At 46.6% G+C, this 72,089-nt stretch overlaps 1 long non-coding RNA gene across 1 annotated transcript; it reads left to right on the forward strand.

Moving 5' to 3' along the window:
• The first annotated feature begins 17,060 nt into the window (after positions 1 to 17,060).
• Positions 17,061 to 44,651, forward strand: LOC141166243 (uncharacterized). The gene is made up of 4 exons (XR_012251266.1): positions 17,061 to 17,205; positions 28,880 to 29,262; positions 29,343 to 29,393; positions 43,630 to 44,651. It is a non-coding gene; the product is annotated as an uncharacterized lncRNA (long non-coding RNA).
• Positions 44,652 to 72,089: the final 27,438 nt, after the last annotated feature.

Below are 72,089 nucleotides of genomic sequence, written 5' to 3' on the forward strand. Positions count from 1 at the left end.
GAGCTAGATGCAGATAAAAATTATATTCAATTTGCAACCTGATGGAGGTCAGTATAGATGGACTAATAGAACAAGTCCCACACACAGCTAGAAGACCAAATATTTTTTCAGAGGTACTGTAGATGCAGATAAAAATTATTTTTAATTTGCAACCTGATGGAGGTCAGTATAGATGGACTAATAGAGAAAGTCCCACACACTGTAGAAGGCCAAATATTTTTTCAGAGCTAGATGCAGATAAAAATTATTTTTAATTTGCAACCTGATGGAGGTCAGTATAGATGGACTAATAGAGAAAGTCCCACACACTGCTAGAAGGCCAAATATTTTTTCAGAGCTAGATGCAGATAAAAATTTTATTCAATTTGCAACCTGATGGAGGTCAGTATAGATGGACTAATAGAACAAGTCCCACACACAGCTAGAAGCCCAAATATTTTTTCAGAGGTAGATGCAGATAAAAATTATTTTTAATTTGCAACCTGATGGAGGTCAGTATAGATGGACTAATAGAGAAAGTCCCACACACTGCTAGAAGGCCAAATATTTTTTCAGAGCTAGATGCAGATAAAAATTATATTCAATTTGCAACCTGATGGAGGTCAGTATAGATGGACTAATAGAGAAAGTCCCACACACTGCTAGAAGGCCAAATATTTTTTCAGAGCTAGATGCAGATAAAAATTATATTCAATTTGCAACCTGATGGAGGTCAGTATAGATGGACTAATAGAACAAGTCCCACACACAGCTAGAAGCCCAAATATTTTTTCAGAGGTACTGTAGATGCAGATAAAAATTATTTTTAATTTGCAACCTGATGGAGGTCAGTATAGATGGACTAATAGAGAAAGTCCCACACACTGCTAGAAGGCCAAATATTTTTTCAGAGCTAGATGCAGATAAAAATTATTTTTAATTTGCAACCTGATGGAGGTCAGTATAGATGGACTAATACAGAAAGTCCCACACACTGCTAGAAGGCCAAATATTTTTTCAGAGCTAGATGCAGATAAAAATTATTTTTAATTTGCAACCTGATGGAGGTCAGTATAGATGGACTAATAGAACAAGTCCCACACACAGCTAGAAGCCCAAATATTTTTTCAGAGGTACTGTAGATGCAGATAAAAATTATTTTTAATTTGCAACCTGATGGAGGTCAGTATAGATGGACTAATAGAGAAAGTCCCACACACTGCTAGAAGGCCAAATATTTTTTCAGAGCTAGATGCAGAAAAAAATTATATTCAGTTTGCAACCTGATGGAGGTCAGTATAGATGGACTAATAGAGAAAGTCCCACACACTGCTAGAAGGCCACATATTTTTTCAGAGGTAGATGCAGAAAAAATATATTCAATTTGCAACCTGATGGAGGTCTGTATAGATGGATTAATAGAACAAGTGCCACACACAGCTAGAAGCCCAATATTTTTTCAGAGGTAGATACAGAAAAAAATATATTCAGTTTGCAACCTGATGGAGGTCAGTATAGATGGACTAATACAACAAGTCCCACACACAGCTAGAAGCCCAATATTTTTTCAGAGGTAGATACAGAAAAAAATATATTCAGTTTGCATCCTGAAGGAGGTCAGTATAGATGGAGTAATAGAACAAGTCCCACACACAGCTAGAAGCCCAAATATTTTTTCAGAGGTAGATGCAGATAAAAATTATTTTTAATTTGCAACCTGATGGAGGTCAGTATAGATGGACTAATAGAGAAAGTCCCACACACTGCTAGAAGGCCAAATATTTTTTCAGAGCTAGATGCAGATAAAAATTATATTCAATTTGCAACCTGATGGAGGTCAGTATAGATGGACTAATAGAGAAAGTCCCACACACTGCTAGAAGGCCAAATATTTTTTCAGAGCTAGATGCAGATAAAAATTATATTCAATTTGCAGCCTGATGGAGCTTAGTATAGATGGACTAATAGAACAAGTCCCACACACAGCTAGAAGCCCAAATAATTTTTCAGAGGTACTGTAGATGCAGATAAAAATTATTTTTAATTTGCAACCTGATGGAGGTCAGTATAGATGGACTAATAGAGAAAGTCCCACACACTGCTAGAAGGCCAAATATTTTTTCAGAGCTAGATGCAGATAAAAATTATTTTTAATTTGCAACCTGATGGAGGTCAGTATAGATGGACTAATAGAGAAAGTCCCACACACTGCTAGAAGGCCAAATATTTTTTCAGAGCTAGATGCAGTAAAAAAATTATATTCAGTTTGCAACCTGATGGAGGTCAGTATAGATGGACTAATAGAGAAAGTCCCACACACTGCTAGAAGGCCACATATTTTTTCAGAGGTAGATGCAGAAAAAATATATTCAATTTGCAACCTGATGGAGGTCTGTATAGATGGATTAATAGAACAAGTGCCACACACAGCTAGAAGCCCAATATTTTTTCAGAGGTAGATACAGAAAAAAATATATTCAGTTTGCAACCTGATGGAGGTCAGTATAGATGGACTAATACAACAAGTCCCACACACAGCTAGAAGCCCAATATTTTTTCAGAGGTAGATACAGAAAAAAATATATTCAGTTTGCATCCTGAAGGAGGTCAGTATAGATGGAGTAATAGAACAAGTCCCACACACAGCTAGAAGCCCAAATATTTTTTCAGAGGTAGATGCAGATAAAAATTATTTTTAATTTGCAACCTGATGGAGGTCAGTATAGATGGACTAATAGAGAAAGTCCCACACACTGCTAGAAGGCCAAATATTTTTTCAGAGCTAGATGCAGATAAAAATTATATTCAATTTGCAACCTGATGGAGGTCAGTATAGATGGACTAATAGAGAAAGTCCCACACACTGCTAGAAGGCCAAATATTTTTTCAGAGCTAGATGCAGATAAAAATTATATTCAATTTGCAACCTGATGGAGCTCAGTATAGATGGACTAATAGAACAAGTCCCACACACAGCTAGAAGCCCAAATAATTTTTCAGAGGTACTGTAGATGCAGATAAAAATTATTTTTCATTTGCAACCTGATGGAGGTCAGTATAGATGGACTAATAGAGAAAGTCCCACACACTGCTAGAAGGCCAAATATTTTTTCAGAGCTAGATGCAGAAAAAAATTATATTCAGTTTGCAACCTGATGGAGGTCAGTATAGATGGACTAATAGAGAAAGTCCCACACACTGCTAGAAGGCCACATATTTTTTCAGAGGTAGATGCAGAAAAAAATATATTCAGTTTGCAACCTGATGGAGGTCAGTATAGATGGACTAATAGAGAAAGTCCCACACACTGCTAGAAGGCCAAATATTTTTTCAGAGCTAGATGCAGATAAAAATTTTATTCAATTTGCAACCTGATGGAGGTCAGTATAGATGGACTAATAGAACAAGTCCCACACACAGCTAGAAGCCCAAATATTTTTTCAGAGGTAGATGCAGATAAAAATTATTTTTAATTTGCAACCTGATGGAGGTCAGTATAGATGGACTAATAGAGAAAGTCCCACACACTGCTAGAAGGCCAAATATTTTTTCAGAGCTAGATGCAGATAAAAATTATATTCAATTTGCAACCTGATGGAGGTCAGTATAGATGGACTAATAGAGAAAGTCCCACACACTGCTAGAAGGCCAAATATTTTTTCAGAGCTAGATGCAGATAAAAATTTTATTCAATTTGCAACCTGATGGAGGTCAGTATAGATGGACTAATAGAACAAGTCCCACACACAGCTAGAAGCCCAAATATTTTTTCAGAGGTACTGTAGATGCAGATAAAAATTATTTTTAATTTGCAACCTGATGGAGGTCAGTATAGATGGACTAATAGAGAAAGTCCCACACACTGCTAGAAGGCCAAATATTTTTTCAGAGCTAGATGCAGAAAAAAATTATATTCAGTTTGCAACCTGATGGAGGTCAGTATAGATGGACTAATAGAGAAAGTCCCACACACTGCTAGAAGGCCACATATTTTTTCAGAGGTAGATGCAGAAAAAATATATTCAATTTGCAACCTGATGGAGGTCTGTATAGATGGATTAATAGAACAAGTGCCACACACAGCTAGAAGCCCAATATTTTTTCAGAGGTAGATACAGAAAAAAATATATTCAGTTTGCAACCTGATGGAGGTCAGTATAGATGGACTAATACAACAAGTCCCACACACAGCTAGAAGCCCAATATTTTTTCAGAGGTAGATGCAGAAAAAAATATATTCAGTTTGCAACCTGAAGGAGGTCAGTATAGATGGAGTAATAGAACAAGTCCCACACACAGCTAGAAGCCCAAATATTTTTTCAGAGGTAGATGCAGATAAAAATTATTTTTAATTTGCAACCTGATGGAGGTCAGTATAGATGGACTAATAGAGAAAGTCCCACACACTGCTAGAAGGCCAAATATTTTTTCAGAGCTAGATGCAGATAAAAATTATATTCAATTTGCAACCTGATGGAGGTCAGTATAGATGGACTAATAGAGAAAGTCCCACACACTGCTAGAAGGCCAAATATTTTTTCAGAGCTAGATGCAGATAAAAATTATATTCAATTTGCAACCTGATGGAGCTCAGTATAGATGGACTAATAGAACAAGTCCCACACACAGCTAGAAGCCCAAATAATATTTCAGAGGTACTGTAGATGCAGATAAAAATTATTTTTAATTTGCAACCTGATGGAGGTCAGTATAGATGGACTAATAGAGAAAGTCCCACACACTGCTAGAAGGCCAAATATTTTTTCAGAGCTAGATGCAGAAAAAAATTATATTCAGTTTGCAACCTGATGGAGGTCAGTATAGATGGACTAATATAGAAAGTCCCACACACTGCTAGAAGGCCACATATTTTTTCAGAGGTAGATGCAGAAAAAAATATATTCAGTTTGCAACCTGATGGAGGTCTGTATAGATGGATTAATAGAACAAGTCCCACACACAGCTAGAAGCCCAATATTTCTTCAGAGGTAGATGCAGAAAAAAATATATTCAGTTTGCAACCTGATGGAGGTGAGTATAGATGGACTAATACAACAAGTCCCACACACAGCTAGAAGCCCAATATTTTTTCAGAGGTAGATGCAGAAAAAAATATATTCAGTTTGCAACCTGATGGAGGTCTGTATAGATGGATTAATAGAACAAGTCCCACACACAGCTAGAAGCCCAATATTTTTTCAGAGGTAGATGCAGAAAAAAATATATTCAGTTTGCAACCTGATGGAGGTCAGTATAGATGGACTAATACAACAAGTCCCACACACAGCTAGAAGCCCAATATTTTTTCAGAGGTAGATGCAGAAAAAAATATATTCAGTTTGCAACCTGATGGAGGTCTGTATAGATGGATTAATAGAACAAGTCCCACACACAGCTAGAAGCCCAATATTTTTTCAGCGGTAGATGCAGAAAAAAATATATTCAGTTTGCAACCTGATGGAGGTCAGTATAGATGGACTAATACAACAAGTCCCACACACAGCTAGAAGCCCAATATTTTTTCAGAGCTAGATGCAGAAAAAAATTATATTCAATTTGCAACCTGATGGAGGTCAGTATAGATGGACTAATAGAATGATGCTATGCCCAAAAGATTTTACTTCACTAGGTGCAGTAAAAAAATTGGTATTCTATACACAGGTGGTATATCTTGCAACACAGGTAGGCTACTCCACTGACTAACACACTCTGCAATAGGCCAAAAAGGATTAGCTTTGCTAGATTCAGCCAAATGCTGTGAAAAAAACTTGCACAGCACTGGCACAGACCTGCCTGGCAAAAACTGATAGGAACTGATGTAACCTAGTCCTGAAAAGGACTCCAATTACAATTAGTCTTTACTCCCACAATCTATCTATTTAAGAGCACAGACCTGCCTGATAAAAGTCGTAGGAAATGCTGTAACCTACTCCTTAAAAGGACTGCAATCACAACTATTCCCTACTCCCAAGCTATCTGTAGATTTGTGCGAAAATTGGCTTGAAATTAACAAGGGATAGTGCACACAGCAACAGCGGTGCCGTCTAACACACAGCTGCAGCTGTGAGAAAATGGTGGCGACGGGGAAAATGGCTTGGTCTTATAGGGCAAGGACATGTGACATACACTGCCAATGACACATGCCCTTGCTTGTGTGAAAAAAAGCACTTCGCTCCGTGTGTGTGCTGCTGATAGGCTGACAGATTGCACCTCCCCACTGCAAATGCGGGAAAGAGAAAAAAAAAATGGAGATCTTCATTGTTCCTGCAGAGATCCATCCCCTGCCCCTCCCCCCACCCCGCTGTACACTCAAACTGCGTATTAACATTAATTTTCATCATTACTGAGAAAAAATCCAGTTATGATTTTGGTGCACGAACAGTTATCGAACATAACCTCGAACAGCCGAATTTTTCTCAAATTGTTCGTGTTCGCCGAACGGCTCGAACACCGCCCAAAACAGCTCGAATTTGAGATTGGCGAACAGTTCGAGTAGAACAACGCTCATCTCTAGAAATGACCACATTAGTCTCAAGCTGGAAGCACTGCAGCACTGCAGCACTGCCTTAGGCCAAGCAGCAAAAGGCTGTGCTGAAGATAATATCTTTATGCTTATTTGACAAATCACTGCAGAGTTGTAGAAAGCTGTAACACAGCAGGCAGATCTGTGGCTCTAACTGCTGAACATACAGCCAGGCATGGTCGTGTGTGACAATGGCCGGAACCTGGTGGAGGAGAAATGACAGCCAGAGTAGATACGGTTTCCCTCTATGCCAGTCCTTTCATCCGACCTAAAGAATATGGCTGTGGTGAAATACAACTCTCACCGAGAAACAGCCCTGTCTACGAAAAGCCTGTGTGAAGGTTCCCGGACACTCTATGGCTGCTTTTTTACTGTGGACCGGCTCCAGCAACCTATAAGACTTAAGAAGATGCAATCTGGCACCTTGGCAAAGCCAAATTCTGTTCTCCCTCTGTTATCTAACAAACAGGTCTTGTTGGAGAAACTAGCACCTACTGCCACTCAATGTCTTCAGCTCCTTTGTGAGAAACTAAATTTTGGGCAGCCATTCAGTCTACCAAATAAAATTCCTGAGAAGGAAATTGTGGATGGCTTCGCTTCTGCTACTGGATACCAATACCACTGGAAATATTCTTGGCTGGTTGAAGACAAGCTCATTCCCACAGAAAAGTACTAGCAGCAAGCTAAGGAGATGGTGGCCTCTATCATCATCATGACCTGCAAGGTTTGCATTATGATGAACACTCTTGAAGGAGAAGCCAGGGCCCACTGGAGGAGTCTCCAGATCTCTGATGGGTCCGTCCAACTCAGCCGAGAAGCAGCCTTAGCTAAGAAATGTCTGTATGAAGGTTCCCGGACACTCTATGGCTGCTTTTTTATTGAGGAAACCGGAGAACTTGGGGGAAACCCAAGCAAACACGGGGAGAATATACAAACTCCTTGCATATGTTGTCCTTGGTGGGATTTGAATCCAGGACCCCAGTGCTGCAAGGCTGCAGTGCTAACCACTGAGCCACTGTGCTGCCCTCTCTGTTCTCCCTCTGATATCTAACATGCTGGAGAAACTTGCATCTACTTCCACTCAGTGTCTTCAGCTCCTTTGTGAGAAACTAATGTTTGGGCAGCCACTCAGACTACCAAATAAAATTCCAGAGAAGGAAATTGTGGATGGCTTTGCTTCTGGTACTGGGTACTAAAACCAAACCACTGGAAATATTCCTGGCTGGTTGGAGCACGTGTCTGTGGTTAGGTGGTCCTTCCCAGTAACTGTGTTGGTGAGGGTATGGGTAATGTTCTTGGACACGTGCTTGTATAAGGCGGGAATGGCACACCAGGAGAAATAGTGGCGGCTTGGGACCGAGTACCCAGAGACAGCCACCGCCATGACATTGCGGACAGCTTCCGCCTCCACAAGCCTAAAAGGCTAAATTTCTAGTGCAAGCAGTCAAGAAATGTGGCAGTTTAGTATTGCGGCCTGTGGGCTGAATATTTGCACTTGTGTTCCAAGGACTGGGGTAGGGACAACTGAACGCTGAAGGACAACTGCAACTGAGGAATATGCCGACTCCAAGTAAAAAAATTCTTCTGGATCCACACATTCTTCAAACAAAAATCTGCAAAAACACTAGTGAATGCCCTCATCATCTTCCACATCGATTACTGCAACCTCCTGCTCTGTGACCTCCCTTCTAACACTCTCGAACTGCTCCAATCTATCCTAAACTCTGCAGCCTGACTAATCCTCCTGTCCCCCCGCTATTCCCCAGCCTCTCCTCTCTGTCTATCCTTTCACTGTCTCCCCATTGCCCAGAGACTGCAGTTCAAAACCCTAATTTTGGCATGAAAAGCCATCCAGAACCTGTCTCCTCCATACATCTGTGACCTAGTCTCCCGGTACTTACCTGCACTCAATCTCTGATCCTCACAAGATATCCCTCTCTACTTCCCTTTCATCTCCTCTTCCCACAATGCATACAAGATTTCTCCCATGCATCCCCCCTTCTCTGGAACTCTCTACCCCAACATATCTGACTCTCGCCTACTGTTGAAACCTTCAAAAGGAACCTGAAGACCTACCTCTTTCGACAAGCATCCAACCTGCAGTAACCCTCGCTCCACCATATCTGCTATTCAATCAATAACCTTTCCGCACTGGTCTGGCTTCAAGAGTGGTATTCGGTGGCCCCCTAGAAAGTGGGACAGGAAGCTAGGTCGACATGATGTGGGTGCTTGTTGTGCTCCCTCAGCAGGAACAGTTTCATCTTGCCTACGGCCTCAGCCGCTGCTTACACCATCACCATCATGTCCACTTCCCCGTCCCTTGCCACATGTCTTGCCCATTTTAAATGGAGTTTAATATTTGTCACGTTGCCAAAAATGTCTGCATTATTACCACAGTAATATAGGATCACGTCTGATGACCACAGTTTTAGGCAGTGACCTGGGAGTCAGAGATGCTTCTAGGGGTCTTCCCCATGCTGCTACCATGTCTTATCAGCACTGTATGCATGTGTCTGATCATGTCTCACACACCACATTGCCAGATAAGGTAGTAAAATGTTAAAATGACATTTAAAGGTGAATGTATTTTTCACCATTGAAAGCAATGCAAAAGTGCAAAAACGCTACTTGTGAACATAGCCCTGGGTGTGGAGGATCATTTTTGTTTTTAGTTATTTATTTTGCCTAATGTATAAGTCATTACCCTGGAAAGGATGTTCCTTATCATTTTTCCCAGGAAAATCCATTTTGGTTTAGCTTTTGCATGTTTTATTGTGAGCCAGTAAAATTGGCGTAATACTCTGACAACATTGCTAACAGCAGTGACCTGGGAGTCAGAGATGATTCCAGGGGTCTTCCCCATGCTGCTCCCATGTAATTTCAGCAACGTTCCCATCGATTTGGGCAATTTTTAGGCCCTCTGCAGACCTCCAGTGGGGGCCGCCGGAAAAATGCTCGGGTTTCCCATAGACTTACATTGGGCTCGTTGCTCGAGTCGAGCACCCAGCCATTACGATTTTCTCGACCCAAGCAACGAGCACCCGAGCAGTGCTCACTCATCACTAGTGGCCTGAGCTCGCTTGTCATGCATTGGAGGTTTTATCAAGCCCTGCAGTCAGCATTCTCTCGGAACGTGTCTTCAGCGCTGCTGGTGGTGTCCTGACGGATAAGCGCATTCAGCTGTCCCCTGAAAGTGTAGACCGTCTAACTTTCATCAAGATGAACAATTCATGGATCTCCACGGACTTTTGCACCCCAATCGCAGACTGTGCAGACTAGAGGATGGTGTCGTTTTTAGTGTGCTGCATTGATCTCACGTTATTGCATTTAGTGATAACTTTGTCATGGCTTCTGTGACTGCTGTTGCTGCTGCTGATGTTAAGAATAATTTTTGGAAATGTGGAGACTCCTGATTGGGTCTCCATCTGCTGGGTTGGCTGTAGTGGAAGTGGTGTCGGTCCCCATTATTACTATTTCTACTCTAGTGAAATTGATGCCACTTTGGTGGTGTCTGCCCCTAATTTTTTTAAATGTGGAGACTCCTGATTGGGTCTCATTCATGTGTTTTGCTTGTATCGGTAGAGCTCCCAGACAAGCAGGCCTGCACTTACTTTCAGTCAACTACCTGTGTTACTATCCTTAAATTTTTCTAGCAAAAGTAGTCTACGAAACTTATATTTTTGCCACTTGAGTGTGGCTGAGCAGTAAAGCAGCTTGAGCTGTTGCATGTGGTATCAGGGCTCCCAGCACAGCAGGCCTACACCGATCCCTCACCCACCTCATCTTAATTTGAAGTTAAATTCAAAGCTGTAAATGCTGGCCCAGACCCTGATACCTCATGCATGACCCATGGCTGACTGCTGCTGTGCCATTATAAAATGTGTACTGTGGGTCAATTGATGCTACATTTCCTGATGTCTGCCTCTAATTTGAGATGTTTTGGCAGCTTTTGGGCCCCTTTGAAGATGTTGTGTATGCGTTTGGTTTTGCCTCCTATTGATTCCAATGGGATTCGGATATGTTCAATGAACTGTTTGCCAATCTGAAACTAATCGAACCTTTAAAGGTTCGCTCATTTCTAATCATTATTCCAGACCCTCTAATACACAAGCTGCTAAAGTGATGAGTGGTGATCCCCTTCTTTTTCTTCTTTGTTTATCTAAAAAAGTTCTTAATTCTTACTTTTTGTTTTTTAAATAAAAGAACTAAGGCTATGTGCCCACGATGCAGAAATGAAGCAGAAAATTTCTGCAGCATTTCTGCATCTCCCTGGCAGAAAAAACGCATGCAGATTGTGCATGCATTTTTCCTGCAGAATACATGCGGAATACATGCGGATTCACATGCGTACCCACATGCGTTAACGCATGTGTTTCCGCATGCGGACTGACAAGCACTTTCCAAGCGATAGCATCACTTGGAAAGTGCTTGACAACTAGGTCACACTGTATAAATCCATGCAAAAGGCATGGATTTATATAGCGTGACCGTAAATATAAAAAAATAAAGCTATACTTACCCCCGATGCCCCGCCGCGTGTGCTGTTGCGCTCGTCCTGGCTTCTTCCGGGTTGCCGGCATCTCGCGAGACAGACTGCGGTCACATGACCGCGACGTCATCTCAGGTCCTGGAAGGTAAGCGCTGCAGGGGCCGCTGGACAGATGAATATAAACTTTATTTATTATTTTATTCTTTTTTTCACAAGTACTATGGTACCCAGGTCTGGAGGAGAGTCTTCTCTCCTCCAGAACTGGGTACCATCTGCACATAGAGACGCATAAAATCCGCTTGTACAAATGTACAGACACGGATTCTATGCGTCTCAATGCAAGTCAATGGCGGTGCTTCCGCAAAATTAATGAACATGCTGCGGATTTATTTGCGCTGCAGAAACGCTGCGGAAAAATCCGCAGCATGTGCATTGACATTGCGGAATGCCATTGGGGACCATGGGGTGCGGATTACCATGCGTTTTTGATGCGTTTCTGCTGCGGAAATTCCGCATCATAAACGCATGAAAAACGCATCGTGTGCACGCAGCCTAATACTGGGAAAGAGCAAACTGATGTTTGTTACCAAAAAAGGGAACCAAAAAAGGGAAAACTATATATCAATTTTGGTAGATTTTTATGACTGCACCATTTTTTTTAAAACTTAGGTATTCATCGAGAATACAATTTAATGGGGAAAAGATTATGACAAATCCAGGAAAGTGTGTAAAATTTTAAGATGCCAGATTACAGTAATTTGTAATATTCCAGTGAAGTGTAGCATTTATGCAAAAATACTCCTTGATGCACAGACCAGGTTTGGAGGGGCAGATGTCGCATTGATACATTGTGTAATTCCTGATGCCATTTTTGGAACAGACACACCTTTTCAGGGGATGACATCTTTTGTATGCACTTGAAAAGTGTTGTTCTGGCACAATTCTGGGGAAGTCAATGAAGGCAGAACTACTTTCTCTGTCTTCCACACTTCCAAAAAGGAATTTTTTTATTACTTTCTCATAGTATTTTATGTATGTTAGTGGCCTATTTTCCTATAAATGAAATTGTATTTTCTATTTACATAAAATATATGAGCAATTTTTTGTACCCGGTTTTGGACAGTCACATGGCATTATAAGGCTTTTTTCATCTGGTCTGACATATCCTATATATGTATTATATGTCTGTATGCTGTGGCATATCTTGAGGCACATGGGCCCCAATGCGAAGCTTAAAAGGGGCTCCCAAATATTGCAAGTCTTTAAATAGTATTGGTCTTTTCATATGGGCCAAACAGACTTTTTGGGCCCCATAGGCTGCAGGATCCAGGTGCGATTGTAACTCTTGCACCTATTGTAGTTACACCCCTGCCTGCAGGAACAAAGGCATTGAGCTGGTGGATGTTGTGCCATGCACTGGAACATGGGAGATACTGGTATCATGTATAGATGTTGGCATTATTTAGAACATATTTTTCACCCTTACATTTTTTTTTAAATACTCCTTTGCTATATTCGATCCTGTCTCACCAACCAGACGTTTTTTTGCTCAGAATGGTATTTGGAATTTGTTTTTGGTTTTTCCTAACTGTCCCACATGCCACTGTTTTTCATTCCTCCAGATATTTTAACAGGGGCACACTTGTGTACCAATTGTCAAAATACACATAGCACCTCTGGTGAACCAGTGAGTGCAGGAGGTCCCACACTATCCTCCCAGTTGTAGTTAGGAAGGGGAACAGTTAACACGTTACAATTAAGTGAGGACATCTACAGACAATAAAGACATTATCCAGAATCACATAGTTCAATAGTTACAGGAAAAGTGAGGGCCCTACTCGCATTCTTACAATATATAAGTTTGGGGGTCGAATACTACTGTCCCTTTCCTCATATATGTGGAATATGTGGGTATATCCAAATTCGCATAATTTAGATATTTTAATGCCATACCTGGCACACTTATCGGGCAGGTACTGTATTTCTGAATTTTACTGAACGCTCTAAATGTACCAGAGACTAGTCAATTGCTACTTGCTGTTGAGGGGTATACATACTGTATGAGAAAACTTTTCAGACATAAAATGAATAAAGGATGTAATTTTAAAAAGTCTATCAAAATTTGGGTCATCGTGGAGTGGGGGGGGGCATTGGGTGTAATCATTACAGTGAGTATATTTTTTAAATGGCCTCAAAATGGACTTTTGGCATTTTATAAAGAACTGAGATGTAAAATCTCGGTGGACCAGTAGGACCTGATTGTTGATTTTTTTTATAAGGACCATATTCAGCACCAACCCCCAATATGGGTTAATTGCAGCAGTGTTTGTTGGCTGCCATCTACCTGTATAAGGTCTTGTAAACAATGAATTGGTGTTTGCCAAAATAGAGGGCGGTTTCATTAACTATTAGCAGGACTAGCTCATCACAAAATAATCTTTGGAAAATTTAAATTTAAGACAACACTTTTGGGGATGTAGGTGGTATGGGGATAGCAATTAATATTGGGTGTTGTGTCAGATTGAACCTGCAAACTAACCCTTTTGCGACTGTAAAGAGGTTCCTCACTGTCACTTGAGAAGTTGAATTACAGAATAATTTCTGACGCTTTCTCACTTGCAGTATCTGAGTGTAGCGTTTGTAGCGTATGCCTCTTGGGTAGTATATGTCCTCTAAGCCATTTAAATTTTTTTTCTGTAACTGTAAAAACACATATAAACAAAAAAATTGCATAATATAGAACATTTTCTTTTTCATAGAACACTAAAAAACTTATAAACAGACTAGGACTAACGTTAACTAAGAATTTTTCTTTACATTTTTTGTTCCACAAACCCTTACGAATTAGCACCAACAATAAAAAATTGCCAATCTTAAACTGACGACCTGAAAATCTGACACTAACAAACTCATACCGATGGATTGACAAGGAAACAAATGATGGATTGATATGAAATGATTTGATGGACTGACAATCTGACACTAACAAACAATCTGATGGGCTGACAGGCCAACATTAAAGAAGTTGTCCACTACTTTTTAAGATTGCCCCAATGTATTAACCCTGTGATTATAAGACTTTTTGGCTGCTCACAGGCATCATGTAACCCCCCCGCTGATTTCACGTCAAGTGAGGTGTGACATCAGTGACGCGGTCCCGCGGTGGATGCTGGGCTGTGGGAGGGGTTACCCCACGCGTCACACCCAGCATCCACCGCGCGCTTTCCCAATGAATGAGGAGAAGGAAAGCACGCGGTGGTCCAGCATCCACTGTGGAACGCAGCACTGGGTCACGCCGGAACTTGACGTGACATCAGCGGATGCCAGAACCGGCTGCAGCCGGGGGGTCACGTGATGCCTGTGAGCGGCCTGTGATTTGTCTGTTCTTTGGTACCCAAGAGTCTCAGCTATTGTGATCGCTGATCTTACAGCAGTGCATTGCGGTTAGCTGTAGCAGTGTGACGCTTGCAGCCCTACCCTGGGAAGATGAGGGGATTTCTCGGAGCCGGGTCAGATGTTTGGTGGGTTGCAGCCGTGGCCTGGACCCGTTCCGTGCCCAGGACCGTCACATTAAAAAAAGATGTAATGGGCTATCAGGGTTGAGTGGTCGCTATCGACTACGCCACCTGTGGTAACTGGTGAAGGCCACCAGCGCTGCTGCAGTCCTCTGAGGCGGGATGTTGTGGCAGCTGTCATTGATACTACTCCCCACAGGCAGAGCAGGGCCTCAGGGCAGAGACGAGGATGGAGGGAGTTGTAGTGTAGGAGGTCTGGTGCTGCGCGGTGCGGTGCAGAAATAAAGAGTCCGGAGGCCATAGGGGTTGACTTCCAGGGTTTTTACTCACGGTAGAGAGTACAGCTGCAAGGCTTCTCCCTGCTCCTCACGGAGTTCTGCGGTCACCAGGAATGGGGGTCCGACAACCTCGGAGTAATTCAAGTGCTTAATCAGGACCCCGCACCAGAGTGTTCCTAGACTTCAGACTGAGTCCTCTCCTGTCTGTGTGTGTAGATAGGCCGGGTCTCCCTCTGGACTACGCTCAGAAAAAGGGTAAGGGTGGCAGCTCCGCTCCTTCCGTTACCCGGTGGGATCCTCTGGGCCTGCCGGGCTTCCCTGACTAGGACGTGGAGTAGCAAAGTCAGGTGTCGGGGGCCGGTACCCCTCTTGCAGCCGGAATCCCTCTGACTAGGCCAGAATAGCGAGGACAGGTGGCGTAAACCGCTCCGTCTGCATCCCCCAGGGATCCTTTTGCGGTGGAGCTACACTCCTAAGCTCCAGGCCTTCTTGGGTATGGTCCTTGACCGGGTTGAGACATACGTTAACTCCAACCTGCCCCTCGACTCAAAGCCAGAGTGCAAGGGCCGTGTCTCCATCCGCTGCAGGTTCACCCAGAACCCACGTTCAGGGATGAAGATCACAATCAAAGAAACATGAGCCCAAGATGGCTGTTTATTAAATATGGAATATTAAGTGTAAACTAAATGTGCGTCCTCCACCCTCACCCACTACATGGTTCCCCCTATCTCTTAGTCCCCCAGTCTCCCATTTTCCAGTAGGGGCAGCACACTAGTGCCTACTAGCCCCCTCTGGTGGGAGAAGTGTGGTGTTGGATGTGGAGGTGGGGTCCTGACCATTGCACCGTTCTTACCTCGAAGGAGGAACACTACACCCCATTGAAGAGGTGCAGCATCCCTGTGGCGGTCGAACCCTCAGGGGCGCCACAGCAGTACCTCTTTGAAGGAGCACCATACATGAGGGGCTCAATGCTGCTGTATGGTGAGTTAAGCAAAAAAAGGGTTAAAATACCTTAGGTGATTATGATAATGGTGTTAGCACCTTAACCTAATGCAAATTACCACAAAATCTTTAGAGGAAGGAAATAAGTCCTAGCACCAGAGCCAGGACAATTGAGTAACAATTTCCAGGGGACTAGTCATATGTGACCTGACCAGGAGGGGTGTAACATCTCTGCTCTGGTACCTGTGAGAGCCAATATCCCCTCTATCATGAAAGTCAACACTAGTATTATAAATGGTACATGATAGCTGGGAATTTCTTAGACAGAATTTAAATTAGGGTCCACAGACTTCTGCATTCTGACCAATCCAGTTTATATTGTTGAAAAATTCAGATGATATTCTCACACTCAGTGTTTTTGCAGCATGTTTTTCTGCAGTCAAAACCTGGCTGCTTTCAAAATGCTGGTATACTGTGTTTTTGTGGCATTTTTTGGTGTGGTTTTGTTGCATTTTTGCAGCCTTTTTAGTTGTGTTTTTATGGGTGCGAAATACATTTGTGATTTGTCTACATTACATATTTTAATACAGCTAGTTTTATTCACCAAAAACAAGGCAAAAGCTGCTGCAAAAATTAATCAGCACTGAAAGAATTGACATGCTGAAGACTTCAAAATGCTGCAGTGCTCCGATTTCAGTCATTCAAAAAAGAAAGCACTTGGGTGCGATCTATGAAATCTCATTTGCTTTGTAAGCTGTACTGCTGACTTTGTATGTCCCTGAAGTATTTTTGTGAATAAAATATTCACTCTTCGTGAAGCTGTATTTCTCCTATTTATTGCACTGATGAGTCATACATGGACAATTGACCTCCTGTTTCTACATAGAGCGTATAAGGATTCAACTAGTCAGTTTTTAATCATATGATATCATAGACCTAAAGGAAAACAGAAGAATTAGCTGAGTAGAAGGATAAAATGAGAAATTGTAAGTACACAGTGCTTTGTAATATGATGATTGCAATATATTAAGAGGACAAAATCTTTGATGGGAGTGCTTCTTTAACAAGCACATATTAGTCTATATTAGTTACGCATATAACTCATCATTTTGTTTTATGGATAAGCTTGATAGACCAGTCTTTCCAGCCATGTAATATGTTGTGGATTTATCCCTCTTTCAATTTTTCAACACTACACAGGTTCATAGCTAAAGGACAAGCAAAGAATTTGGGGCTTAAGACAACAGTAAGATTACCAATAAGCTATTAAATTACATAGTCGTAGAACAGACTCACCTGAGGCTGTGCAAAACTTGGATACCATTATGTTCAACAAACTCACAAGCTCTATGTACATGACCCAACTTCCATCCTCTAGTTCCAACATGCATCCTCCCAACTAAATCTAGGACTTGGAGCACCATTCCGAAACTGCTTCTGGTATCATCAGTGAAGAATTGCTGCCTGGTTCTCTCCCAGGTACCCTATCTGAATTATTTTCTTTAATCACAAAAGTTAGATCTATCAGAAGATGAGACTTAGAGGGTCACTAAGACGAGTGATGAGATTTGATTGACAGATGCACTTACATTACACCTACATACATTAGTTCAAGCAGAAGCATGCATTGTGTTGTAAATGACTTCAGTGAGGTTACATGGCTGTAATGGTCACATAAAATTTATGTAAATACTTCTTACAGAGCTGTAACTGTTTCAAGCTAGATCTTGCCGATTTAGGTTTCTGTACATTTTTTTCACTTTTGACCTTTTGCCTTTGAGATATTGAACCAGCAATCACAGTACATGTCCTTGCATTTGCTGCTCTTCCTTTTTGATCAGCAGTAATCCTTCTGTATGATGATTTGCAACTAGGTAGTGTCTCTGTATTCTTTACTCTTTACCAGCTTGATGTAGGCTCTTCAAGCCATCGTGGATCTTCTTTCTTCTTTTGGTTAATCCTGCGGGAACTTGTTCTACAGATTGTAGTTTGACCATACCTACACATTCAAGTCTGACCACCTAAAGAAATGGAACTTTAGTAGTTTTATGTAAAACTTGGTGGTACAAATGAAAAGTAAGTTGGCCACTTATGTATATCTAAATGGCATTTAACCTTCCTTACTCTACAAAATACTTGCAACTGTATATCATTCATTGTGGAGTAAAATCTGCTGAATAATTATGTTTGTGACAAAAGCAATTTTTCAACTTTTCCTGAGGAACCAAGAATGATTCATAAGCATCCAACATGTTCACTAGACTCCAGCACCAAAGTAATATATGTTAACCGGTTCAGGACCCAGCCATTTACCAACATTCCTGACCAGGCTCATTTTCAGGTGTTTTTTTATGTGCGGTTTAAAGAGCTTTAAAAATGTTTTCTTCTTTCAGGTACTCAAATTTGGGAAATACCCCAATACCAATTTTAAGACACATAGAGGTGGGCCTCCGTAACAAAATGTTCCCATTATAAAGGAGCGGTTCTGCTATACAGTTAATGCGTATGCAGTGACTGCAACGGCTGCCTAAATTTAGGAAGACAAAGACGTGGATGTGGTTGCTGATGGTTGTAGCTGAGAGTGTGCAACGACAGGTGCAGGGTGGGAGGTATCTTCGCATGCGCAATGGACAGGTGATTGGCGTGCACTCACAACAGCGGAAGAAGCAATGGTGTCACCTGCAGACACTGTTTCTGGACCCTGGTGTTGGGCCCACCTAGTTTGGTGCTTTGCTGTCATGTGCCTGAGCATGCTGCTGGTGGTCAGGCTGCTAGTTTTGCTACCCCTGCTGATGCTGGCTTGGCAGATGGTGCAAATGGCCTTTTTTGGGGTTATCTGCAGAGTCTTTAAAAAAGAACCAGACTCGGGAAGACCTTACAGTTGTACTGGCAACTTCCGTCGTGTTGGCGTTACGAGGAATCCTTTCCTGCCTTGTGTCTGCGGCCACAACACTGCTTCTTCCTGCCTGTTGTGGTGCTCCGCCTCCCTCCCCGTGTGCTGCCGTCCTTGCTCTGTGTGTCCCCCTGCCAGGTTGAATCAGTTACTATATCATCCACCACCTCATCTTCCACTTCCACACCCTGGTCCTCCTGACTTTCTGGCAATTGTGTCTCATCATCATCATCCACCTCTTGCGACAGTAATTTCACTTTACCACCATTGCCTTCATGTGACCGTGGCTGCTCCAATATTTGGGCATCGCTACACGCATTCTCCTATTGCACTGCTTGAAGCTGGCATGGCGAGAGGCCCAAATCTATAAATGGAAAAGTGAACAGATCTTTGGAGTGTCCAAGTGTGGGATCCGTCGTCTATGGGCATTCAGCATGGTGGGAGGAAGGAGGATTAGGGTGAGGAATATGCAGTCAAGACTCATGGCTACTGAGACTTGACTGTGTGGAAGACAGGGTGGTGTTGGTGGTGGCAAAGTGACTGGAAGCATTATCTGCTATCCAACCAACACTGCTCTGGGTTCAATAGTGGTGTGCTGTGATCCCCTAGTAATTGGGACAGAAAGTTAGGGCGACATGATATGGGTGCTTGTTGTGGCACAACTTCAACTTGCCCATGGCCTCGGCCTCTGCATACACCATCACCGTTACGTCCACTTCCCCATCCTTTGCACGCACCTTGCCTATTTTAAATGGAGTATAACATCTTGAACGTCCCCTACAATTTGCTGGATTTGTACCACAGTAATATCTGATACGTGTGATGGGACGCCATGGTTTTAAGCAGTGCTTCTAGTTTAGTATTGCTCAGCGACCACGTGTGAATAGGTTAACTACACACTGCTGACAAACCGTAAATGGAGCATAATATCTTGAACGTCCCCTATAAATGGCTGGATTTGTACCGAAGTTATATGTGATACCCTTGAGAAAGCGTGTGTTTAAAACGCGAAACGCGCGTAGGAGCTCTGCACTTTCTGCTTACGCATTCCCTGTGGGGGCTCCACCTGGGTAAGGTTTCTTTTATTGAAATATTCAATGGTGTTTTTTTTTACATACTTTCATTGACATGTGTGACATAGGATTGATTGTATACATGTCAAGGTTCCACCTATCAGTCATAATATAATACCTTCTATACTTGCATGTTGCATGTGTTTTCCCTATCCCAGGGTTTTTGCTTGTTGCTATTTTGCTTATCCTGGTTATTTGGAAGATTGAATCTTTTCAACTAGCATTTAATAAAAATGTATATTTTATACACACTCCCTTTGCTTCTCCTTTTTACAAGTATTCATTTAGGAGTGTTCTAGATTTCTTTACATGCATGAATGATCTATGATGATCTAATTATTTGTTTTTCATTATGCCTATGGGATTTGTATTTCCAGTTATATGTGATACGTCTGATGGATGCCCACAGTTTTAAATAGCGGGCTTGTAGTTTCCTATTATTGCCAGTGACCACGTGTGAATAGCTTCACTGACACACTGCTACAAACTGTAAATGAAGAGCAATATTTTCTACGTTCACTACAAATTTCTGGATTTTTATCGCTGTAATATGGGATCACGTCTGATAATGGAAAAGATCTGGCTGTATTCTGCAGTGCTAATAAGCAAATGGAGCAGTAAAATGTTGGACACTATTACTTTTTTAGAAAATAATCAGGATTAAGATAAAAAATGTAACGGGTCTGGTAGGCGGAACCTCTGAGCTACTATACAAGGGGGCGGTCCTTGTAAGGGAGCGGGTGGCGACCAGGGAAGACGGGCAGGCAGTCACAGCAGGTGACCGGGACAGTCTCTGGGTGAACGGGCAGCAGGTCACGGCAAGTGACCGGGACAGTCTCTGGGTATAGGGTAGGTACGACCTGTGACGGCTGAGCCTCCAGGTAGGCTAGCAGGCGGATGACAGATGAGTGCTCCCAGGTGAGCAGGCGAGAGTCTCTGGAAAAGCAGGTGGTCACAGCACGTGACGGCAGAGCCTCCAGGTAGGCAAGCAGGCAGGTAGCGGAGGAGCGCTCCCAGGTGAGCGGGCAAGAGTCTCTGGAATAGCAGGTGGTCACAGCACGTGACGGCGGAGCCTCCAGGTAGGCAAGCAGGCAGGTAGCGGAGGAGCGCTCCCAGGTGAGCGGGCAAGAGTCTCTGGAATAGCAGGTGGTCACAGCACGTGACGGCGGAGCCTCCAGGTAGGCAAGCAGGCAGGTAGCGGAGGAGCGCTCCCAGGTGAGCGGGCAAGAGTCTCTGGAATAGCAGGTGGTCACAGCACGTGACGGCGGAGCCTCCAGGTAGGCTAGCAGGCAGGTAGCAGAGGAGCGCTCCCAGGTGAGCGGGCAAGCTGGTCCATAGACAGACTGACAGGAGTAGGAAGGCAGACCGTCGGACCTCAGGCTAGCAAGCAGGTAGCAGGAATATCAGGCAGGAAACAGACAGCAAACTGGCAGGATTCTGGCAGGAATCAGGCAGGTAACTGGCAGGTAACTGGCAACGGGACCTGAGGGCTGAAGCAGAGTAGTGAACAGTGCAGCAACATTGCTCGGGCACCTCCATTTTGGAGGAGGTGCCTTATATATGGTGAAGTCCTCCGGCCATTGGCCGGGGACTCCTTTAGGACGGCGCGCGCGGCCCCTTTAAGAGGGAGGGAGCACGCGCGCGCGCCCTAAACACAGTGGCCGGGAAGGAGCGCGCGCTGCCAGCAGAGCGGGAGGAGGACGCCGGGCTCGGAGCAGAGAGGTGAGGGGAACAGCGTCCCTGCCTAGCAGAGGGCAGGGACGCCGACGCTACAGTACCCCCCCCTTTAGGCCCCCCCTTTTTTAGGCCAGACAGAAATTTAGCAAGGATGAGAGGGGCATGGATGTTCTCCCGGGGCTCCCACGTTCTCTCTTCAGGACCAAACCCCTTCCAATCTACTAGAAAAAAGGTCTTCCCTCTTACCCTTTTGGTGGCCAGAATGTTCTCTACCTCAAATTCGTTTTCAGCGGAAACCGGAGCAGGAGGCGTACCTGTAGACTTGGAAAAAGAGTTAAGTACCACGGGTTTGAGGAGAGATACATGGAAGGAGTTAGGGATCCGCAAGTTGGCCGGGAGTTTCAATTTATAGGCCACCGGGTTGATCTGACTGATGACCTCCAGAGGACCGATGAACCGAGGCCCTAACTTATAGGAAGGAATCTTGAGCCGGACATACTTGGACGAGAGCCAGACCTTATCCCCTGGACGGAATTGAGGAGGATCCAGACGTTTTTTGTCAGCATGTCTTTTCATACGCTCGGATGACAGAAGGAGTGCGGACCGGGTACTCTCCCATATGGAGGAAAATTTGTTAACAAGAGATTCCGCAGCCGGATTGTCCACCGAGGTGGAGACGGGAAACGGGATCCGAGGATGCTGACCGAAGACTACAAAAAACGGGGATTTGGAGGAGGATTCGCTCTCGTGATTGTTGTATGAGAATTCGGCCCATGGCAGGAGATCCACCCAGTCAGAATGGTGGGCATTAACGAAGTGCCGGAGGTAACTGGTCAGGATCTGATTGATCCGCTCCACTTGACCATTAGACTGTGGGTGGTAAGCGGAGGAGAAATCCAGGGTGACGTCTAGCAATTTACAAGTGGCTCTCCAGAAACGAGAAGTGAACTGTACCCCACGATCCGACACGATGTGACGGGGCAGGCCATGAAGACGGAAGATGTGGCGGATAAAGTCTTTAGCCAGCTCGGGTGCAGACGGGATGCCTGGCAGGGGAATGAAGTGAGCCATCTTGGAAAAGCGGTCAGCTACCACCCAAATGACCGTACAACCGGCAGAGACGGGAAGATCAGTTATGAAGTCCATCGCTATATGATGCAAGGGGGCAGCAGGTACTGGCAGAGGAAGGAGGCGACCGGCTGGCAGGTGTCTCGGAACTTTGTTGCGGGCGCAGGACACACAGGCAGAAACAAAGTCTATTACATCCTTGTGCAGGTTAGGCCACCAGTAGTGCCGGGTAATAAGCTGGAGGGTCTTTTTCTGACCGGCGTGGCCAGCTAGTTTAGATGAATGACCCCAGTGTAGGATCTACTCCCGATCAGGTACCGATACGAACGTCTTACCGGGAGGGAGACGATTTAGACTCACGGGAGTCACCTGCATTACTCTGGCGGGATCGATGATATGTTTAGGTTCCTCCTCGAGGTCAGACACCAGAAAGGATCGGGACAAGGCGTCCGCTTTGATGTTCTTGTCAGCCGGGCGAAAATGTAGAACAAAATCAAAGCGAGCAAAAAACAAGGACCACCGGGCTTGGCGCGGGTTAAGTCTCTGGGCATGCTGGAGGTAAGCCAAGTTCTTGTGGTCAGTGTAAATTATTACCGGATGAAGAGCCCCCTCGAGTAGGTAACGCCACTCCTCCAATGCCAGCTTGATGGCCAATAACTCTCGGTCTCCTATGGAATAATTGCGCTCAGAAGAGGAGAAGAGTTTGGAGAAAAAGCCACAAGTTACCATTCTCCCGGAAGATGATTTTTGAGTAAGTACAGCTCCGGCTCCAGAGGAGGAGGCGTCAACCTCCAGGAAGAACTGCTTGTTGCCGTCTGGACGATGCAGCTCCGGCGTGGAAGAGAAGGCCTGTTTTAAGGAAAGAAAGGCCTCCTCTGCTTCGGACGGCCACTCCTTGGGATTAGTACCCTTACGGGTGAGCGCGGAAATTGGGGCAGTCCGGGAAGAGAAGTGTGGTATGAAGAGGCGGTAGTAGTTGGCGAAGCCCAGGAACCGCTGAATGGCCTTCAACCCCTCCGGTCGGGGCCATTTCTCGATGGCAGACAGTTTCTCTGGATCCATTCGTAGGCCGGTCTGAGAAATAATGTAGCCCAAAAACGGAAGCGAGGTCTGCTCAAAGAGGCACTTCTCATATTTAGCGAAGAGGTGATTCTGACTGAGCCTGAGCAGGACCTGACGAACGTCCCTCCGGTGAGTCTGGAGATCCGGAGAGAAGACCAAGATGTCGTCCAGGTACACCACAACGCAGGAGTAGAGAAGGTCCCGGAAGATGTCATTGACCAACTCTTGAAAGACGGCAGGAGCGTTACAGAGACCAAAGGGCATTACCAGATATTCATAGTGGCCGTCCCGGGTGTTGAATGCAGTCTTCCATTCATCCCCTTGACGGATACGGACCAGGTTGTACGCCCCACGGAGGTCCAGTTTGGTGAAGACTCTAGCCCCCCTCAGGCGATCAAATAATTCTGGAATGAGCGGAAGGGGGTACTTATTCTTCACCGTGATCTGGTTAAGGCCTCTATAGTCTATACAGGGACGGAGAGAGCCATCCTTCTTTTTTACGAAGAAGAAGCCTGCTCCCGCCGGGGAGGTAGATTTCCGGATGAATCCCCTGGCCAAATTCTCCTCAATATATTCGGACATCGACCGGGTCTCAGCAGCGGACAATGGGTAAATACGCCCACGGGGAGGAGTAGTACCGGGTAACAGGTCGATAGGACAGTCGTATGGTCTATGAGGGGGTAATGTCTCTGCCTCCTTTTTATTAAAGACATCAGCAAATGACCAATAGGGAATCGGAAGTCCAGGTAGATTAGTTGGGGTAGGAGAAGGATGGACGGGATGAACAGGAACCAAACAAGTCTTATGACAGTCCTGTCCCCAGCGAAGGACTTCTCCGGTCTGCCAGTCAAGCACGGGTGCATGTCTCTGGAGCCAAGGTAGACCTAGTAAGAGGACGTGAGAGAGTCCAGGTAGAACATGAAAAGAGATGCTCTCAGAATGCAGCATTCCCACCTGCAGAGTTATGGATTCGGTGATGAGTTGGATGGGACGTGGTAAGAGGCCCCCATCCACAGCAGCAACAGATAATGGTACAGCCAGAGGTTTGGTGGGAATGCGGTATTTTTCTACAAGGGACTGTGAAATAAGATTCCCGGCCGCTCCAGAGTCAAGTTGGGCTAGTTCGAAGTAACGATTCTCCCCGAAGATAATAGAGACTGACAGTAGCAGAGATGGAGAGGATTTATTCTTGTCTAGGTGGACCTCTCTGAGCGAACCTAGACACAGGCGTTTCCCGACCTCTCCTGGCAGGTACGGATCCGGTGCTCCTTACTGCCACAGTAGAAGCAGCTCCCTTCGGCACGGCGTAAGTCCTGACGGGTTTTGACCATCTTGGTCTGGTCGACCTGCATAGGCTCAGGAGAGTGTACCTGGGGAGAAACGGAGGGAGTGACGGGTTTCTGAAAAGTAGGAGCTAGACGTGGAAACCTCCTCTCACGGGTGACCTCTTTGGCACGCTCCTGGAACCGTAGGTCAATCCGGGTGGCAAGGGTTATTAAGTCATCGAGAGTGGTTGGAATGTCCCGACCGGCGAGTTCATCTTTAATACGGCCGGACAGACCCTCCCAGAAGACAGATACCAGAGCGTCGTTATCCCAAGCCAGCTCCGAGGCAAGGGTACGGAACCGTATGGCATATTGGCCCATGGTGAGATTTCCCTGGTGGAGGCGTAGCAGAGATGATGCGGATTAGGTCTTCCGTCCGGGTTCGTCGAAGACTTTCCGGAAAGCCGTGAGAAAGGCAGGCAAATCGGACACCAGGGGGTCTCCTCTCTCCCATAGAGGATTTAGCCAGGCCAGGGCCTCCCCGGTGAGATGGGACATGATGAAGGCAATTTTGGCCCGGTCGGAGTTAAACTGGTGGGACAGGAGTTCAAAGTGCAGGGTGCACTGATTTATGAAGCCCCGAGCCTGAGCGGAGTCGCCTCCGAAGCGAGGAGGTGCAGAAAGCCGGGGTCCGGGGTAGGATACCATGGTATTGGTGGGCAGCGGAGCTGCCGGGTTGCGAGTCATGGCACTGGCGGTGGTTGCTGGTGGAGCAGTCAGAGTGTCCAGGCGAGAATTGACATTCCGCAGGTGACCCAGGATGGACTCCTGTTGGGACCTCTGACGGGACAGTTCATGACAGAGGTCCGAGAGCGAGGGAGTTTGGGTGCCACCGGGTTCCATGGCCCGAGCAAACTGTAACGGGTCTGGTAGGCGGAACCTCTGAGCTACTATACAAGGGGGCGGTCCTTGTAAGGGAGCGGGTGGCGACCAGGGAAGACGGGCAGGCAGTCACAGCAGGTGACCGGGACAGTCTCTGGGTGAACGGGCAGGAGGTCACGGCAAGTGACCGGGACAGTCTCTGGGTATAGGGTAGGTACGACCTGTGACGGCTGAGCCTCCAGGTAGGCTAGCAGGCGGATGACAGATGAGTGCTCCCAGGTGAGCAGGCGAGAGTCTCTGGAAAAGCAGGTGGTCACAGCACGTGACGGCAGAGCCTCCAGGTAGGCAAGCAGGCAGGTAGCGGAGGAGCGCTCCCAGGTGAGCGGGCAAGAGTCTCTGGAATAGCAGGTGGTCACAGCACGTGACGGCGGAGCCTCCAGGTAGGCAAGCAGGCAGGTAGCGGAGGAGCGCTCCCAGGTGAGCGGGCAAGAGTCTCTGGAATAGCAGGTGGTCACAGCACGTGACGGCGGAGCCTCCAGGTAGGCAAGCAGGCAGGTAGCGGAGGAGCGCTCCCAGGTGAGCGGGCAAGAGTCTCTGGAATAGCAGGTGGTCACAGCACGTGACGGCGGAGCCTCCAGGTAGGCTAGCAGGCAGGTAGCAGAGGAGCGCTCCCAGGTGAGCGGGCAAGCTGGTCCATAGACAGACTGACAGGAGTAGGAAGGCAGACCATCGGACCTCAGGCTAGCAAGCAGGTAGCAGGAATATCAGGCAGGAAACAGACAGCAAACTGGCAGGACTCTGGCAGGAATCAGGCAGGTAACTGGCAGGTAACTGGCAACGGGACCTGAGGGCTGAAGCAGAGTAGTGAACAGTGCAACAACATTGCTCGGGCACCTCCATTTTGGAGGAGGTGCCTTATATATGGTGAAGTCCTCCAGCCATTGGCCGGGGACTCCTTTAGGAGCGGGAGGAGGACGCCGGGCTCAGAGCAGAGAGGTGAGGGGAACAGCGTCCCTGCCTAGCAGAGGGCAGGGACGCCGACGCTACAAAAAAATTAAAAATTAGCCCTGGCCCCTGATATCTGAGGCTATGTCTGCGGATATCTGTAACAGCAGGAGCAGACAGAACAAGCAATGGACACTATTGTGCTGTATAGTGTTCACAAATTTCTCTGCCTGCCTAACTCCTGCTATCACCACGGAATATATGCAACAGGATTAGTCCTCAGAAAGACTGTTAGTTCATATGGATATATATATACTGGAGTACCTATATCTAACTATTACACCGCCAATTCTGTCCCTCACACAGCAGCACCTCTCCCTATTCTGCCTGTCTGAAGGTTAGACTGTGACGAGCCTAGCGTCACCAGCTCTTATATAGACCCGGTGATGCTATGCGGCCAGCCAATCACTGTTATGCCACAACCAACATGGCTACGGTATTACAGTGCATGGCAAGCAATCCCTGCATTTTCACGGGCTCTTTTCTGAAGATTCTGGCCGAACACAGACAGATTCCTTCATCTGCCCTTTTGGTTTCATTGGATGTGAAGAGTCTTTATACGTCTATCCCACATGACATGGGTATTCATACAGTCAAGTCTCTCTTGACCCAGTTCCATACAGACCCACAGATTACTGACCTTGTGATTGACTTATTATCCATCATACTTCACAAAAATTATTTTCTGTTTCAAGACAGATACTATCTACAAATAAAAGGCACAGCAATGGGCTCTAATGTGGCACCACCTTACGCTAACTGCTATATGGCGGCCTTTGAGACCGACGTTATCTACGCCCATCCTCTCTTCCAGTCACATTCTGTTGTCTGGAAGAGATTTATTGATGACATTTTTTGTATCTGGGATGGTCCTTCATCTACACTTGAAACATTCTTCACTGATCTCAACTCTGCATGGCCCGACCTCACGTTCACCATTACATACGATCTACACCAGATTAGCTTCCTTGACACGCTAGTCATCAAAGATGAGAATGGCGTTCTCACTACAGACCTGTATTCAAAGCCCACGGACCGCAACGGACTGTTGCACTATACCAGTAACCATCCTGTGCATGTCAAGAAATCCATACCCAGATCCCAATTCAAGAGGGTGGAACGCATAGTGTCCGATCCCGTCACCCGCCAACACAGACTTCATGAAATGAATCGCAAATTCATTAACAGGGGCTATCCACAAGCGCTTCTCCAATCCTCTAGCGAATCGTCCCGTGCAAGCCCTGATAACTCCTATCGTATCCCTTTTGTCCATACTTTTCATCCATTTGCCTATGTGTTGCACAAAACCATACGTAGACATTGGGGCATACTACGCACTGGCTATCCCTCTGTCACTGGCTTTCAAAGGCCTTTTATGCCCTGCTTTAAACGTGCCCCCAATTTGAGAGACTCACTTGTCAGAGCTGACATTGGTACTAATAGGTCTCTTTCGACACAACGCTTCCTTCAACAACCCAAAACTGGTACCTTCCCTTGCCTTCATTGTAGACAGTGTAACAATGTTACTAAAGGGAACTCAATTCACCATCCGCACACCGGTAGGAAATATACTATCAAAGGGTATTTCACCTGTGACAGCTCGTTTGTCGTCTACCTCATCAAATGTCCATGCGGCCTCCTCTATGTAGGCGAAACCACGCAACCAATCCGTGAGAGAATTTCAAAGCACAAATCTACGGTCAGGTGTAAAAATCTACTCTTACCAATCCCCTATCATTTCATTACTTCAGGACACAACATCTCCCAACTTAGGTTCCAGGTTCTGGAACAAGTGGTACCGCCGCGCCGCGGTGGAGACAGGACCCTACTCCTTAAACAGAGGGAAGCCTTCTGGATCCACACATTGGACACCCTTTCTCCCAGGGGATTGAATAGGGAATACGACCTCCTCTCCTTTAACTAAAGTCTCCCCTGCTCCTCTATCTGTTTATATACAGTTACTATGTTACACCTCTTGATGTACTGTCACCTGGGTCCTCAATCGGGGTGGATTATCCCATACATGTGGGCCTAAGATTCTTTTGTCCATCTGGTTCGCTGTTGTACATTTTCAAATATTCAGTTTATTATTTATTTATTATCATTTATTATTATTTATTACTGTTTTGACGCAGTGTTACCCTATAATCAATTTGCCACCATGTTTTTGACTGGCGTGTTTATGTAAGTTCGCGTGTGCGCTCTAACTTATGTCTCTTTTGTTGCAGATTCACCTTATACTGTGGTCCTCTCCCACCTCCCCTTCGTTTTCCATCTATACCTCTCGTTGTTTCCCTCCCCTGGCTATGTACACCGTCCTGGAACGCAAGTGATCCCTTCATGGAACGCACCGGCTTTCATCACTTCCTGTTCGCTTCAAACCGGATCTTCCGGTTTGCGCTCTCCCTCTGTGGAACGCAGACGGTGACCCGCTAACGTCATTTCCGGTTGCGTCGTATGGCACTTCCGGTATGCGCGGTCCGGCGTTTCGGATTCGCGCGTCTTTTGCATTTTAGACCCTTTATTAACCTCCCTCTCTGCACTTATGGTTACTCCAACTAGCAGTGGAGACCGCGTTGTGATGTCCATGCCCCCACGCGCTTCTCAGCAGGTAACCTTTGGTACAGCACGCCTTTCTGGCGCACTCTGTGAGGTCCTTGCCTCTGATTTCTTTCACCTTCTCACCTTTAGGCAGCCCTATTGGGACCCACTTGTTGCTCACATCTCTCGCAGAATTACCCGGTATGTGCCCACTTCTGCCAGCTATCTTGTGTTCTATTTTTTCTTCCCCTTCCCCCCATACCTATGTGCTCCATCCCTTTGTCCCCTTCTCCCTGTCCTTCTTCTCCCCCCCCCCTCCTTTGTGATTTCCCTACATATTATGGAAAAGTATACTGTGTATCTATAAGCTATATATTTCGCTTATGCATTACTGTGCACACTTGTATAATATAATAGGAAGGATTTCTGTTTCACTACTTATGATATGCTGTTTTTTCACTATGTCATCTAGAAATGATATTTGTATCGTTCTGTATCTAATTGTCTATGACATTGTCCTATTTTCTACAGTCAACTGAAGAAGGTCGCTAAGACCGAAACGTTGGTGTTATTTCTGTGCAAAAGGACGATTGAGTGCCAAGGCTCTTTGATCTGATATACCAGGGTTCGGCCCCTACTCGTGCACACTCATAGGGAGTGCAGTGAGTTATATCTTTACTGTGACGAGCCTAGCGTCACCAGCTCTTATATAGACCCGATGATGCTATACGGCCAGCCAATCACTGTTATGCCACAACCAACATGGCTACAGTATTACAGTGCATGGCAAGCAATCCCTGCATTTTCACTGGCTCGCTAAAGAGCGCCAAACATGCAGGACGGGGACCCAAGCTCCCGCCCGAACATCCCGAAAATACTCGCCAAGCATCTAGAGCAGTAAGATGCTCGGGCGAGTACCGAGCAGTAGCAAGCACACTCGCTCATCACTAATATCCACCCGATGTGTCATGTGAACTGTGACACAACATGGTGTCCACCATGATGAAAGAGCAATCCGAAAGAGTAGTGTGTTATAGTTCACATCACATCTGGGGTATATAACTGATTGTTTTAATCACCTAAAATAAATAAATGTTTTTAATGGATTCCTGTTGCTGGATACAGTGGGGATGAAAAGTATTTAGTCAGCCACCAATTGTGCAAGTTCTCCCACTTAAAAAGATGAGAGAGGCCTGTAATTGACATCATAGGTAGACCTCAACTATGAGAGACAAATTGAGAAAACAATCCTGAAAATCACATTTTCTGATTTGGAAAGAATTTTTTTTCAAATTTTGGTGGAAAATAAGTATTTGGTCAATTACAAACAAGCAAGATTTCTGGCTCTCACAGACCTGTAACTTCTTCTTTAAAGAGGCTCCTCTGTCCTCCACTCATTACCTATAGTACTGGCACCTGTTTAAACTTGTTATTGTAACATACCTGGCGGCGTCCTTGCATAGTGGTCCATTTCCCACTGTGCAGGAGCGCGCACTTGATCTCCTGTCCAGAATGTCTCTCTGGCTTCCCTCCATGCTGTCTGTTTGTGTCTGTCTCTGCTGCTTAAGGGCGGCGCCCGATCACTTCCTGCTTTTTGTACCTGCTGTGGGTCACACCCCTTGTGCGTCCTCAGCCTATTGCTGTCTGACACTTGGTATATAGCTCAGCAGCTCCCTTCTATCCCGGCCTGAGCATAGTGTTTTCCTTCAGTGTGTGCTTGCACTCTGAAGGTGCCAGGTCCCGTCTCTTGTCTCCTGCTTTTTGTATCAGTTCCCGTGTCTGAACTGAGTCCTGTATGTCTCCTGCTTTGCGGTATCAGCTCCCGTGTCTGAACTGAGTCCTTTCTGTGTTCTCTTGTCTGTCCTGTCTGAACACGCTCCTAGCCTGTTCCTCCTGCCTTCTAGGGGCCGATTACCTAGACCCGTTCCTGTATCTTGTCTGACCTGTCTGTACTCGCTCCTAGCCTGTTCCTCTCGCCTTCTAGTGGCCGATTTCCTAGACCCGCTCCTGTGTCTGGTCTGTCCTGTCTGAACACGCTCCTTACCTGTTCGTTCCGCCTTTTAGTGGCCGTTTTCCTAGACCCGCTCCTGTGTCTGGTCTGTCCTGTCTGAACACGCTCCTTGCCTGTTCGTTCCGCCTTCTAGTGGCCGATTTCCTAGACCCGCTCCTGTTTCTGGTCTGTCCTGTCTGAACACGCTCCTTGCCTGTTCGTTCCGCCTCTCAGGGGGCCGTATTCCCAGACCCGCTCCTGTATCCCGCTGCAGTGTCGGTCTCCTCCGTACACTCAGTTCCAGTCTGAACACTCTCCTGTCCTTTACCTGTTTTGCCTCTATGTCCGTTCCCTTCCTTTTTCTGCAGAGTCTGAACTCGTACCTAACTCCTGCTTGTTTTCTCTGCAAGTACTGTGTGAGTATCTGCCTCTGTCTTTCCCTTCCTGTCTGTTCCGTGTGAACAGAGCCCTGTCCTCCCTGCTCAGCCTTGTCTGCACTCTAGCTGTGCTTGCCTGTAACCCTCTGCCTGTATTGTTCCTGAGTCCCGGTGTGTACTGGGTCCTATCCCGCCTGTGTTCCTACCTGCTAGTGCCTCCCTGTCTGCACTCTAGCTGTGCTTGCCTTTACCCCCCTGCCTGCATACCCGCCTGCCTGCATACCAGTCGTGCCTGCCTATACCCACCAGTCTGTGTGCCAGCCTACCAGCCTGTTCCTGTATTCCCCTGTGTGGGTCAACAGCCGTGTCCGGGGTCTGTCCTGGAGTAGCACCTGGTCCCTCTGCTCGGTTCCTCCTTGGTGCACTGGCGTCGTATGCCGTCGTGCGACCCTGGTCGGATCGGGTGAATACTTAGTCACGCCCCTCCAGGCATTCACTCTCCGGCACGGTCCAGTGGAATCACTACCAATCACACGCACACGCCGCTTAGCCCGGGCGTGTGCATAACAGCATGCTCAGGCCATGGTTCCCGTTGAGCCCCACGGCCTTCGCTCTTTGAGAAGTTTTTCCAGCGAATACATGCATTAAAATAAAATAAATAAATTTTTTTTTCCCCCTTTAGCTGAGTTCCAGGCGAGTTACGCACCCGTCCAGATGGATCTATCAGCCCTCGTTCCTGCGGATCCGCCACGTTACTATGGGGATCCAAGACAGTGTCGTGCATTTGTGGAGCAATGCATGCTACACTTTAAGGCCTACCCTCTCTATTTTCCTTCCGATTGGGCTAAAGTGGCCTTTATGATTGACTACCTAGCGGGTGATGCCTTGAAATGGGTCACCCCCCTATGGGAAGCATGGGATCCTGTCATCCTTGACCTGCAGGCCTTCCTGGTGGCCTTTCGTATGGTCTTCGAGGACCCTAACTCTGAAGCCCCTGCTGAAGCTTCACTTCCCAATATCCCGGAGCAGCCCCGACGGGTAATGTGTGTGGGTAGCGCAATAGTCCTCCAGCCCAATGAGACTACTGCCCACCCAGAATCCTCACAGGGTGACTACGCTTTCCGGAATACTTCTCTCAACCTCAAGAGGCAGTCCAGACGTGCTAGACTTAGAGGCAAGCCGTCACGCCAGGGTCTGTCCTCCCTGAGACCTCCTGACCCCAACCTTGAAGTCCCTACTGAAGCTTCATCTCCCTGTATCCCGGAGAAACCCCAATGGGTAATGTGCGTGGGTAGTGCACCAGTTCTCCTGGCCGAAGAGACTTCTGCCCATCCAGACTCCACACAGGAGAACTTCCTGCACCCGGCATCAGATGCTTCTTTCTCTTTAACCGGTGTGCATGTCCAAGGATGCTCCAAAGCTGTGGTTACCTCAGAGTCTGTGCACCTCTACTACCTGGCGGAGGATCCCCTGTTGCCTCCTGAACCCTCCGGGATACCACTCGATGACAAATGGAGAGAGACTTCTCTACACCCGGTATTCAATACTTTGTCCGCTTCGTCCTGTGAGCCTGACAATGGGTACCCCAAAGTGGTAGTTACCTCCGAGTCTCTACACCCCTCCGACCAGGCGGAGGATCTCCAGTTGTCTCCTGAACCCTTCGGGGTGCTACCTGGTAGCGAAAGGACAGAGACTCTCCTATACTCTGTACCTGATACCTCGCTCGCTTCGTCCAGTGAGTCCAACCTAGTGTACTCCGAAGCAGAGGTTACTCCTGAGTCTCTACACCCCTCCGACCAGACGGAGGACCTCCAGTTGTGTTCAGAATCCTTCGGGGTGCCACCTGGTGGTGAATGGACAGAGACTTTCCTATATCCTGGATCTGATACCTCGCTTGCTTCGTCCAGTGAGTCCGACCTAGTGTACTCTGAAGCAGAGGTTACCCGTGAGTCTCTACACCCCTCTGACCAGGCGGAGGACCGCCAGCTGTCTCCAGAACCCTTCGGGGTGCCACCTGGTGGTGAATGGACAGAGACTTTCCTATACTCGGTACCCGATACCTCGCCTGCTTCCTCCAGTGAGTCCGACCTAGTGTACTCTGAAGCAGTTGTTTTCTCTGAGCCTCTGCACTCTTCTGACCCGGCGGAGGACCTCCAGTTGTTTCCTGAATCCTCCGGGATACCACCAGATAACAAAGAGACAGTGACTTTTCCTCATTATGTACCTGATAACCCGTCTATTTCTTCCTGTGAGCTTGACAAGATGTACCTCGAAGCAGAGATTACCCTTAAGTCTCTGTCCCCCTCCAACCCAGTGAACGACTGGTCCTCGAATTCCCTGCGGAAGATTCTGGCAGGTCTGAAGAAGAGGGGGCGTAAGGGGGGAGGTACTGTAACATACCTGGCGGCGTCCTTGCATAGTGGTCCATTTCCCACTGTGCAGGAGCGCGCACTTGATCTCCTGTCCGGAATGTCTCTCTGGCTTCCCTCCATGCTGTCTGTTTGTGTCTGTCTCTGCTGCTTAAGGGCGGCGCCCGATCACTTCCTGCTTTTTGTACCTGCTGTGGGTCACACCCCTTGTGCGTCCTCAGCCTATTGCTGTCTGACACTTGGTATATAGCTCAGCAGCTCCCTTCTATCCCGGCCTGAGCATAGTGTTTTCCTTCAGTGTGTGCTTGCACTCTGAAGGTGCCAGGTCCCGTCTCTTGTCTCCTGCTTTTTGTATCAGTTCCCGTGTCTGAACTGAGTCCTGTATGTCTCCTGCTTTGCGGTATCAGCTCCCGTGTCTGAACTGAGTCCTTTCTGTGTTCTCTTGTCTGTCCTGTCTGAACACGCTCCTAGCCTGTTCCTCCTGCCTTCTAGGGGCCGATTACCTAGACCCGTTCCTGTATCTTGTCTGACCTGTCTGTACTCTCTCCTAGCCTGTTCCTCTCTCCTTCTAGTGGCCGATTTCCTAGACCCGCTCCTGTGTCTGGTCTGTCCTGTCTGAACACGCTCCTTACCTGTTCGTTCCGCCTTTTAGTGGCCGTTTTCCTAGACCCGCTCCTGTGTCTGGTCTGTCCTGTCTGAACACGCTCCTTGCCTGTTCGTTCCGCCTTCTAGTGGCCGATTTCCTAGACCCGCTCCTGTTTCTGGTCTGTCCTGTCTGAACACGCTCCTTGCCTGTTCGTTCCGCCTCTCTGGGGGCCGTATTCCCAGACCCGCTCCTGTATCCCGCTGCAGTGTCGGTCTCCTCCGTACACTCAGTTCCAGTCTGAACACTCTCCTGTCCTTTACCTGTTTTGCCTCTATGTCCGTTCCCTTCCTTTTTCTGCAGAGTCTGAACTCGTACCTAACTCCTGCTTGTTTTCTCTGCAAGTACTGTGTGAGTATCTGGCTCTGTCTTTCCCTTCCTGTCTGTTCCGTGTGAACAGAGCCCTGTCCTCCCTGCTCAGCCTTGTCTGCACTCTAGCTGTGCTTGCCTGTAACCCTCTGCCTGTATTGTTCCTGAGTCCCGGTGTGTACTGGGTCCTATCCCGCCTGTGTTCCTACCTGCTAGTGCCTCCCTGTCTGCACTCTAGCTGTGCTTGCCTTTACCCCCCTGCCTGCATACCCGCCTGCCTGCATACCAGTCGTGCCTGCCTATACCCACCAGTCTGTGTGCCAGCCTACCAGCCTGTTCCTGTATTCCCCTGTGTGGGTCAACAGCCGTGTCCGGGGTCTGTCCTGGAGTAGCACCTGGTCCCTCTGCTCGGTTCCTCCTTGGTGCACTGGCGTCGTATGCCGTCGTGCGACCCTGGTCGGATCGGGTGAATACTTAGTCACGCCCCTCCAGGCATTCACTCTCCGGCACGGTCCAGTGGAATCACTACCAATCACACGCACACGCCGCTTAGCCCGGGCGTGTGCATAACAGTTATCAGTATAAAATACACCTTTCCACAACCTCAAAATAGTCACACTCCAAACTCCATTATGGTGAAGACGAAAGAGCTTTCGAAAGACACCAGAAACAAAATTGTAGTCCTGCACCAGGCTGGGAAGACTGAATCTGCAATAGGCAAGCAGCTTGGTGTGAAGAAATCAACTGTGGGAGCAATATTTAGAAAATGGAAGACATACAAGACCACTGATAATCTCCCTTGATCTGATGCTCCACACAAGATCTCACCCTGTGGGGTCAAAATGATCTCAAGAACGGTGAGCAAAAATCCCAGAACCACACGGGGGGACCTAGTGAATTACCTGCAGAGAGGTGGGACCAACGTTACACAGGCTACCATCAATAACACACCAGGGGCTCAGATCCTGCAGTGCCAGACATGTCCCCCTGCTTAAGCCATTACATGTCTGGGTCCGTCTGAAGTTTGCTAGAGAGCATTTGGATGATCCAGAAGAGTATTGGGAGAATGTCATATGGTCAGATGAAACCAAAGTTGAAAGAATGCTGAGTTGCATCCAAAGTACACCATACCTACTGAGAAGCATGGGGGTGGCAACATCATGCTTTGGGGCTGTTCCTCTGCTAAGGGACTAGGACGACTGATCCTTGTACATGAAAGAATGAATGCGGCCATGTATCGTGAGATTTGGATTCTCCTTCCATCAGCAAGGGCATTGAAGATAAAACATGGCTGGGTCTTTCAGCATGACAATGATCCCAAGCACACCGCCAGGGCAACAAAGGAGTGGCTTTGTAAGAAGCATTTCAAGGTCCTGGAGTGGCCTAGCCAGTCTCCAGATCTAAACCCTATAGAAAACCTTTGGATGGAGTTGAAAGTCCGTGTTGCCCAGCAACAGCCTCAAAACATCACTGCTCTAGAGGAGATCTGCATGGAGGAATGGGCCAACATACCAGCAACAGTGGGTGCCAACCATGTGAAGACTTACATAAAATGTTTGACCTCTGTCATTGCCAACAAAGGATATATAACAAAGTATTGAGATGAACTTTTGTAATTGACCAAATACTTATTTTCCACCAAAATTTGAAAAAATATTTCTTTCCAAATCAGACAATGTGATTTTCAGGATTTGTTTTCTCATTTTGTCTCTCATAGTTGAGGTCTACCTATGATGTCAATTACAGGCCTCTCTCATCTTTTAAAGTGGGAGAACTTGCACAATTGGTGGCTGACTAAATACTTTTTTTCACCACTGTAAGGGTATGTGCCCAAGATGCAGATTTGAAGCAGAAATTTCCTGAGCATTTCTGCATCTCCTTGGCAGAAAAAACGCATGCGGATTTTACATGCATTTTTTCAGCGTTTTTACATGCGTTTTTTTCAAGCGTTTTTCCAAGCGATTTTGAGCATCACTTGGAAAAGGGCTTGACAAGTTCGTCACACAATATAAATGGTAACTGGCATGGATTTATATTGTGTGACCAACTTAGAGGAAAATTAGAGGACTTACTTAGAGACAATTTCTATTATCAAGTGCTGCATCTAAAGTAAAAAAAAGAATTAAAAAGTAAAAAGAAATAAAAAACCTTATATTTGCCTCACCGGCGGCCCTCGGTCTCCTCCCGGAAGCGTCCTCTCTCCTCGATGTCCCGCGGTGTACTGGCAGGACCTGCAGTGACGTCATTTATTCAGGTGATGGTCACGCGACCATCACCTGATGTCAGCAGTCGCGTGATCAGCTGACTAAATGACGTCACTGCAGGTCCTGCCAGTACAAAGCGGGACGCCGGGAGGAGACCGGGGGCCGCCGGAGAGGAGACTATGAATATTTTTTTTTATTTTTTACTTTATAATTCTTTTTTAACTTGCAGGTACCATGGTTGGAGGAGAGTCTCCTCTTCTCCAGACCCGGGTATCATCCGCGCATTGAACCGCATAACATCCGCATGTATACATGCGGATATTATGCGGTTCAATGCAAGTCAATGGGCGCGATTTCGACGCGAAATCACGCCCAAATTGGTTGCGCTGTGGATTTTCCCGCAATGATAATTCGCAGCATGTGTACAGCACATGCGGATTATCATCCCAGACCTCTTAACAAGCGATTTTAATTACATTAAATCCGCATTGTGGGCACTCAGCCTAAAGGGGCTTTCTATCTATATTGTATATACTGTGTGTGGAGCCAGAGAAAAGGCTACAGAGTAACTACAGCAAGTGTGACTGTGCAAATGTCCATGTCTGTATGTACTTATATATAATTATATATATCGATGCAGCACTCCAGTGGAAATAATTTCCATTGGATTGCTGTCTTCATTCTATTTTTCCTATACTTGAAGGCTGGTTGCTTGGGGAAGTATTGAACCCACAACAATAGTACTGTGCTGTTATTATAAACACACCTATAATATAACCAGAGATGTTACACAGTGTGGAGCTGGAGTCAGCACATGTGCATATTGCACTATGGCGCCGTAGTGCGGATGCCAACGCTGCCAACACAGGCAGCCAATCAGTCACCTGCTACTCACATGCCCCGCTGTTGGCCCGTGCCTCCACTTTGGTGATCCTGTCTCCCTGCCACCTCTTCAGCCCAAGAAATGAGCAGCCTCTTACAGCCTGTATCACACACAATAATGAAATGGTGCCGGATAGCACGGTATACGCACAAGCTGACTCTGGGACCATTTTATTGGGAATTAAAGGGAAACTGTCACCAGAAATAAGACTATTAACCTGCATAAATGTGGTGAATCTGCAGGTTAACAGTGCTATTATGCTGCCCGGTGCCTACATGCAGCCAAATCCAGCGAGGAGAAAATTACCTTTATTCTCATATGTATACAGTATATATATATATATATATATATATATATATACACTACCGTTCAAAAGTTTGTGGTCACCCAGACAATTTTGTGTTTTCCATGAAAAAAGGATGTTGCAGGCAGAAGATCGCTCTCCACGGCGTCTCCAGACTCTGTTACTTCTGTCACATGTGTTTAGTGCTTTCATCTGTGAAGAGCACAGGGCGCCACAGGTGTTCTGTGGCAAATGCCAAGCGTCCTGCATGGTTTGGGCTGTGAGCACAACCCCCATCTGTGGACGTAGGGACCCTCATACCACCCTCATGGAGTCAGTTTCTAACCATTTGTGCAGACACATGCACATTTGTGGCCTGCTGGAGGTCATTTTGCAGGGCTCTGGCAGTGCTCCTCCTGTTCCTCCTTGCACACAAAGGCAGAGGTAGCGATCCTGCTGCTGGATTGTTGCCCTCCTACGGCCCCCGCCACGTCTCCTGGTGTACTGGCCTGTCTCCTGGTAGCGCCTCCAGCCTCTGGACACTACGCTGACAGACACAGCAAACCTTCTTGCCACAGCTTTCATTGATGTGACATCCTGGATGAGCTGCACTACCTGAGCAACTTCTGTGGGTTGTAGAGTCCGTCTCATGCTACCACGAGTGTGAAAGAACAACCAACATTCAAAAGTGACATCAGCCAGAAAGCATTGGTACTGAGATGTGGTGTGTGGTCCCTACCTGCAGAGCCACTCCTTTATTGAGTGTGTCTTGATAATTGCCAATAATTTCCATCTATTGTCTATTCCATTTGCACAACAGCATGTGAAATTGATTGTCAATCAGTGTTGCTTCCTAAGTGGACAGTTTGATTTCACAGAAGTTTGATTTACTTGGAGTTATATTCTGTTGCTTAAGTGATCCCTTTATTTTTTGAGCAGTGTATATGTATATATATACATATCCAGTACAGACCAAAAGTTTGGACACACCTTCTCATGTAAAGATTTTTCTGTATTTTCATGACTATGAAAATTGTACATTCACACTGAAGGCATCAAAACTATGAATTAACACATGTGGAATTATATACTTAACAAAAAAGTGTGAAACAACTGAAAATATGTCTTATATTCTAGGTTCTTCAAAGTAGCCACCTTTTGCTTTTATGACTGCTTTGCACACTCTTGGCATTCTCTTGATGAGCTTCAAGAGGTAGTCACCGGAAATGGTTTTCACTTCACAGGTGTGCCCTGTCAGGTTTAATGAGTGGGATTTCTTGCATTATAAATGGGGTTGGGACCATCAGTTGTGTTGTGCAGAAGTCTGGTGGATACACAGCTGATAGTCCTACTGAATAGACTGTTAGAATTTGTATTATGGCAAGAAAAAAGCAGCTAAGTAATGAAAAACGAGTGGCCATCATTACTTTAAGAAATGAAGGTCAGTCAGTGTGAAAAATTGGGAAAACTTTGAAAGTGTCCCCAAGTCCAGTTGCAAAAACCATCAAGCGCTACAAAGAAACTGGCTCACATGAGGACCGCCCCAGGAAAGGTAGACCAAGAGTCAGCTATGCTTCTGAGGATAAGTTATCCGAGTCACCAGCCTCAAAAATCGCAGGTTAACAGCAGCTCAGATTAGAGACCAGGTCAATGCCACACAGAGTTCTAGCAGCAGACACATCTCTTCAACAACTGTTAAGAGGAGACTTTGTGCAGCAGGCCTTCATGGTAAAATAGCTGCTAGGAAACCACTGCTAAGGACAGGTAACAAGCAGAAGAGACTTGTTTGGGCTAAAGAACACAAGGAATGGACATTAGACCAGTGGAAATCTGTGCTTTCGTCTGATGAGTCCAAATTTGAGATCTTTGGTTCCAACCACCGTGTCTTTGTGCGACGCAGAAAAGGTGAATGGATGGACTCTACATGCCTGGTTCCCACCGTGAAGCATGGAGGAGGAGGTGTGATGGTGTGGGGGTGCTTTGTTGGTGACGCTGCTGGGGATTTATTCAAAATTGAAGGCATACTGAACTAGCATGGCTACCACAGCATTTTGCAGCGGCATGCTATTCCATCCGGTTTGCGTTTAGTTGGACCATCATTTATTTTTCAACAGGACAATGACCGCAAACACACCTCCAGGCTGTGTAAGGGCTATTTGACCAAGAAGGAGAGTGATGGGGTGCTACGCCAGATGACCTGGCCTCCACAGTCACCAGACCTGAACCCAATCGAGATGGTTTGGGGTGAGCTGGACCGCAGAGTGAAGGCAAAAGGGCCAAGCTAAGCATCTCTGGGAACTCCTTCAAGATTGTTGGAAAACCATTTCGGGTGACTACCTCTTGAAGCTCATCAAGAGAATGCCAAGAGTGTGCAAAGCAGTCATCAAAGCAAAAGGTGGCTACTTTGAAGAACCTAGAATATAAGACATATTTTCAGTTGTTTCACACTTTTTTGCTAAGTATATATTTCCACATGTGTTAATTCATAGTTTTGATGCCTTCAGTGTGAATGTACAATTTTCATAGTCATGAAAATACAGAAAAATCTTTAAATGAGAAATGTGTCCAAACTTTTGGTGTGTACTGTATGTATATATCACCAATATAGCCACCATTGTGAATGTTTCATGTTGAGTGTCTTAAATCCTTGGAAAAATAAAAAATTGTCTGCTAAACTTTTAACGCTACTAAAATACTAACAAAATAAAAGGACAGTTGAAAAATTATCCTGATATAGAGTAGACACATGATAAAGGCTATTTATTACATGTGTTTGTGGCATACCCATCGGATTTAAGGCATTAAAGGTTTGAAAGTAGAACATTTTTCAAAATTTTTGTTAGATATAAGCTATTAAAAAAAACAAAACCTGCAAAATATTTCAACTAATTTCCTAATTTTACCACGTGCTAAAATAAAGTACAGTGTGTCTCAAATAGTGGTGAACGAATGTACTCAGATAAGGTGTTATCCAAGCACGCTCGAGTCCAAACAGATTATCTTCGGTAAATATGTCCGCGTCCCCGCAGTTGCATACCTCGCGGCTTTTAAACAATCGCAACATATGCAGGGATTACCTGTTTGTTAGTCTTAAAACAATCTCAAAATCATCAGTAAATATTAAAGCATTTCAGAGTAATTACCAAGTTAGGCAAAACATACAGTGGGTACGGAAAGTATTCAGACACCTTTAAATTTGTCACTCTTCGTTTCATTGCAGCCATTTGGTAAATTCTAAAAAGTTCTTTTTTTTCTCATTAAAGTACACTCTGCACCCCATCTTGACTGAAAAAAACAGAAATGTAGAAATTGTTGCAAATTTATTAAAAAAGAAAAACTGAAATATCACATGGTCGTAAGTATTCAGACCCTTTGCTCAGACACTCATATTTAAGTCACATGCTGTCCATTTCCTTGTGATCCTTCTTGAGCTGGTTCTACTCCTTCATTGGAGTCCAGGTGTGTTTAATTAAACTGATCGGACTTGATTTGGAAAGGCACACACCTGTCTATATAAGACCTCACAGCTCACAGTGCATGTCAGACCAAATGAGAATCATGAGCTCAAAGGAACTGCCCAATGAGCTCAGAGACAGAATTGTGGCAAGGCACAGATCTGGCCAAGGTTACAAAAGAATTTCTGCATTACTCAAGGTTCCTAAGAGCCCAGTGGCCTTCATAATCCTTAAATGGAAGAAGTTTGGGATCACCAGAAGTCTTCCTAGACCAGGCCCTCCAGCCAAACTGAGCAATCGTGGGAGAAGAGCCTTGGTGAGAGAGGTAAAGAAGAACCCCAAGATCACTGTGGCTGAGCTCCAGGGATGCAGTAGGGAGATTGGAGAAAGTTCCACAAAGTCAACTATCACTGCAGCCCTCCAACAGTCAGGCCTTTATGGCAGAGTGGCCCGACAGAAGCCTCTCCTCTGGGAACTCCTTCAAGATTGCTGGAAGACCATTTCCAGTGACTACCTCTTGAAGCTCATCAAGAAAATGCCAAGAGTGTGCCAAGCAGTCATCAAAGCAAAAGGTGGCTACTTTGAAGAACCTAGAATATAAGACATATTTTCAGTTGTTTCACACTTTTTTGTTAAGTATATAATTCCACATGTGTTAATTCATAGTTTTGATGCCTTCAGTGTGAATGTACAATTTTCATAGCCATGAAAATACAGAAAAATCTTTAAATGAGAAGGTGTGTCCAAACTTTTGGTGTGTACTGTATGTATATGTCACCAATATAGCCACCATTGTGAATTTTTCATGTTGAGTGTCTTAAATCCATAGTGCAGTAACTTGAAAGCAGAGATGCTAGATGGAATTGAGCGTCCTCAGTTGATTCCTTCAATAATTGTGACTCACATCATATGGCATATTGTATTGAATGCACTGTCTGTACCATGCGATATGTCGGATGCACTACTAGCAAATGACGCATTGCAAAGCATCCGGCCAATATTAATAACAAAAAAAGTTCTTATTCAGGTGCAGTTAGACATTTCTTTACTGTACATAATACTGACACATCCATTTTTTCTTGTTATGGTATTGAGAAAGTAAGGTATCCAAATAAAAGAAGAAGCTGGCAAATACAACTAATGATGCAGGAGGCTTTTTGGATTCTTAGTTTGAACACTAAATTCTCTAAAGAAATCAACTTTAAAAATGATTTATTTTATATTTATTAGTTTACATAGCTGAACCATTTTGCAGACACTACATTCAGTTGTATTAGATAATTCTAATGTTTATTCTGTTGAAGCAGTATACAGCTTCAGTGGTCACTTCAGGTGGTGCACATACTTAATCTAATTATAGGTTAATGTGATTGATTTTCACATTTTATAAAATTACCCATTATTTGTGTTTGTATCCTATCGCTAAGGGCATTTACTTCCAGAAACACATCAGGATTTAACTATCTTGTCTGGATGGATCCATTGGTTTTTAAAAATGTTTGAATAAGGCCCCCAGCCTTTGATCTGTATAACTTATAACTCCACTTATGACAGCCATGCTTTTCAGGTGCTTTTCATATGGAGCATATGAAATTTTTATCCACTGAATTATGTACAGTATGACCTTGTATGAGACGACTAGGGGCCAAAAGAAATTTACTCAGAGTTTGTACAGAGCGATGTTCATGTGCGGTGTATGAGAGCTAGATAACCTACAGCCAAAAATTAAAACTTTACAGCGATCCAGGATTTCTATTTACATCAGTTGTTTGCAGTCTTTCTCATGAAAACTCAACCACTAGTGCTTCATTAACTACTTCTTATCAGTTATATTATCTATCATGTTGAGACCTATTTCTAAAGCTTGTAGCCTTATATACAGTATATACAGTATATCTAAGATTTCTTTTTCTTCCTCCCTCAGGTGGCTAAATTTGATAATCAATCACTCTTGAGACAACCCTGTCATACCTCTATGCAAAGACACACCTTCTGAAACTATGCCTGTAAGCAATCGTCTATTGCTGCAGAAGAAAGATCTCAAAATGTTAATATTTTCAGAATTCTGACCAAGCTAAAAGTGCATTAAAATGTGTGAAAGCTGTAAAAGTAGACTAAAACTTGTGGCTTCAAAATATTTAAAGAGTAACAGGTTACAAAGCCATCTACAAAGGCTCTCAAGAACATTATGGACTGTCTTTTTGAACAGTTTTATTTATAGGGATACAACCATCAATTGTTTTATACACATTACATTATTTATATCATAATCCCGGGAGCAGTTGTGACATTCCCTTGTGAAGACCTCTTCAGGGTGTTGCCCACGTAGTCTCAAGATGAAGACCAGAGGCAGGAAATGAGCAATGAAGGTTGGAATGGACGTTTATCCTTTTCAGCAATGAGTCCTGCTTTTATCTTGGATGCAATGAGATTGGTATGGAGACAAATTGGGCAGCATCAAGAAAAGGCCTTCATGAGGGAGCTTCGCACCAATAACAGGGTTGGTGTGGGGTGGTATAATTTATGGTACAGTAGCTGGATCCCATTCAATCTTCATTCTGAGAAGACTAACAACTTTGCATTACATTGATTAGGTTGCGGCACCAGTGGTACAGCTATTTCTCCAAAGTGAAGCAAGAGATGTTTTTCAGTATGACAACTAGTGCTACCATGGCCTGCAGTATCTCCAAATTGTCAATGGTTGGCAATTACTAATGGAGCTACCAATAGTAGATCTTGATGATTTTCATGCCCAAGTGCAGTTAGCGTGGCAGATCATTCCTCAGAAATTCATTTATAATCTTATTGCTAACTTGCCAAAGTGTGTAAGTGCCTGCATTTCTGCATGGCACTCTTACTCGATACTAAATATATTGAGATGTTTTGAATTTTTTTTAATCATTTACATATCATTAACATGTCTATCAACCCTGTAATTTCCATAATATCATGACTTTTCCTTCTTGGCTTTGCAATTTCAAAGTTTAGGAGTGTATAAGGATTAAGGATATTGTTGCATGTGTATAAAAAAAAATAAAAAACATTTGGTGGTTCATTTATTTGATAAAATATTTTCACTTTATTCCTTGGAATCTCCTTCCTGTATAGACTCCTGACTTCCTCTCTTTTCTTGGAGAACCATAACTGAGGCTCTCTTGACTCTCCTTAGCTGACTTAGCTGTGCAACTTTGACAGGTCGGGATGTTGAATCAATCAGAGCACCACTCCTCTACTTTTTATACTATAGATACAGATGATGTCCCAGCTTTCCATGAATATCAAGTTTCAAAATTTTTTGGACAGAAATATGGCTGTAATAAGTGACACAATCTTTAAGTCCTTAACCAGGCACGGAAGAGTTCCCACCAAGGTGGGCTTATTACATACTAACCTTTTCCTGCTCCGTGTCTTGACTGACAGTTTCTGATTATGTTCATATGTCTTACAAACGTTTCTCACACTGGGCATTGTTATCATTGCTCAGTTTAGCTGAATAGAGTTTTATGATTATTAGGGTTTGCTGGCTGGCCAGTGGCGAGTCAGCAAACCAATCTCAGCGTAGGTTGCTTGGGTGCTTGGCTCCCACCCTGCCAGTTATAGATTTCATATTTCTTTGATGAACTATAAATCTTATGATTATTCTGATTCCTGACCCAACTTGAACTCACTATCCATGTTGTTTAATACTTAGCTGTAATTGAAGAGGACATGCCTGCTGTGTTTGTTTCACCGAGCACTGCACATGTTTCTCAAGGCACCATAACATCTCTGCCTGCACCTCACTCACGGTCCATCAGTTTGTCCGGTTCACTGTACTCTGCCCTCTCTCAGTAATGCAGCCAGCCTTCGGTCCCATAATTGTGGTCACGTAAAAGATTGTTTCCTCCTACACATGATAAAGCTAAGAGATTGAACTCTACCATCTCCAATTTGTTGGCCACGGAAATAGTGGTGTCAGGCTCTAATTTTTGGAAATGTGAATACTCCTGGTTGGGTCTCCATCTGCTCGGTTGGCTGTAGTGGAAGAGTTGTCAGACGCTATTATACTAGTTCTACTCTAGTGAAATTAATTCGTTGGTGCAGTTATTGTTGTCACAGGGGTACACATAATATAATCAAAATTGCTTTACTTAGTACCGTGGTATATAAAGCAGGCTATATTTCGTCTTTTAATTCATTGGTGCTGATATTGTTCTCCAATCAGGGGTACACATTAGTAATGAGAGAGCACTAAATGTGCTTAACTTAGTGGTTCAGAAGTTTCTCAAAACCTACCCAGATCTGCCAGAGCTGTTCGTGAAATTACAACGCGTGTGTTCCCATTTCAGAAAGTCAGCTACAGTTTCTGCCACCCTGACAGTGCTTCAGCAGCGTTTGCAGCTTCCAGCTCACCAACTGCTCTGCGATGTCAACTCCACGTTGGAAATCAACCTTGCAGATCTTGGGAAGGATTTGTGAGCAGCAGAGGACAGTTGTTGAGTACCAGTTTCAACAGGCCTCTTGGAATTCAGGTCAGCCTACGCACATAAGAGATGTTGAGTGGGCATGGATGTCTGACATCTGTGCCGTCCTCCAAAACTTTGAGGACTCCACCAAGATGGTGAGCGGCGATGACACCATAATTAGCGTCCCCATTCCGCTTCTCTGTCTACTGAAACACTCGGTGCTCACAATTAAATAGGAAGCATTGTGGGCGGAGCAAGGAACTATACAGGGTGATACTACACAGCCCAGCCTCATCTCATCTCAACGCGGACTGAGTGATAATGAGGAGGAGGCGGAGATAATGGACAGTCATCCTCCTGGTGAGGACAGGGAAGTCTTGGCTGTCTTGGAAGTCTTGATACCCCTTTTTCAGTCTGTGGGAAAGCTGCATGAGTTTTGCTTAATGATGACCTTGAGTGGCCTAAACCGTGGCTTTGCTTTTGCAAGTTATTTCTCAAAATGTATTGCAGATCAGGCCATTGCCCAACTCTGTAGTCATGAAATTCAAGGCGCAAAGAAAGATCTTTGTGCGTCGAAGCTCCACCAAGAAGTGTGAGCTGATGTTGGACGGGCTGTCATTGTTTATGGAACAAGCTGCATTTGAGGACTTTCTTGGGAGAAATGACAGCCGGAGTAGATATGGTTTACCTCTATGCCAGTCCTTTCACCGAGCTAAAGAATATGGCTTAGGTGAAATACAACTGTCACTAAGAAGCAGTGTAAGACTGAAGAACATTGGGCCCACCAGAGGATTTGATTCTGAGGGATCACCTTTCTCCCCTACTCAAAAGCCCCTTAGCAGAAGCAAGGTTTGTGCTATGAACTCTCCTAAAGGAGAATCCAGAGCCCACCGGAGGAGTCTCCTGTTCTCTGGTGGGCCCCGTCGAACCCTGCCGCAAAGCAGCCCTGGCTAAGAAAAGTTTGTGTGAAGGTTCCCGGACACCCTGTGGCTGCTTTTTTACTGTGGACTGGCTCCAGCAATCTATAAGATTGCAATCTATAAGATCCCTTCACTGGCTCCCAATTGCCCAGTGTATCCAGTTCAAAATACTAACACTGACCTACAAAGCCATCCATAACCTTTCTCCTCCGTACATCTCTGAACTAATCTCCCAATATATTCCTTTATGTAATCTCTGGTCTAATATGGTGTAGAAACTTGCACCTACTACCACTCAGTATCTTCAGCTCCTTTGTGAAAAACTAATATTTGGGCAGCCACTCAGTCTACCAAATAAAATTTCTGAGAAGGAAATTAGGGACAGCTTTGCTTCTGGTACTGGATGCACTGCTAATACCAATGACGTGCCATAATTCACTGGAAATTTTCCAGGCTGGTTGAAGACAAGCTCATTCCCACAGAAAAGTACCAGCAAGCTAAGGAGATGGTGGCCTCTATCATCATGAATAAGTTTGCTCATTGTCTAGGGGACCGACCACCCCTGCTGTCTACCTTGTGAACATTGTGTTGAAGCTTGCGAGGATTAAGAGGTTACATTGGTGAGTCTGGTTTTTATACTAAAGATCCTGCTGTTTTTATAGTTTTCAGTGAGCACACAGAGACCGTGGTTTCTGCAGCACCGCATCCAGGATGAAATAGTCGCAGAGAAATTGCTGTATCCTCAAGTTGAGGATGCGATCCATGCAAGGCACGTGTGTGAGGTTGCCCCAGTGTAGGGCTGCCACGAGGTTTGCATTGTTATCACACATGGCCTTCCCTTGATCCAGGTTCAATGGAGACAGCCATTGCTCAAACTCGGCCAGGAGAGCCAATTCTTCAGCTGTATGACTGGGATCTCCAAGGCATATTAATTTTAACACTGCCTGGTTGTGGTGAGCCCTGGCTGAGCAGTACGGAGGAGGGAGGGATTCTCTCTGCAGTGTTGGAAGGCAGAGGTTGAGGGGGCAGGTGGAAGCCTTAGAGGAGGTGGAGGAGGCAGAAGCACTGGAGAAAGTGTTAGATACAAAGGTTTGTCTTGCAAGCCTTGGGGATACCAACACTTGCTGTCTAGTGACACTTTGGTATCTAGTGGTTTATTTCTCCATCCCCTGGTGTGTAGTAGTTTAGTTCTCCAACCCTAGCTGTTAAATAGGTTAGTTTTCCAACCCCTGTTGACTTATTAGTTTAGTTCTCCAACCCCTGATTTCTATTAGTTTAGTTCTCCATGTTCTCGTGTGTATTTGTTTCATTCTCCAACCTTAGTTGTTTAGTAGTTTAGTTCTCTAACCCCTGTTGTCTATTAGTTTGGTTCTCCATCTTCTGGTGTCTAGTGGTTTAGTTCTCTATCCCCTGGTGTGTAGTAGTTTAGTTCTCCAACCCTAGCTGTTCAGTAGTTTAGTTTTCCAACCCCTGTTGTATATTAGTTTAATTCTCCATGTTCCAGTGTGTATTTATTTAGTTCTCCAACCCATCCATGCCCACACCCAGGGGTTAACGTCTGGTGATGAGGGTTTGGATTCTGCTCAGACCCTACTTCGTCCGAGCCTGGGTTATCTGAAAAAAATTTGGGTATCGCTACACATGCTTTCTCCCTCTTGAGTCTGTGAAGCTTTGGATCAGACCTCTGATGCCCTGGAATAGAATGTGTGAACAGCTCTGCAGACTCGTCCATCTGTGCTTCCCCACAGTCAGTTGGAGAGTTGTGACGCGGGTGAAAGCAAAGGTATTTGGGGTGCCACCTTTGAGGACTGTACTGTGTGCGATGTTAAGGTGGAGGAAAAGGAGCAGAGACCACTTGATGCAGCTCTTGTCATCTACTGGAGCACATGTTCTTCCTGCCCCTCAACTACAAGGTGTACCTCTGTGCGACTGCCAAAGAAAGGGAGTGGAGTCCAGTAACAGAAGTTTCCAAAATGCTGCACAATTGCTCACTGCAGCAAAACAAACCTACTTCTCATCTCTCATATCATACGTGTCTCACAACCCTAAACCGCTATTCAGTACTTTCTAGTCCCTCCTCTGTCCACCAGCTCTCCCTCCCTCTTCTATCCTCTCATTTCAGCTGAAGACTTAGCCTCATTCTTCAGAAGATTGACAACATAGGGCAAAGCTTTTGCTTAAAGTCCCAACAGTCCCTCCTCATAACTACTCAACTCTCCTCCTCCAAAACGAGCTTCTGCACCATCACGGAAAATCATCTTTACTCTCCAAATCATATCTCACCACCTGTGAACTTGACCCAATACCATCCCACCTCATTTCAAATCATACCACAGTCTTCATCCCAAGCCTAACCCTCCTTTTCAACCTGTCACTAACAACTGGTGTCTTCCCCTCATGCTTCAAACATACCTCAATCACACCCATCCTCCAAAATCCCTCCCTTGACCCATCCTATGTCTAGCTATTTCCCCATCTCACTTCTCCCCTATGCCTCCAAACTACTGGATCAAAACGTCCATTTTGAACTGTCCTCCCACCTCTCCTCCTGCTCCCTCTTTGACCGCTTACAGTCTGGCTTCCAATCGCACCATTCCACTGAAACTGCCCTGACTAAAGTCACCGACAACCTACTAACTGCCAAATCCAAGCACTACTCTGTCCTCTTCCTCCTAGACCTGTCATCTGCCTTCGACACAGTAGACCATTCCCTCTTACTACAGACTCTCATCTCTCGGAATCACAGACTTGGCCCTGTCTTGGATCTTTTCATACCTAACCGATAGGACATTCAGTGTCTCCCACTGACACACCACCTCCTCATCTCACCCCCTATGTGTCGGTGTCCCCCAAGGTTCAGTTCTAGGACCGCTGATCTTCCCCATCTACACCTTTGGCCTGGAACAGCTCATAGAGGTGATACTGAAAGCCGTGAGACTATGCTGATGACACACAGATCTACCTCTCTGGACCTGATATCACCTCCTTACTAACCAGAATCCCGCCATGTGTGTCCTCTACTTCATCTTTTGTCTCTGCTAGATTTGTAAAACTTAACATGGATAAAACCGAATGCATCATCTCTCCACCATCTCATTCATCCCCCCCAATTGACCTATCCATCAAAGTGAATGGCAGCCCACTCTCCCCAGTCCCACAAGCTTGACTCTGATCTGTCCTTCAAATGTCAGATCCAAGCCCTTTCCACTTGCTGCTGACTCCAACTCCAAAATATCTCGGGACTCTGCACATTCCTCAACCATGAATCTAGAAAAACACCAGTGCACGCCCTCATCATCTCCCGCTTCGACTACTACAAGCTACTGTGGCCTCCCTTCTACCACTCTTGCACCCCTCCAATCTGTCCTAAACTGTGCTGGCTGATTAATCCACCTGTCACCTCACTATTCCCAGGCTTCTACCCTCTGTCAATCACTGCGCTGGCTCCCTGTTGCCCAGAGACTCCAGTTGAAAAGCCTAACTTTGGCATACCAAGCCATCAAAAACCTGTCTCCTCCATTACATGTGTGACCTAGTCTCCCTGTACTAGTTATCTGCATGCAACCTCCCATCCTTCCAAGATCTCCTTCTCTACTTCCCTCATCTCTTCTTTCCACAATCACATGCAAGATTTATCCTGTGCATCTCCCCTACTGTGTATCTCTGTACCCCAACACATCAGACTGTCGCCTGCTGTGGAAAACTTGAAAAGGAAGCTGAAGACCCACTTCTTCTGACAAGAGTACAATCTGTGGTAACCCTCGCTCCACCATATCGCTGCACGACTAGCTGTACCCTGACCTACTGTATCCTCACCCATCCCTTGTAGATTGTTTGTGCGCCCTCGTGGGCAGGGTCCTCTTTCCTCCTGTACCAGTCGGTGAGCCCTTTTCACATGCAAAGTACCATGGAATAAATGTAGCTGTAATAATAATTACAGTACTTATACTCTGGGTCAATTGATGGCACTTTCCTTGTGTCTACCCCTAATTTGATGTGTTTTGGCAGCTTCTGGGCCCGTTCGAAGGTGTTGTACAGTATATGCGTTTGTTTTTGCCTCCCATTGAATCCTATGACGTTCGGTAATGTTTGGCGAATATTTGATGAATAAGTCAGCGAATATTGCAGATTCGACGATCGTAATCAGGACCGAATATTGAAACATTCGCTTATCTCTAATGTTGAAGCATTCCAGAGCTATTTCCACACAAATTTACACCGGTCAGAAATGAAAAATTAGGCCTTGTCAGGAAGGTGAAAACAGGCTGTGGCATGAAGGGGTTACACCGCTTCATGACTATAAGGCTGAAGAGGTTAACAGGAATGAAAAAATACAGAACACATGAACATCAAGTTGTTTTGACATGGCAGTGTTTATGTGGATTCTTTTTGCCATTTTTTAGCACTCTCTCAGGCGGGTTCCAGGCAGAATCCGTCAGGAAAAAAACACTGTTTTCACATACCTTGAGAGTTTTGGCTGATCAAGGCAGGTAGCGAACTCAGAGACCAATTCAGCAGATAGAGTGCCTGGGTATTCTGGAACAAAGAAAAAGGCTCATTCTAACCACACAGAGTGTGTGGATTAGTAGGGTAAAAGAGACAGGTTAAAGAGAAATACTCCTCCAGAGTACCTCCTGATTATAATTTTAAAGCTTATTAACTTGCTGTTGTTTAAAATAACAAACACCTGCTCCTGTGTCGCTTCTCTGCTGCTCTCGGTGATTGTTTACAGGCTGCATCAGTGATATTGGATGTACTGGGCAATCACCCTCTCCATGGATTGGCAGGCTGAGAGTGGTTGTTTCATCTATGTATTGCACCTTTCTTACCTTCTTTAGTTAGGGGTTCTGCTACATCCCGTTTGTGTAATTTTCTTTGTGACCTTGGCAGGTAAATTCCATTGACTTTTTGCTATGTCTATAAATGAATTATTTTGGGAATTTTTAAAGTTTCTTTATTGCTTTGGCTGTGGTTTAAATTTCAGAAGAAGTTTAATTTTCACGCTGAATTCTTGTAATTATGCACAATTGCAGTAGGTAAAAAGAAAATGCTGAACCAGAGCTGTTTAGATATGAACTAGCAACATGGCTCACATACACTCTCTGAGGAAGAAGGGAGAGGTTAATTACATCAGAACTTACATCAGAGCTGGGCTACAGGGAAAGGGGGAGACAAAACTTCTAAAAGGGGCAACGCTTATTGCATAGCAGTAGTGTTGAGCGAGTATGTTCTGTTCCGAGTATGCTCGGGCCGAGCTCCGAGTATTTGCAGCTGCTTGGTGATATGTTTGAATCGCTCCTGTGTGCATGATTTGCAACTGTTTGACAGTTTTATTACATGTGAGGAATGTGTAAGAAATAGACATTCCTCACATGTATTTGACGCGCCCCTGGGCCTGTGTCGCGCTGCGTTGCGCACGCGGGAGCTTACCCGGAGCCGGATCTGTTTAGGGTTGTAGTCTCGTGGCGGTGACCCGGTCCGTGCCCAGGGAGTCAAACTGGACGGCAGTCTGTTAGCGGTAGAAAATGGTTGATGACTACGCCACCCGTTGAATGCAGCCAGGGGGCTGCTGCTGCAGGGCAGACCGCTGAGGCCGGTGGAAGGATGGTGCAGCGTGATAGTATAACCCCCAACGGGAGGGGTATGGCCTCAGGGCAGCCGACGTGGATGATGGGGGTAGCAGGAACCACTCAGAGACGGTATGGTAGCGTTCAGGGTCTTTACTGGTAACAACGATAGACCCTCCCGGAGTACTTGCTAGCGAACGGGGCCTGGTCAGTCCTTGAGCAGATGGGATCTCCCCTGGCCAGGCGTAGTTGTAGGCCTCCCAAGCTGACTGTACTCTTCTGGCTACCTTGCTAGAAGCTGATGTAAGTAGCCCACGTCCCTGAGTGTACCGTGTGGTGCTCACCCGTATGGCCGGTGACTCGGGGCCTTCTAATGGCTTCCGCTCCACGATGGCGGTGCTGGTCCCACGCGTGTGACCGGGCCTTCGGGCTTCTGGGCCAGGGGACCTGAAATCCCCTGCCTGACGGATTCTGCTGCTGGGTAGAAGTTAGTCCCCACAGCCTCGGACTCCGGGTCCGGTAAAGAATCTTCTTAGTCAGGGCGAGCTCTTTAGCTGCCAGCCCCTGACTCCTTGTGACTCTGCTGCTTCCTATGCTGCTCTTGTCTCTACTCTTCCTGGACTTACTAACCCTGCCTCAGCCCCGGGTTTATACAGGGGAAGTTCTTCCCCTCCCAAGGCTGGGCAGGAGGTGTGGCATGCACAGGATCCCTGACCAAAGGACCTCCCACCTGCTCTCAGACGTAATATCTCTATCACTGTGACAACCAGACCCCTGGGGTGTCACACTCCCCCCTAGTGAAATTTAGTACTCCGGGACTAAACACTTTTTAGAAAAATATAACAAGGTATATCAAAGAACAATAAAATACAATAAGGAAACACAATAAGATAGTCACGGATGTCCGCAACCGGGTGCAGTCTTTGAAGAAAAGCAAAGGTGTCCATTTCACCAACACAGGGAGACGTAACCAGGTAGGGGTCTGTCCTACCCCGAGTCCTTACAGTCTCTAGTCCATCCTGGGTTACGCTCCAACTATATACAAAGGATTCCCGGTAAATCCACCGAAGACTCCTAAAAACAACTAGAAACACAAAATTACACACAAGCAACAATAAACAGGTAAACATTGTAAAACAACTTAAACATTTAGATCCTCCAACGTGCGGGTAACTGGCCTCTAGTGGCCCTAGTGGACCTACGGAGCTGACTGTCTGGCCCTGAACTACAGGGTGTAGGAGCTGTCAAGGGTAAACTGGGCAGCTGTCTACCGGCTCTTTGTCTCACTAGAGGTACGGCAGGCTCACTATAAGCAGAGGGTGGATTCTCCTGTTCCGCTTGGGTGGAGTCTTCTGCCTCCTGGACCGGCTGCTCTTCCAGCTCTACCCGTTGCTCCGTAGGTTCTTGGGATGATGGTTGGAGGAAGGTGAGTACGGGTACCACAACTGCACCATTGACTTGAGTCCAAGACCGAGGGAAGTCCCCGAGCACGGTACTAACCATATCTTCCCTTTCTTCCACGGGTCGATGGTCTTCCTGTTCCTCCTCAGGGTTCCTCAGTTGTTCGGGGCACTTCTTCAGGTGGTCCCGGGATACAATGGCTGTGGTTTCCCCTCCGTCTTTACTGATGGTACAGACCTTCGGGTTCTCGTGGCTTGAGGGCAGTACGGTGTACGGGTCCTTCTCCCACTGGTCGTCCAACTTGTGGAGCCGTCTCTTCCTCTTCAAGACCTGCTCTCCGGGTACCAGGGGAACAGCGGGAGCATACTGGTTGTAAGTCTTCTCTTGTCTTTCCCTAGCCTGACAGAGACTTCGCTCCACGCCCTCCTGTACTTTCCGGTACTGCTGCTGCCTCTCTGTGTCCCAGTCCGTTTCTGGTGAAGTGTCCTCGGGCGTCAGGACTCCCATTTCCAGGTCAACAGGTAACTTACCAGGTCTTGCCCTCATTAGGTAAGCCGGGGTACAGTTGGTGGAACCTACCGGGATGTGGTTGTATAGGTCCACCAGATCGGGCAACTTCTCAGGCCACAGACTGCGTTCTTCCAGGGGCAACGTTTTTAGAAGATCCATTACCACCTGTTCATTTTCTCACAAAGTCCATTAGTTTGCGGATGGTAGGGTGTCGTCCTTATCTTCCGGCAGCCATACAGATTGCAGAATTCCTGGAAGACCTCCGCTTCAAAGGCAGGTCCCTGGTCCGTCAGCACTTGGTCCGGGTACCCGTGTGGACGGCAAAAGTGCTGCTGGAAGGCTCTAGCTGCTGTTCGAGCCGTTAAGTCCTTGACGGGGACGACAACCAGAAACCGGGAGTAATGATCCACGATGGTTAACGCGTAGACGTAGCCACTTCTGCTGGGGGTCAGTTTTACATGATCCAAGGCTACCAGTTCCAACGGTTGCCGGGTGACGATGGACTGCAGGGGAGTCTTCTGGCTGGCCCGGTCCTTCCTTCTCAGATTGCACGGGCCACAGTCTCTGCACCACTTCTCGATGGTTCCCCTCATGCCTACCCAGTGGAACCGCTCGCGCAGCAGGAACTCCAGCTTTTTCCACCCGAAGTGTCCAGCTCCGTCGTGGTATGCCTCCATCACCATGGCTGCGTCTCTTCGTGGCACCACTACTTGCCAGAGTAGTTCATGCGTCCTGGAGTTAACCATTCTGCGGCACAACTTCCCCTTGTAAAGGAACAGTCGACTCTTCTCTGCCCATAGTTGTTTGGCTTCCTCTGGAGCATCTGATTCCAGGCTAGCCTCCGGGCGAGTCAGCATCTCCTTCACCAGTCGGACGGCAGGGTCGCTGTCTTGCGTTTCCGCCCAGTTGTAGTGAGGTAAGGGGTTCAACGTAGCAGCCTGCTTACTCCTTACCCGGTGGGAATACTGGATAGTCCCATGACGGTGGAACGCAGGGAGTTCAACTTCTTCCAGTCCCTCCGGATCTTCTCCTCCGTCCGGCAGGTTGGGCATCCTGGACAGGGCGTCCGCGTTGGTATTGGAGCGCCCTGCCCGGTATTTAATTGTGAACTCGTAGTTGGACAGACGGGCCATCCACCTCTGCTCCAGGGCACCGAGTCTTGCCGTGTCCAGGTGTGTCAGCGGGTTGTTATCCGTGTATACGGTGAACCGGGAAGAAGCGAGGTAATGCCTAAAGCGCTCGGTGACTGCCCATACCACGGCCAGGAACTCTAGCTTAAATGAGCTGTAATTTTCGGGGTTCCTTTCGGTGGGTCGCAGTTTTCGGCTGGCATAGGAGATTACTCGTTCTCTCCCCTGCTGAATCTGGGACAGTACGGCTCCTAGCCCGATGTTACTGGCGTCGGTGTAGAGGATGAAGGGCTGGCTATAGTCCGGGTACGCCAAGATTTCATCCCCCGTGAGGGCCATCTTCAGCTGGCGGAAGGACTCTTCTTCTAGCTTTTCCCATTTGAAGGGCGGCTTCTGGTTCTTGGCCTTCCGGGACTGGCCTATCAGGAGGTCCTGCATAGGTGCTGCCTTTTTGGTGAAACCGGGAATAAACCTTCGGTAGTAGCCTACCAACCCTAGGAACTGCCGCACTTCTTTTACGCTGGAGGGGCTTGGCCATCCCTTAATTGCGGTGATCTTATCGGGGTCGGGAGCCACTCCGTCAGCGCTCACCACGTGTCCCAGGTATTGCACCTTTGGTTTCAGGAGGTGACACTTGGAGGGTTTCACCTTTAGGCCGTAACTCGCCAGAGCTTCGAACACCTCCGCCAGGTGTTTCAGGTGGTCCTCATAAGTTTTGGAGTATACGATGACATCGTCCAGGTACAACAGGACCGTCTCGAAGTTTCTGTGGCCCAGACAGCACTCCATTAATCGTTGGAAGGTTCCTGGGGCGTTGCAGAGTCCGAACGGCATGCAGGTGAACTCGCTAAGTCCCATCGGGGTGGTGAATGCGGTCTTCTCCCGGTCCGCCTCTGCTACAGGAACCTGCCAGTACCCGCTAGTGAGATCCAAGGTAGAGAAGAAGTTAGCAGATCTTAAAGCAGCCAATGACTCCTCTATCCTTGGTAAGGGGTACGCATCCTTGTGTGTGATACGGTTGATTTTCCGGTAATCTACACACATCCTCATGGTGTTGTCTTTCTTTTTGACTAAAACTAGTGGGGCTGCCCAGGGGCTACAGCTATCCCGGATTACCCCAGCCTCCTTCATGTCTCTAAGCATCCCCTTGGCGTGTTGGTAATGTGCAGGGGGTACGGGTCGATACCTCTCTTTTATGGGAGGATGATCTCCCGTGGGGATGCGGTGTTCTACCCCCTTGACTCGCCCGAAGTCTAACGGGTGTTTACTAAACACTCTCTCATACTCTTGAACCACCCGATAGACTCCTTGTTTCTGGTGTGAGGGAGTGGAGTCAGTACCCAGATGTAGTTGCTGACACCAGTCCTCCATGTCTTTCTTAGAGCCGTTACCTTCCTCCGGGTGAGATGGAGGCAAGGGTTCCACAGATTGTATAGAATTTTGATTAGTGGTATATAATTTGGCTAGCGTGGCATACCGGGGCAGGTACACTTCCCTCTCCCCGATATTTATTATGCGAACGGGCACCCTCCCATGGCGTACATTGACCACCCCCCGTGCTGTCAAAATGGTGGGCCTACTGTCTGAGTAAACTGGTTCTACCATTGCCTGGTAATCTCTACCTCTCAGACCAATAGCTGCCCGGCACCAAATCATCATTTCACTTTTTGGGGGCATGGCAATAGGAAAAGGGTCACACATTCTTACGCTACCAATCTCACCGCCGGAGAGTTCCACTTGTTGCCGTTGCATCAGTGCCCGGATCTCTTTCTGGAGCACCCGCTGCTCGCCGGAGCTGGCATTCTTGGCAACCTGCTGTAAAAGGAAAATCACCTCTGCAAGACAATTTTCAATTACATTAGTTCCTAGAGTTATTTTTGGGTGACTCTCATGTTTGTCAATATCTACAATGATCAGTCCCTGTGCGGCCAGTTCGACTCTACCAATTTTGATGGTCACCTCTTTAAATCCGATCTGTGGCACGGGCTGACCATTGCTGGCGATGATACTCAAGTCGTCGTCAGGGTAGCGGGTAATATCCGAGTCATTCCAGTACTGCTTGAAGAGCACGTACGGGATGGTGGTGACCTGTGACCCGGTGTCCAGTAGGGCACTCATGGGAATGCCATCCAGTACCACAGGCAAGACTGGACGTCCTCCCACATATCTGTCGCGCCAGTTCGATGGGCCTGGTGATCTTTTTCCTGGGGGTTGGCCCTCTACCCCAGGTTGTGCCCGTTTAAAGAACAGTACCTTTCCATATGTCCGGGTTGATTGCAGCGGCGGCAGATGGGTCGTCCGTCCTCGCTGTATCGGTCACTGGGTCTTCCTCTGGCCGGTGGGGTCCTCCTTGGTCGACGCCACGGGATGTCCTCCGGTCCGGATGCCAGCTGGATCTTCCCTGGAGTGGAAACCTGTAAAGACTGCACAGTTCGGGTTAGCGCAGCAACGCTTTTAGCTAGCTCTTGGACCTGATGGTGTAGGTCTGGAGCCGGGTCATTGTCCAAAGCCTGCGCATCAGCTCCCACAGGCCCTGCTGACAAGGGCGCCGCCTCCTGGTAGTAAGTGGTAGTGGGGCGTCTGTGGGTCACAACGCCACCTGGTGCCGGTTCTCGGAGCACCCGGATGGCTCTGTCCTTGAACTGTGCAAATTCTAGATGAGGGTCCTGTAAGGCCATTGCCCGCAACTGGGTGCGGTGGGCATTGCAATATAAACCCTCTATAAATTGTTCGGTCAACAGCCTGTCCTCGTTTCCCACTCCATTAGGGTCGGTCTGCTTAATGGCCCTCAGGGCCTCTTGTAGGTTGAGTGCATAGTCCCTTATACTCTCATGCGCTCGCTGCTTGCACCCGTAGAATCTAAGTTTAATCTCGGCTGAGGTGCGGGTATCAAAGGTGTCCTTCAGCCGGGTTAGTATCCCTGCGACAGTCCTCCTCCCAGGTGGCCAGGATTTTACTTCCCTTTTGGCTGCCCCAGTTAGTTGGGCCACCAGGATGCTCACTTTTTGCTCTTCTGTGAGGGGGTACACCTGGAAGAGGCTATCCAGCTTTTCTCTAAAGTCATGCAGGGTATGTGACTCCCCTGAGTACTGGGGTAGCCAAGCTGCTCCCGGGATATAGGGCATGGTGAAGGGCATAACTGCAACAGCGGTAGCGCTGGCGGGGGTTGAGGCAGTGGAGCTCTCCTCCGTATCCGACATCTTCCTCCCCCCTAGTGGACCGTGGCCTACCTTGCGATGATCCTGTTCCGTAGGCCGCGGCTCCGCAGTGGATCGTCAGGGTTGAGGACCTTCCGTCGCGCTCCTGTGACGTCGGCGTCTGCTGGGCTCCTTCCAGGACCTTACGCAACGTCCGGACGTGAGGCGGGGCTTCAGTTCTCGCGCGCTTTCGGAGTCCACGCCCCTCTTCTTCCCGCGCGGCGTCCTCAAGATGGCGTCCAATGGCGGGAAAACTCCACGGATGGCGGGAAGAAGGCTGAAGATGGCGCCGGATGGCGGGAAACTTCACCGATGGCGGGAAGAAGGCTGAAGATGGCGCCGGATGGCGGGAATCTTCACCGATGGCGGGAATCTTCACCACTGGTAAGTTTGAACAGTCTTTGCTTTTCAGGCACGCAGTACCCGGTGGTTGCGGGCACGTGATCCTGCCGACTACGCCAAAGTTGACGCGCCCCTGGGCCTGTGTCGCGCTGCGTTGCGCACGCGGGAGCTTACCCGGAGCCGGATCTGTTTAGGGTTGTAGTCTCGTGGCGGTGACCCGGTCCGTGCCCAGGGAGTCAAACTGGACGGCAGTCTGTTAGCGGTAGAAAATGGTTGATGACTACGCCACCCGTTGAATGCAGCCAGGGGGCTGCTGCTGCAGGGCAGACCGCTGAGGCCGGTGGAAGGATGGTGCAGCGTGATAGTATAACCCCCAACGGGAGGGGTATGGCCTCAGGGCAGCCGACGTGGATGATGGGGGTAGCAGGAACCACTCAGAGACGGTATGGTAGCGTTCAGGGTCTTTACTGGTAACAACGATAGACCCTCCCGGAGTACTTGCTAGCGAACGGGGCCTGGTCAGTCCTTGAGCAGATGGGATCTCCCCTGGCCAGGCGTAGTTGTAGGCCTCCCAAGCTGACTGTACTCTTCTGGCTACCTTGCTAGAAGCTGATGTAAGTAGCCCACGTCCCTGAGTGTACCGTGTGGTGCTCACCCGTATGGCCGGTGACTCGGGGCCTTCTAATGGCTTCCGCTCCACGATGGCGGTGCTGGTCCCACGCGTGTGACCGGGCCTTCGGGCTTCTGGGCCAGGGGACCTGAAATCCCCTGCCTGACGGATTCTGCTGCTGGGTAGAAGTTAGTCCCCACAGCCTCGGACTCCGGGTCCGGTAAAGAATCTTCTTAGTCAGGGCGAGCTCTTTAGCTGCCAGCCCCTGACTCCTTGTGACTCTGCTGCTTCCTATGCTGCTCTTGTCTCTACTCTTCCTGGACTTACTAACCCTGCCTCAGCCCCGGGTTTATACAGGGGAAGTTCTTCCCCTCCCAAGGCTGGGCAGGAGGTGTGGCATGCACAGGATCCCTGACCAAAGGACCTCCCACCTGCTCTCAGACGTAATATCTCTATCACTGTGACAACCAGACCCCTGGGGTGTCACATATTAAAACTGTCAAACAGTCGCAAATCATGCACACGGGAGTCATTCAAACATATCACCGAGCAGCTGCAAATACTCGGAGCTCGGCCCGAGCATACTCGGCGAAAGGGTTAATAGAACATACTCGCTCAACACTACATAGCAGTGTAACAGTAACAATATAATGACAAAACAATACAATATTGTATGATCCCAAGTCATGCGACATGACAGAGAGATTCCTGATCTTCTGTTTTTCTATTTCCCATGTTCAAAAGAAGAAGCATGGAGGAAATTAAACATCAGTACTGAGTAGTGTAGCTGTAAATCTAGCTTTGGGGGAGATAAAACACTCTCTATAAAGCAGCAGAAAAGTCTGTGTGCACATACCTCTCTTTCTTTCATTGTGCTCTTTCCTTTTCCTTCCCTCTTTGTAGACTTCATTAGGAAGCTGTGATTTGATTTCTAAGTTTCTTAAGTAATCGGGCAGTCTATTTTTAACCAATACAGATGTTAGAATTCCCTCTTTTTCGAGCAAATGATGGCTTCAGAAGCCATTTCCCATGGTCATAAATATCCTGATAAGTTCCCATTAACTGCTTAATGACCAATGATGTACATTTTGTCATAGGTTGCTAAGCAAAGTATGAAGCCAGTTCAAGAACTGGCTTCATACCAGGCAGATACTAATCTCACAAAAACAAACCTTCACATACCGATGAACAAATAAAAAAGTTATTGTTTGTGGAACAAATGTGAGGAAAAAAACAAAAGTGCAAATTTGAAAAATCTCTTGGTCATTAACCCCTTTCCGACCCAAGGCGTACTAATACGTATCTGTGCCCTGGGACTTATGGACCTGATACGTATTAGTACGCCCTATCTTTAAAGCGGCACCGCGACCGAAGTCGCGGCGATAAAATTAAAATTCTGGTGCCATCTTACCTTAGGGTAGATGGCGCCGGCATCTCAGGGAGTGGTGCCACCCCCCGGCACCCACGATCGCTGTGATTGGCTGTTCAATTCTGTACAGCCAATCACAGCATTTCTCACTGTTTCCGGCAATCAGATTGCCGGAAACAGTGCTGTGCAGCCTAGGATCGGTGCTCCTAAGAGCACCGATCCTAGGCTGTTGCCTAGTAACCCCAGCCCTCTCCCCAAACTGCTAGGATCGGTGCGATCGCCGATCAAATCGATCGCACCGATCACAGCGGGACCGCGCGGTAACAGGGCGGTCACGGGGTGGTGACCGGCTTGTGACCTGCCTGTCACCTCCCCATGACCCCCTGTGAAGTCATACAAGCCCCCAGCCAGCCCCCAGCCAGCTCTGATTGGAGCGATCGATGATGACATCGATCGCTTCAATCAGAGTACCTGAACACAGGTGACAGGGCGGTCACAGGGCGGTGACCGGCTTGTGACCTGCCTGTCACCTCCCTGTAACCCCCTGTGGTGCGTGCCCAGGCCCCAGCCCTCTCTGATTGGTGCGATCGATGTCATCATCAATCACACCAATCAGAGTACCTGACCTGGAGGTGACCGGGTGGTGACCGGCCTGTCACCTGCCTGTCACCACCCTGTCACCCCCCTGTGACCGCCCTGCAGATCCTCACACTTGGTGAGGATTTCTACAGAGTGGTCACGTTGAATCACTCTGTGCTGGGCCTTGTAGTTCCACAATCTTCTGTGACACTACAAGACCTTTCTCCTACCTGCTCCAGTCGCTGCTGCTGCTCCGGCATCCCGCTGAGCTCTTTAGGCTGCTGGATCTTCAGCTTCGGCGTCCGGCTGCTGTCCAGGGTCCTGGATCTCTTGCTCCGGCTTCCTGCTGAGCTCTTCAGGCTGCTGGATCTTCAGCTTCGGCGTCCGGCTGCTGTCCACGATCTCCTGCTCCTGTCTCCTCGGTCGTCGGTCTCCAGCTCCTTATCCTGCGGATCCTGCTCCTGAGCCTCTTCCAGAACCTGCTGCTGATCCTGCTGAAAGAAGAACAGAGAAGACTTTGGTAAGTGCATCTCTGTTCTCGCCTCATCCACCCCTCTCCCCCCCCCTCCTTTTACCAATTTTTTTTTTTTGCGCGTCCTGCAGCGGCCGAGCGCTGAACAGTGTCTACGTCACTGATCAACGTCTGTGCTCGCTGCTTTTCACGACTTTTCTTTTTTTCTTTTCTGTGTTTGCTGTGTTCATGACTTTTCTTTTTTTCTTTTCTGTGTTCGCTGTTTTCACGACTTTTCTTTTTTCTTTTTTTTTCTTTCTTTCTCTTCTTTTTCTTGTCCCTCTCAATTCCCCCCCCCCGCACCTTTGCACCACATCCGCGCACACACCCAGCAGCTGCCGAGAGTTGATTGGTGACACAGTTCACCGATCCGCACTCGTGCTCGCTGTTTGAACCACCTACGGTAGTTCTTTTTTTTTCTCTTTTTTTTTTCAGGAAAAAAAAGTTCACACCAAGCACACTGACACACACACACTCTAAATAAAGAACAGACACACACACACCACATACCTCCAAAATGGGGTCACTTGTGGGGGAGCTCCAATGTTTAGGCACACAGGGGCTCTCCAAACGTGACATGGTGTCGGCTAACAATTTGAGCCGATTTTCCAATTCAATTTGTTAGCGGACACCATGTCGCGTTTGGAGAGCCCCTGTGAGCCTAAACATTGGAGCTCCCACACAAGTGACCCCATTTTGGAAACTAGACCCCCCAAGGCACCTATCTAGATGCATAGTGAGCACTTGGAACCCCAAGGTGCTTCACAAATTGATTCATAAAAATTAAAAAGTGTTTTTTTTTCCACTTTTTCATTTTTACGGATTAATTTGTGAAGCACCTGGGGGTTCCAAGTGCTCACTATGCATCTAGATAGGTGCCTTGGGGGGTCTAGTTTCCAAAATGGGGTCACTTGTGGAGGAGCTCCAATGTTTAGGCTCACAGGGGCTCTCCAAATGCGACATGGTATCTGCTAACAAATTGAATGGAAAATCAGCTCAAATTGTTAGCGGACACCATGTCGCGTTTGGAGAGCCCCTGTGTGCCTAAACATTGGAACTCCCCCACAAGTGACCCCATTTTGGAAACTAGACCCCCCAAGGCACCTATCTAGATGCATAGTGAGCACTTGGAACCCCAAGGTGCTTCACAAATTGATTCATAAATATTAAAAAGTGTTTTTTTCTCCACTTTTTCATTTTTACGGATTAATTTGTGAAGCACCTGGGGGTTCCAAGTGCTCACTATGCATCTAGATAGGTGCCTTGGGGGGTCTAGTTTCCAAAATGGGGTCACTTGTGGAGGAGCTCCAATGTATAGGCTCACAGGGGCTCTCCTAACGTGACATGGCGTCCGCTAATTATTCAAGCAAATTTTACAATCAAAAAGTCAAATGGCGCTCCTTCCCTTCCGAGCCCTGCCGTGCGCCCAAACAGTGGTTTTTCCCCACATATGGGGTATCTTCGTGCCCAGGGAAAATTGCACAACAAATTTTGGGGTCCATTTTTTCTTGTTACCCCTGCAAAAATAAAAAAAATTGGGTCTAAAGTAAAATTTTTGTGAAAAAAGTTAAATGTTCATTTTTTTCTTCCACATTCCAAAAATTCCTGTGAAGCACCTGAAGGGTTAATAAAGTTCTTGAATGTGATTTTGAGCACCTTGAGGGGTGCAGTTTTTAGAATGGTGTCACTCTTGGGTATTTTCTGTCACAAAGACCTCTCAAAGTGACTTCAAATGTGATGTGGTCCCTAAAAAAATGTTTTTTTAAATTTGTTGGAAAAATGAGAAATCGCTGGTAAACTTTTAACCCTTATAGCTCCCTAATAAAAAAAAATTTTGGTTCCAAAGTTGTGCTGATGTAAAGTAAACATGTGGGAAATGTTATTTTTTAACTATTTTGTGTGACATATCTCTCTGATTTAAGGGCATAAAAATTCAAATTTTGAAAATTGCAAAATTTTCAAAATTTCCGCCAAATTTCCATTTTTTTCAGAAATAAACGCAAGTGATATCAAAGAAATTTTACCACAATCATGAAGTACAATATGTCACGAAAAAACATTCTCAGAATCAGGGGGATCCGTTGAAGCGTTCCAGAGTAATTACCTCATAAAGTGACAGTGGTCAGAATTGTAAAAATTGGCCTGATCATTAACGTGCAAACCACCCTCGGGGGTAAAGGGGTTAAAGAGTTAAACACAATAGTTATTTTAGATTAGTCAGAAGCTATTATGATAGTGAAGCAACTAATCCTGTATAATGGATAACACACTAAAAAATGCAACTGACCTTGTCCGTTCCTGAACAGACTACAGATCCTGACCCCACAGTCCCTAGTGGTTCCTGTGTGAGCTGAGATAGTCCTAACCACAGACTAGATGGCAACTCAGACCTGTGCTACCTGAAAGGCCATTGAGCACTTTACATTCCTCCTAAAGAACCGGAGGGCAGAGCACAGTGCAAATTACCTACAGAAGGGAAAATGTGCTGAAATAGAAAGAGATCCCAAAGTGAGTAAAAAAAAAAACACAAAATACAAAATAAAGGATTAAGTATGTATTGTTAGAGAATATGCTGCTTACTTCCTAAAAAGAAACAGAAGATAGGTGCAGAGTAAAGAACATAAACAGTAGAGAGATAAACCCTAGCTTGTCTTTCACTGACTCGCTTAAACTATAGTATGGCTGGATATCTGAATGAGACTATCACCAGCAGGAAATACCAGCAAGGTAAGAGTATAAAAAGCTGCACCCGAAAGGTGATAGGGCAGACAAATGAGTAAATGAAAAGACCTGTTACCCTAAAAAGACTGAAGCAAGTATAACAGAAATTAAGCAGCCAGAGAAAAGGTGTTATCTGCTCTGGCTCAGCGGACAGAGAAACCGACAACAAAGCACAGGCTCAAGGGTTCGAACCCAAACGCATGACAGAAGCCTATCTCAAATGGTTTACAAGGGCTTCTACCTGAGCTGAAGCATTGCCGGGTGTTTCATTTTCCTGTTTAAATAAAAATACTTTTTCAAGGAAACTTGTACAAAAAGGAGAAATGAGTGTGTGATGCACTGCTGGTAAGGAATTTGTGGATTCAGATGTATAGAAATAGATTGTAGTTTATTCCTAACGTGTTTCAAAGTCAAATGGACCTCTTACTCAGGGGAACCACAATAAATGATCTTCAATGTGGTTCCCTGAGGAAGAGGTCCATTCGACCTAGAATCCTGTGAATTCCTTACCAGCAGCCCAACACACCGGTATTTCTCCCTTTTGTACATATCAACGTTGGTTAATTCAACCAGCGGAGTAGTATCAGCAGGGGTAATGCTATCTAATGCTATTCAACTGCTGTGGTTTCTTAACATCACAAGAAAAGTGCAAAAAATGCAATAAAACCGCTTGTTATTTTGTTAATGCTCTATGTGCGCTTTTTGTCAATCCCTAGTCTATTATCTTAAAGAGAATATGTCACCTCCAAAAATGCTATATACCAGCAGATGTAGTGGTAATATGTGAGTAAATAATGTTTAACTCCTTCACGCCCCAAGCCAGTTTTCAACTTAAGGAGCAGGCCAAATTTTACAATTCTGACCAGTGTCACTTTCTGTGGTAATAACTATGGAACGCTTCAACGGATCCCAGTGATTCTGAGATTGCTTTTTCGCGAAATATTGTACTTTATAATAGTGGTAAAATTTGTTCCATATGATATTTTGAAATTTTCAAACTATTAATTTTTATGTCCTTAAACCAGAGAATTATGTCACACAAGTAGTTAATAAATAACATTTACCACGTGTCTAATTTACATCTACATCATTTTTGAAAACGATATATTTTTTTAGGAAATTAGAAAGGTTAAAAGATGATCAGCGATTTCACATTTTTCCAAGAAAATTTACAAAACCATTTTTTTTTAGTGACCACATCACATTGGAAATGACTTTGAGGGGCACCGTTTGACTTTTTGTACGCAAAAATAGCTGGGATTAAGAGAGGACGTTATGATGCGTTTGGAAAGCCCCTGATGTGCCTAAAAAGTGGGACCCCCCCCCACAAATTACCCCATTTTGGAAACTAGACCCTCAAGGAATTTATTTAGATGTGTGGTGTGCACTTTAAACCCCCAGGTGCTTCACAAAATTTTAGGCTATGTTCCCACGATGAAGAAATGCTGCATATTTTTAACGCTTCTCCCTGGCAGGAAAAACGCATGCGTTTTTTACATGTGTTTTTCCCACCAGGTAGAAGCGTTTGTCAAGCGTTTTTGCATGCATTTCTGCATGCGGTTTGTCAAGCGCTTTTCCAAGCGATTTTAGCATCACTTGGAAAAGTGCTTTACAACTTGTTCACACTATATAAATCCATGCAACCGGCATGGATTTATAGTAGTGTGACCAAGTTAGTTAAAAAAAAAGAACAAGAATGGTAAAAAATAAAAAAATAAAGTTTATACTCACCTTCCGTTGTCCTCCCGGTGTTATCTCTGCTGCGTCCGGTGTGTTGGGCGGCTCGTGCTGTTGTGAAGGACCTGCGGTGACGTCATTGAGCCATGTGATGGGTCATATGACTGAGTGACGTCATGGCAGGTCCTTCACAACAGCGCGAGCATTGCAAGAGACCGGACGGAGCAGACAAAACACCTGGAGGACATCAGAAGGTGAGTATAAACTTTATTTTTTATTTTAAATTCTTTTTTTACAGTTTCTATGGTACCCAGGTCTGGATGAGAGTCTCCTCTCCTCCAGACTTGGGTACCATCCGCACATAGAAACGCATAATATCCGTGTGTACAAATGTACTGACACGGATATTATGCGTTTCAATGCAAGTCAATGGCGGCGATTACGCTGCGTGTCCGCAAAATTAATTGACATGCTGCGGATTTTTGAGCGCAGCATAAACGCTGTGGAAAAATCCGCAGCATGGGCATTGACATTGCGGCTTGTCATTGGGGACCATGGGGGGCGGATTACCAAGCATTTCCCAAGCGGTTATGCTGCGGAAATTCCGCAGCATAAAGGCTTGGAAAACGCATAGTGGGCACACAGCCTTATAACGTTGAAAGGAGAAAATGAAAAATCATATTTTTCACTCAAAATGTTGTTTTAGCCCCAAATTTTGCATTTTCACAAGGGGAACAGGAGAAAATGCACCATACAATTTGTTGTGTAATATCTTCTAAGTGCGTCAATACCTGTGTCCTAGTCTGTGGAGTCCGGACCTGAACAGCGGAAGCAGGTGAGAAGTGAGAAGAGTATTTGATTTTTCTTTTAATGTATGGAGGCATGGGGCATTATATGGGGGGTGACATCCTGCATGGGGAATTATATGGGGGGGTGACATCCTGCATGAGGCATTATAAAGAGGGGGCTGACATCCAGCATGGGGCATTAAATGGAGGGGGAAAGGGACATCCTGCATAGGGCATTATATGGGGGGGAAGGGACATCCTGCATGGGGCATTATATGGGGGAGAGAAGTGACATCCTGCATGGGGCAGTATATGGGGGGGTGACATCCAGCATGGGGCATTATATGGGGGGTGACATCCTGCATGGGGCATTATATGGGGGGAGTGACATCCTGCATGGGGAATTATATGAGGGGGTGACATCCTGCATGGGGAATTATAAAGAGGGGTAGTGACATTCTGCATGGGGCATTATATGGTGGGGGAAAGGGACATCCTGCATGGGGCATTATATGGGGGGGAAAGGGACATCCTGCATGGGGCATTATATGGGGGGGGGGAGGGACATCCTGAATAGGGCATTATATGGGGGGGGACATCCTGCATGTGGCATTATATGGGGGGGAGTGACATCCTACATGGGGCATTATATGGGGGTGTGATATCCTGCATGGGGCATTATAAAGAGGGGGGGTGACATCCTGCATGGGGCATTATATGGTGGGGGAAAGGGACATACTGCATAGGGCATTATATGGGGGGAAGGGACATCCTGCATGGGGCATTATATGGGGGGGAGAAGTGACATCCTGCATGGGGCATTTTATGGGGGGGAGAAGTGACATCCTGCATGGGGCATTATATGGGGGTGACATCCTGCATGGTTCATTATATGGGGGGAAAAGTGATATCCTGCATGGGGCATTATATGGGGGGAGTGACATCCTGCATGGGGCATTATATGAGGGGTGACATCCTGCATGGGGCATTATATGGGGGGAAGGGACATCCCGCATAGGGCATTATATGGGGGTGACATCTGGCATGGGGCATTATATGGGGAGGTGACATCCTGCATGGGGCTTTATATGGGGGATTGACATCCTGAATGGGGCATTTTAAAGAGAGGAGTGTGATATCCTGCATGGGGCATTATAAAAAGGGGGTGACATCCTGCATGGGGCATTTTAAAGAAAGGGGGGGTGATATCCTGCATGAGGCATTATAAAGAGGGGGAGGTGACATCCTGCATGGGGCATTAGATGGTGGGGGAAAGGGACATCCTGCATAGGGCATTATATGGGGGGAAGGGACATTCTGCATGGGGCATTATATGGGGGGGAGAAGTGATATCCTGCATGGGGCATTTTATGGGGGGGAGTAACATCCTGCATGGGGCATTATATGAGGGGTGACATCCTGCATGGGGCATTATATGAGGGGTGACATCCTGCATGGGGCATTATATGGTGGGGGAAAGTGACATCCTGCATAGAGCATTATATGGGGGGGAGAAGAGACATCCTGCATGGGGCAATATATGGGGGGGTTACATCCAGCATGGGGCATTATATGGGGGGTGACATCCTGCATGGGGCATTATATGGGGGGAGTGACATCCTGCATGGGGAGTTATATGGGGGGGTGACATCCTGCATGGGGAATTATAAAGAGGGTTTGTGACATTCTGCATGGGGCATTATATGGTGGGGGAAAGGGACATCCAGCATGGTGCATTATATGGGGGGGAAAGGGACATTCTGCATGGGGCATTATATGGGGGGAAAGGGACATCCTGCATAGGGCATTATATGTGGGGGGAGGGGCATCCTGCCTGTGGCATTATATGGGGGGGAGTGACATCCTGCATGGGGCATTATATGGGGGGGTGATATCCTGCATGAGGCATTATAAAGAGGGGAGGTGACATCCTGCATGGGGCATTATATGGTGGGTGAAAGGGACATCCTGCATAGGGCATTATATGGGGGGAAGGGACATTCTGCATGGGGCATTATATGGGGGGGAGAAGTGATATCCTGCATGGGGCATTTTATGGGGGGGAGTAACATCCTGCATGGGGCATTATATGAGGGGTGACATCCTGCATGGGGCATTATATGAGGGGTGACATCCTGCATGGGGAAATATATGGTGGGGGAAAGTGACATCCTGCATAGAGCATTATATGGGGGGGAGAAGAGACATCCTGCATGGGGCAATATATGGGGGGGTTACATCCAGCATGGGGCATTATATGGGGGGTGACATCCTGCATGGGGCATTATATGGGGGGAGTGACATCCTGCATGGGGAGTTATATGGGGGGGTGACATCCTGCATGGGGAATTATAAAGAGGGTTTGTGACATTCTGCATGGGGCATTATATGGTGGGGGAAAGGGACATCCAGCATGGTGCATTATATGGGGGGGAAAGGGACATTCTGCATGGGGCATTATATGGGGGGAAAGGGACATCCTGCATAGGGCATTATATGTGGGGGGAGGGGCATCCTGCCTGTGGCATTATATGGGGGGGAGTGACATCCTGCATGGGGCATTATATGGGGGGGTGATATCCTGCATGAGGCATTATAAAGAGGGGAGGTGACATCCTGCATGGGGCATTATATGGTGGGTGAAAGGGACATCCTGCATAGGGCATTATATGGGGGGAAGGGACATCCTGCATGGGGCATTATATGGGGGGAAAAGTGACATCCTGAATGGGGCATTATATGGGGGGAGAAGTGAAATCCTGCATGGGGCATTATATGGGGGTGACATCCTGCATGGTTCACTATAGGGGGGGAGTAGTGATATCCTGTATGGGGCATTATATTGGGGGGAGTGACATCCTGCATGGGGCATTATATGAGGGGTGACATCCTGCATGGGGCATTATATGGGGGGAGAAGTGATATTCTGCATGGGGCATTATATGGTGAGTGACATCCTGCATGGGGCAATATATGAGGGGTGACATCCTGCATGGGGCATTATATGGGGGGAAGGGAGATCCCACATGGGGCATTATATGAGGGGTGACATCTGGCTTGGGGCATTATATGGGGAGGTGACATCCTGCATGGGGCTTTATATGGGGGGATGACATCCTGCATGGGGCATTTTAAAGAGAGGAGTGTGATATCCTGCATGGGGCATTATAAAGAGGGGGTGACATCCTGCATGGGGCATTTCAAAGAGGGGCATTTTAAAGAAAGGGGGGTGATATCCTACATGAGTCATTAAAAAGAGGGGGTGACATCCTGCATGGGGCATTATATGGTTGTGGAAAGGGACATCCTGCATAGGGCATTATATGGGGGGAGGGACATCCTGCATGGGGCATTATATGGGGGGGAGAAGTGACATCCTGCATGGGGCATTATATGGGGGTGACATCCTGCATGGTTCACTATAGGGGGGGAGAAGTGATATCCTGTATGGGGCATTATATTGGGGGGAGTGACATCCTGCATGGGGCATTATATGAGGGGTGACATCCTGCATGGGGCATTATATGGGGGGAGAAGTGATATTCTGCATGGGGCATTATATGGTGAGTGACATCCTGCATGGGGCAATATATGAGGGGTGACATCCTGCATGGGGCATTATATGGGGGGAAGGGAGATCCCACATGGGGCATTATATGAGGGGTGACATCTGGCTTGGGGCATTATATGGGGAGGTGACATCCTGCATGGGGCTTTATATGGGGGGATGACATCCTGCATGGGGCATTTTAAAGAGAGGAGTGTGATATCCTGCATGGGGCATTATAAAGAGGGGGTGACATCCTGCATGGGGCATTTCAAAGAGGGGCATTTTAAAGAAAGGGGGGTGATATCCTACATGAGTCATTAAAAAGAGGGGGTGACATCCTGCATGGGGCATTATATGGTTGTGGAAAGGGACATCCTGCATAGGGCATTATATGGGGGGGAGGGACATCCTGCATGGGGCATTATATGGGGGGGAGAAGTGACATCCTGCATGGGGCATTATATGGGGGTGACATCCAGCATGGGGCATTACATGGGGGGTGAAATCCTGCATGGGGCATTATATGGGGGGGAGAAGTGATATCCTGCTTGGGGCATTATCTGTGGGGGGAGTGACATCCTGCATGGGGCATTATATGAGGGGTGGCATCCTGCATGGGGCATTATATGGGGGGAGAAGTGATATCCTGCATGGGGCATTATATGAGGGGTGACATCTTGCATAGGGCATTATATAGAGGGGGTGACATCCTGCATGGGGCATTTTAAAGAAAGGGTGGGTGATATCCTGCATGAGGCATTATAAAGAGGGGGGGTGACATCCTGCATGGGGCATTATATGGTGGTGGAAAGGGACATCCTGCGTAGGGCATTATATGGGGGGGAGGGACATTCTGCATGGGGAATTATATGGGGGGAGAAGTGATATCCTGCATGGGGCATTATATGGGGTTAGAAGTGACATCCTGCAAGGGGAATTATATGGGGGTGACATCCTGCATGGTTCATTATAGGGGGGGAGAAGTGATATCCTGCATGGGGCATTATATTGGGGGGAGTGACATCCTGCAGGGGGCATTATATGAGGGGTGACATCCTGCATGGGGC

The sequence above is a fragment of the Phyllobates terribilis genome, unplaced genomic scaffold (genome assembly GCF_046119375.1).
Source record: "Phyllobates terribilis strain yellow unplaced genomic scaffold, ASM4611937v1 Scaffold_1__5_contigs__length_1240528914, whole genome shotgun sequence".
Lineage (NCBI taxonomy): Eukaryota > Metazoa > Chordata > Amphibia > Anura > Dendrobatidae > Phyllobates > Phyllobates terribilis.